This window comes from Silurus meridionalis, chromosome 4, assembly GCF_014805685.1.
Source record: "Silurus meridionalis isolate SWU-2019-XX chromosome 4, ASM1480568v1, whole genome shotgun sequence".
Taxonomy (NCBI): Eukaryota; Metazoa; Chordata; class Actinopteri; order Siluriformes; family Siluridae; genus Silurus; species Silurus meridionalis.
Window position 1 is genome coordinate 20790912 of NC_060887.1, and position 56464 is coordinate 20847375.

The 56464-nt window shown below is 37.6% G+C and overlaps 2 protein-coding genes across 2 annotated transcripts; one reads left to right on the top strand and one right to left on the bottom strand.

Moving 5' to 3' along the window:
- The first annotated feature begins 2186 nt into the window (after nucleotides 1–2186).
- trim71 (tripartite motif containing 71, E3 ubiquitin protein ligase) lies at nucleotides 2187–26320 on the top strand. The gene is given in 6 exon segments (XM_046847847.1): nucleotides 2187–2869; nucleotides 2982–4284; nucleotides 18492–18659; nucleotides 21198–21332; nucleotides 23011–23446; nucleotides 23449–26320. Coding segments are annotated over 5 exon segments (2427 nt in total). The 5' UTR covers nucleotides 2187–2869; nucleotides 2982–3609; the 3' UTR covers nucleotides 24462–26320.
- Nucleotides 26321–33691: 7371 nt separating this feature from the next.
- cnot10 (CCR4-NOT transcription complex, subunit 10) lies at nucleotides 33692–45388 on the bottom strand. Its single transcript, XM_046848433.1, is given in 20 exon segments — nucleotides 33692–34066; nucleotides 34270–34345; nucleotides 34462–34589; nucleotides 34698–34733; nucleotides 34856–34986; nucleotides 35295–35408; nucleotides 36466–36546; nucleotides 36754–36933; nucleotides 38008–38129; nucleotides 38229–38434; nucleotides 38995–39144; nucleotides 39338–39411; nucleotides 39413–39453; nucleotides 39727–39810; nucleotides 40350–40436; nucleotides 40802–40941; nucleotides 42214–42364; nucleotides 42448–42609; nucleotides 43607–43701; nucleotides 45173–45388. Coding segments are annotated over 20 exon segments (2244 nt in total). The 5' UTR covers nucleotides 45192–45388; the 3' UTR covers nucleotides 33692–33899.
- Between the last annotated feature and the right edge of the window lie 11076 nt (nucleotides 45389–56464).

Consider the following 56464-nt stretch of genomic DNA (forward strand, 5'->3'; position numbering starts at 1 on the left):
TCAATATTTCTCTTTTGCTAATTGTGGTGATATATAATAATATGTCCTGGAACTGCACACCTGTTTTATTTATCAAGGGACAATAGTGTGCAAGATGAAAATATGATAAATTCTGAACTTGAGCCAACTCATAGCAAGTATTTCACAAATGACTAAAGTTCAGTTTTGCACATATGTTCATACTTCCTCTGACTTTTGTCCCTAAAATAGGGGACATTACATGTACAGTTGATTGTTTGTCTTTTACTGGCTGCTGTTTTATGATGCACATAAAAAGGGAAAAAATGAACCTATGTATATGAGGTTCAAGGTTGTTAATATGTCACATACCTATTACATACATGTGATGTACATATGTGTGTAATATGTTTGTGGCAAAAAAACTATTGAAAAGTAAGTGTTTTGTACATATGTGTAAATTAATAACAGATTTATAAAGCAAGAGTTTTTAATTTCAGTATTGTAGGGTTTGTTGACTTACAGTTCAAAAAGGTTTAAAAATTGACTTTTTTATTACACTACTTTAATCTGAACATACAACTCTGTAACTTTAAGAATTATGAATCTGCTTTGTTATTATTAACAGAGATGGGAAATTAATATGCTTAACATTGCAACATGCTTACCTGCTGAAAAAACTAATACAGTGTAGAAAAGCAGTACATTGTGTAGACAAAAATACAGTTGAAATCGATGACTAGGAGAAATTATGTTAAAATAAAAACCAATGACTAATTGTATTAATTTAAATAACATTTAACAACATGTGCATTGTAAGTCTTTGATATACAGGTTTATATTTATAATGCATAACCTATTCCAGATATACTAAAGCTTAGTGATAATTAGACTAAGACAGGCTGATGGACAAATGGTGTTTCTGCTCCCCTGCAAAGATGCAATGTAAATCAATGAGTGTGCACCCACTGTGAGCCATCTGAGACAAAAGCTTCAGTTAACCTAAATGAATGTAAATGTAACACATGGTTGATCCTGCTCCCTAAGGGAACTGCTGATGCTTCTAAGAGTCACACTATAGCAGGCTGATCACATGGATCGCATCTGAACACTTGGACACAGATTATGTAACATTTCACTACAATCCCATTCAACTATAATGCAATAATATGGGTTGTGTAATTAACCTGATGACAATGTAGTGATATCAATATCTTATTTCAAATAACACCGAATTAGTTCATAATTATAGTTGTATAATATCTTTATGTAATATTTTTAGGTCTTTTGGATACCACACTGAATATCCACTGTCTAATACACTTTCATAGCATTATCCCCTATAGGGATAATGAGTAAAAATGACATTCAAAAGGGACTGTTTATTTCCTGTGCTTAAGAAAGAACCAGCTCCTCATTATACACACAACCCCCTGTCCACATTGCCTGTGGTAATTTCCACTACGTGACATCGCCCTTCCCTGTTTTTTTGTGAATTTTGTTTCCCTGCCCTACCCCCAGTGTTTCCTCATGAAGATCAATGAGATGTCCTTGGGATGGCCAGAGAAGCTTGCAGCCAAGAGTGGCCAGCCTTCACCAGCCTTAATCCAACCCTCAATAATGGGGGTCAAAGGGTCTTTTGCAGGGCCCCGTCATTCAGCTGAGCGTCTCACAGTTTTAATGGGCAGCACGCATCTGGAGCGTAAATCCCACTGTGAAGCTCCTTCCTTTGCCACCAAAGCCACGACATCACCCCATCCTGAGAGCCTGTAAATGAGCTCTAAAGTCAGGCCTCCATGTGGTAACTATCTTTTACAGAAGGGACCATCAACGTAGAATTACAAAGGAGAGAGACTAACTCGGTTTTAGTGCTGGGGATTTTGAATGACCAAATTAATCACGCGTTTCTGAAATTCCAAAGAATGGGCTGACATACCAAATGGAGATGCGGTAAACATTCAGATGTATAGGTACCAAACTGGACTGCCTGATCTTTTGTTTTATATAATGTTTTGTAATTTTACTGTATATCGTTCACTTTGAAACGTATAATATAGTGTATCTTAATGATCAATGTAAGGTTTATAATTTACCTCATTGGATATTAGTATATTTAGTGCTAGTTAAAGCTATACCACAAAACAAATAATAAAGGTATAAATGAATTGTTTAATAGATTAATGGAACTAACCCAGCAAAAAGAAAATGGACAAGTTGCCAAATTTATTTCTGTAAAAAAATAGATTTTATTTATTAAATCTTTAAGGGATTTCAGCAAAAGGATATCCCAAATAACCCTTTGGGAAAGACCCGCTAAGATTTTATGTTAAATCCTACAACAGATGGCTGACTTTCTGATAAGCAGATCCTATGTGGGAAGCTAGAACCATCAAACGAAGTAAATTCTGGTAGTGTATGATACATATTAATATTGATATTGATCTTATCACAATTATCTTTGTATTTAAAGATCCGATGTGTATCACACTTCCGCGCAGAACATGATCGCGCAGTAATTTTGTAATTTACACCAAACAATGCGTGAACAGCAGAAGCCCGTATAGACGCCGTGAGGCTCTCTGTGATTGGTTGACGCCAAGTCCAACCCCCTCGCCTTGGAAGCCACGCCCCCTGTGGCCAAGCGGAAGTGTACTCGTACCTCTCAGTGCAGAGGCATTCATTCGCTTGATAATGCGCTTTAATTCGGGTACCGCGGACAGAAAATCCACCGGAATGCACGCAGATTTGCACCGCGGCAGTCGTGCGTCTCGGTGTGGAGACGCAGCAGCAATGCGGAAGTGAGTTTCGTCTCGCCGGTTCTCCGCAGCGCCAAAGCGAATGGGCTGTAGGCACGGGGAAACAACCTCTGGAAAAACACACATTCCGCTCTGCGCTGTTTCAGTTTGAACCGGTTGGTTGAAATTGTTTTACTCATACAGCTATTAAAAAGGGTGAAAATAGTTAATTTTGGAACAGGAAACACATTCATTGGGCTATTATTAATATATATTTTTTTCCCCCAGACACTGGCTTGGGTGCAGTAAGAAGATCCGACAGGGGCCAGGAGCTACATGTGACACACTTCTGTGAATTATTAAATCTCTCTGCGACGAACAGAACGACATCAAGCAAAAAAAAAAAAATTACAAATGGAGGACTGGGAATGAGCATGCGTATGGTGGGAAACGAAGAGCTGTGCGCTGCGGCCGCAGTAGAGGCGACGCTGTGCTGAACGAGCGGCCCGGAGAGTCATGCGGCGGTGGGGGAGGATCGGAGCAGGGAGCTCGCAGCGCACTTCACGTTTCGCAATAACTTTAATGCCTTGTAGCACAGGGCTCTAACATGTCAACAGACCAAGGGGCTAAAAAAACAACAACTTGGCACATGGAAAGTGGTGTCTTCTCCTAGTGCGGCAACTAATCAGTTCTCAACTTTGCTAATTTGATTGGAGCGAGATTAAACCCACAAGCTCGAGGACCCGAGGCTGATGTCTATTAGCACGTTCATTTAACTGGATTTAACTACACCGAAAGGTAGACTGACCGAGTGCGCGCGCGCGCCCGCCGTGCGATGATTCAGTTTTGTTAACGCCGAATAATCGGTGCCAAATCGACGCGACGCGCTCATGACTTTCCACTGATCCCCCCACAAATGGCGTCGTTCCCCGATTCCGACGTGCAGACGTGCCCGCTGTGCAAGGAGCTGTGTGGCTCCTCTGCTCCGATCTCCTCCAGTTCATCTACCTCTTCGTCGTCATCGCAGACCTCCAACTCGTCTACTACCTCGTCCACGCGAAGGCTGCACGTCCTGCCGTGCCTGCACGCCTTCTGCAGGTCGTGCCTGGAGAGCCTAAGAAGCAACGGAGACCCCCTAAAGCTCCGCTGTCCCACTTGCGACCAAAAAGTCCCCATGTCCGAGTCGGGCTTGGATGCGCTGCCCTCGTCCAATTTCCTGTTTAGCAACTTGCTGGACGTGGTGGTGTCCACCGAGGACCAGGGCACGAGCGGCTGCATCGGGAGCGGGGGTCTTCTTCGGGCGCAGCACGTGCTTTCGGAGCCGCAGTGCAGCTCGTGCGACGAAGGGAACGGCGCGAGCTCGCACTGCCTCGACTGCCAGGAGTACCTGTGCGACAACTGCGTGCGCGCGCACCAGCGCGTCCGTCTCACCAAAGACCACTTCATCGAGAGCCTGGCGGAGAACCTGCACGTGCCGGGACGCACCGGGGGCCACGGCGCGCCGCTCAGCCTCTCGCAGGCGTTTCACAACTTCTCCCTGCTTCCGGTGTTCCAGGACCGAGTGGACTACTGTCAGCAGCACGACAACGCGGTGAGTTCTCGAAACAGGCAACACTCATGCTGCAATCATTTATCCTTAAAGACTAAATGTTCTGGTCCTTGTCCTACATTGTTTACATCCCCTCACACACACACACACACACACCTCTAACCACGCGCGTGTCTCAGCTCATCAAAATTCCTCTTCATTCTATTCACTACTCAAGTGAGCATCCATGATTTAATAGTACATCATATTTGCTCAATCTTATGCTTTCCAGATTCACACACTTGCAGCGAAGTTCTTCCATTTAGTGACCAAGATCTAACCAGTGCACATGATGTACAGTCACATTTAACTTTTAAAGATGTCTGGTAGAAATATTATAGCAACTAACATGTGGAGGCTGAAATGTCTTCTCATTATTACATAAATATTGTGCAATCAATATCAAGTCTGACCATGTAAGTTTGGGGTTAATGAGCTTTTTTTGTATAAAAAATGGTACAGCTCTGTCAAAATAGACAACAGATGGGGGGGGCGCAATGTATAGAAAGATGTATAAAACCACTATCAGGAAATCAATACTACTGAGCACATATGTACTGTATACTTTAATACTTTCTCGCTCGTTATTATATACCCACTTTTACACATGTTGTACAAAACACCTTTCCGCATTGTTTCCCACAATTTCATGGTGGTAGTTTCTCTTTTTGAATGTTTTATCAGTTATAAACCTGATTTTTCCATTTTAATTAAAGGCTTGCTGTAAGGATCAGTTAAATCATGCAAATTTAGATTACATTTTAATGAGTTGTAAATGTTTTTAAATAGATATGGTTATGAAGAAATGGATCTAAATGTAAATTTCTCTGCTCATTTTAGAAGCTAAATTAGTCATTTTTTTAAAAATACAATACTCATTTTTTTTTTTTTTTAGCCATTAAGCATCATCAAACGCCTATTTTAGTGCAATGTCAATGTTGGTGTTTTAAGACCAAACCTGCATTTTGTTATACATAAAGTACATCATGTATACGTTATTTTGAATATTTTTGGTCACTGCCCACCCCTATAGGTTCGAACATTGCTGCTAAGAGTCTGTATGTTCTAATATGTTTTAACTCTCATTGCATTAGTGCCCTTGTGCAAATACCTTAAGGCGGTGACTTTGGTTGATTCTGATTTGGATATTCAGTATTCTGTTGTGTGAAATCCCTGGTTTAAATTGAGTTGAGTTTATTTCTTTGTAGTTATTAGACAGAACTGAAATCTTCAACAGAAATTAATGAAAGAACATGTCTTCTCTATAAAGGAGTGGGAAATGTCCATTGCAGGACATTTATTAAAAGTATAGGTAATATAGAACGGGTTCATTCTGTTTGCACTACATTGGGTTTATAAAATAATATATTTAGCATGGAGACTTTAGTGATGTTTGAATGCCACTTATCTTTTAATTATACCATAAAAAAGTAAAATCTAGCTACACATTTCTCTGTGAATATATAAAAATCTAACAAAGGTATGATGGTGCTTTTAGCAATGCAGTTAATGTGTGTTTTGTTTGTGCCAGTGTGACATCAGAGCAGTGTGATTATGTACTATATTGTGTGTTGATCCAGAATCTTTCAAGAGAAAATCCTGACTCATCTAAGAATGAGATATTTGCCCGGTCACTTTTAGGTTTTGAACCACCACAATTCAGGCTGTTTCACATTTTTCTAATCAATCACACCAGGTAATGGTCTTGCCCTCAGGCTTCTCCGAGCATTTGAGCTAATTATCAGCTAATTATCATGCTCTTGGGCTTATTGGAACATGAAACAAAACAGAAAAATGTGACGGTTATGTGGTCTGAGCACTCGTAATTATAAACCACAATCAATTGTAGTTGATGAGCAGATAGAGGTGAAGGAATATAAAATATAGAATTAATCTCACGAGGGCGTTATGTAGGACCGATGCACATCTTGATTATTACATGGAAGGGAATGAAGTGTGTGCGCATGAGCAGAGGATAGGTGTGGGTGAAATCTGAAATCATTCTGTAAACAGTTATGTTTGGTCTCGGTGGAGGAGAAGGAAAGCTATATGTCGGTTCTTTTCTGCTGCAGTGGTGTGATATTAACTTCCAGAAGCAGTGCAGTTCTCATACTATACTCTCATCCATCTCCCCACAAACACACACACACAAACACACACAATGCTGTTTCCCTTTTCTTTATGTTCCTGTTTTCTGCCTTAGTTAAATTGTTTTCAATTTCTATCCTGTTTAGGATATTACAATTGCTGTGATTAATGATGGTGTGATAAAAGTGTATCTGTTATGTAACATTTCCTATGGAACAAAGGCACATTTTCTTGGCCCTGCTTCATTTTCTGGCTGCTCTACTTTATATGCTGGTTTAAGTAATATGAAGATGACAATTAAATAACGAGGTTAACCGTTAAAAAGCTGTAAATTACTGCCCCTTTTCACTGTATTTGACTTGTTTCCTGCATTAGAAGAAACAGAGTTTTATTTTTTTATGTTGAAGGCGTTAGTGTTTGAAATGGTGCCATAAAGAAAGGAATGTGGTGCTCTGTTTGGGTTTGCTGGTTTAGTGCAGGCTGTAGTCTGTAAGAGTGAGCACAACTGACCATTAACAGCCTTTTACATTCCTACTCTACCAGGGGCCGTGTCTGTGTGTGTGTGTGTGTGTGTGTGTGTTTTCTCTGTCAATGACTTTCTGTGCAATTTATTTCCAGTAAAGAGTCTAAGTGCGTGAACACCAGGTCAGGGGTCAGGGTTTATTTAATTTAATTTTTTTTTTAAGAAAAAAACTGCCTCCTAACATTGTAGATCAGTTCTGCTTATACAAACACTCAAGCTTATAATGAGATGTGCCTTATAGCTTATTATATAACAGTTAGTTCTGCCCCACTGATCTGATTGGTTGAGCACCGTTTCAAGAGTGTGTATATTAACTATAAACACACTGGTATATTTCACTGTGTGTATTGTGGCACTATTCTGTGTTCACTGTGTAAAGTAATTTAAAACCACTACTAATGTGAAGTTTGTGTCATTATTAGAAGACATGGCGAAGAATACCTTTCAGGAATTTAATTCAGCCTTTAAATAGGAGTGCTCATTAGAGGAAGGTGGAAAAGAAAAACAGAATACCTATTCCACTGGAAGCGTTTATAAAGGGATTGTACAAATCAGTGTAGGTAGCAAGGAGTCCAGTGTCATGTATAGTAAGCATGGTTTCTTTTTGGCTAGCACAGAAAAAAAATCTAATAATTGGTCATATTGTGTCTGACATATCATTATATTAATTTCCTGGTTCTAAAAAAAAAAAAAAAAGCAAATCTTGTTTTTACCTTAATCTGTTTTTTTTTTTTTTTTTGCTATTTTAAAAAGCTGTGTGTGTGTGTGTGTGTGTGTGTGTGTGTGTGTGTGTGTGTGTGTGTGTGTGTGTGTGTATATATATATATATATATATATATATATATATATATATATATATATATATATATATATATATATATATATATATACTGTGTAATAAATAAAATGTAATATTTGCGTTAAATGACTGTTAATAAAAAAGATTATTGGCCTAGTCATCATTTCTATAGTTATGGGATTATGTCATAAAAATTAAATTACATACAAATAAACCATAAAATTGGGACACATTCAATGAAAAAAAAAAAAGTAAATAAATGAAAATGTAAGTATATAAGTATATAAACTTTCTCCCACACGGTTAATCAGAATAATAAATGTTAGCACCTGGGGGTGCATTGTAGGTTACTAGTTTGTGTTTAGATCTCTTTTGTTGTTCTGTTCTCCTTTCAGAACTTCGGTTGTTGGTGTTAGTCAATAAAACAGACAATAAGGCAAACAAAAAAAAATTATCTCCGTATTTTATGGCCTTTTGGAGGTTGATGTGACCTGGACATGATTTCAGGTTGACCCTCTGATTTATTATTCATTATTGCAAGAGCACCACCATAAAATCACTTATTTGAAGAAGGCATGAAGGGATATAACTGCTGTGTCATAATGATTATCTCTTGGATGATACATATACATTTTTTTACAGTAGATTGTGTATATTCATGTCAAGTTTGCTATTTGATTTGTCCTTTTGTGAATAAATAGTTGTGTATATTTTTGCAGGGTAACTTGTGTACTGTTAATGTCATTGTTTAAGTCACTCAGGCAGATAATATGCTGTGTCATGAGAGATATTATTGACAGTGAAGTACAATATACACGTTACTGGTTGTTTAGCTGAGGGCATTTTTCTCGGCTAATCTGTTGAATTATTGAGTTCAATTCATTTTCTGATGAATGTTTTAAAGAATTAGCTAATAAAGGCCTGCTAGCTTGTACTTTTGTCTCTGGGTGATGTTGAGCTCCAGATCCTCGTGAGACATTGCACTGGGTGAGCACGCTTACTCCACACAACCGGTGATAACAGAGCCATATAAACCCCACAGCTTTGAGAAGATTCAAAAATTTGTTTGACTTTTAAACACGGTTGTGCTCATGGTGAGCGAAAGCAAACAAAGTTTGCACGCATTGTCTCTCACTGCTTGCCAAACAGATGCGTTATCGCATGTGATGCTTGTTTGTCCTTTTGCTTCAGCTTCATGCTTAAAGGTAATGTATTGTGAGCTCAATTTACACCTCTGACCAGTTGACTGTTGTCTCTAAGTGGTCCGATGTAAAGCGTTCTTCCGAATAAATAAATTACTTACTTTGACTCGCTTTGAGTTTATTTTGACTGGCTTTGGGGTTGAACGCTTATAAAAAGAGCACAAGTTAGGACAGGCTTTAATCTGATTTTTCCTCCTCACAAGAGAGTTTAAATTGGCTGTTGCCCAAGTCAGATTCTGACATGACAAGCAGAGAGGATGTTAAATTAGAAAAGACAATAATTAAACACGCAAATATTGAGGAATACAAGCTATGTTTTTGCTTAATGTAGGACATTTAGCTGGAACATTTTGTACAGCTCAGACAGAATGCCCCGTTATTACAATATGTGCATATTATGGACCACATTCAGATTACAAAGGGCACTGCATAGAAGCTAACATAATATTAGAGAATTAGCTCTTCATTAGTGAAACGTAATCATGACTAGGGCCTGTGTTCCAGCAAGCAAGTGCAGGTGTTTTTTCTACAATCAGATATTGAACGAAGTACGTGGCCTGTGTGTCTGAAACATCTTGTTTTGCTAGTCTACTGTTCAAGCCTGAAGGAAGGGATGGGTAAATAGCGAGACAGATGCCAGATTGTTAACTTGCAGTCTTTTGGCCTGGCTCAGCAAGAGGTTTATGACAGAGGGGTAGATTGCAGATAATCTTCAATCTTTCAGCTAACCTCTCTGCTCTGGATGATGAAGTTTCAGCTTCTGTTTTGTTGTGGTTAGACCAAAGCAAACCGGTTATAATAAGGGAAGGCAAAATAATTTTGTTAGGTGTGACTGTTCATAGTGTATTTTTTTCTTGTAAGACGCCTAATCAATTTGTAAACTCCGGCAGTAAACCTGCAAGTGTTACTATTACATTCTAATCCGTAGTCTGACTGAGAGATCAGTGCACGGTCAGAGTACCAAATTAATAAAAACAGTAAGACGATACTAATTTAAACAACTGCTAATGGTTAACCTACTGATAAATACACCGCATGCTTATTTCCCTGAGGGAACGAAGACACATTATTGTATATCATTATTACTCTCAATAAAAATCCAAAATGTGATTATGAACACGTTTCGGCAAAAAGTGCTGAAATATAAGAAGTAGCCTCACACCCTCTGTACTGCCATCTTAGGACACCAGAGTCACTGTGGTGTATCCCAACAGTCCTACAAAGTCCTACAAGCAAGCAGCAAAGCAACCACCGACTACAGTGTGCCACACAAGACGATTTCTTCAGAGAAAATGCTACAAAACAACAACTTGCCAAGCGATATTTGGCTGGATAATTTCTGGAATCTATGTAAAATTGGTCTGATGCACTGCAGCAACAAATCCAAGCAACTGGCTCCAGTAATTCCTCAGACCTTTCCTATGCTGTGTTTGTGTGGAAAATCACTCCCATTGTTGGGAATTTTATTGAAAAATCTCTGCAAGGACAAATACAGGATAGATTTTTGACATTGCTGTTCACGCAGTACTGCACTATAGATGGCATTAAAAATAGCTAGTGTTCATTAAGCACATGATATACAAACAACAAAACATAGAGATCATGGCAGAAATTTCATCATGCTAAATATAAGCTTAGGATATCTATTACTGTGAGAGATTACCAATCATTTGTGCTGTCAGTCTAAGTTGTTCGGGCACTCTTTAACTTGATCTTATGGTTGTTGTGAGATCTCTTCATGGCAAGGCTCCGGTTTCTGGCAGGGGGTTGTTTAAAAGCCATCCTGAAAAGCCTTTGAGCATGCCTTTTATGACCCCATTCTAGTGACTCCATTTCCCGGTGCTGCTCGTTTTTTTTTTTTAACCATTTTCACGTGCATTCCTCTTTGATACAGAATCTGGCAGACCATACTTTAAACAAACCAAACTCTGAAAGAACCAAGAACCTAATCTGTCTGGTATGAGAGTATTTTCCTGAAAGGGTTTTCTCTGGTGGAGGTGGTCTTTGGAGAGGAATGTGGAATGGTCAACACATTGAGGGAGACTCTGTAGATTGATGTCTACAGACACACTAGGATAGATCGTACTTCTGCCTGTCAAGCTTTTCATTTCACATTAGTTTGAAAATGTAAGAAATAAATGTATTGGTTTACATGGCTGCAGATATGTCGCACTTATAGGTGGACGTAAAAAAAATATTTAAAGACAATTCCTATAAATTTCTAGCCATTTGGATTTTATTAGTTTTATTATTTCCTAGTCTCGGAAGCCAGGCCTCTGGCTTAGTCATAGAGTCTGGTGTGTTTCATGTATAAATGTCGCCAACAACTGCATGCTTTCACAGGAAGAGGCAATTTGGTCAACATGGGAAATGACTAACCACAGCCCTTTTCCCGCAGCTCTTCAGCATACACGTGAGATTATCTCATTTACTAACCAGTGTGTCAAATGGATCTCTTTAATTCCTTTAAAATCCTAAATTCTGGATTTTTGTAGGAATCCCAATCTCAAACTATATAAGATAACCACTATCCCGTAGAGCAATGTGTATGACTCTTGAGACTGATTTATCATTGTGTAAATGTTGCGCTTTTTTATTTTATTTATTTTTTTATTTAAAAAAAAAAAAAGTTTTTTAGATGTCATGTTCTTCGGGATATTATCTCCTTTGCCATTAGGCCTACGTTTGCAGTAAACATCTTTTATGCATTAAATAGAGAATAGAAATTCAATAAAAATCATGATACAAAATGGTGATAAAGTAGGAGGTAAAGTCATGACATAATGTTTCTGATGATCTTGCTTCACATAGTCCGCAAGCCAATTGTTTAACTGGAAAAAACACATGTTGTGGCAAAGCGGTTTAAAAAGTTGAAGTAACTGGAGGAAGTGACTGAGAAAAGAATGGTAGCAGTTTTGGAGAATGTCTTGAACTATTCTGCCTGCATGTTATACTGTTGTCAGGATTCACAATGGGAAAGCTTTCCAGTCTACTATTTTGCCTTCGCCCCTCAGAATAGATGATGGGACAGAATGTCAACTTACATTTTATTTGTTTTATCATTTACTTTGCAATACATCATTAAATATTTGCTTGGTTTTGTTGACTGCTTATTCTTTTAACAAAAATGTAACGTATAACCATGCCAATGTTGGTTCATGCAGTTTGTTTTGTTTGTGGACTGATGTGTTTGTGTAAATATGTGCAGAATGTGTAATTAGATGAATTTATTTTCTTGTCTATGTTCTGAGTTCTTCAGCTACTGTATTGTAGTTTTTCGCTTGGTGAATGAATGAAGTACATCAGTGTGTCTCTGTCAGTTAAACTCACATTCTACAATCCGGCTGTGGAAAAAAAAAAAAACACTGTTCTGCTAAAATGCATTCTGTTCACTTGTAGATTTTCAGTCCAGTTTTAGATTAAGTCTGGGTAAAATCAGGTTTCTCTCTTGATTTTTGAATGGAGCTCAAGAAAAAGTGGAATGCAGCTGGAGAAAGCAGCCTGTAGGCGTTGGGTGTGTAGAGCTGCACACACAAACACATGTGTGCACATGCTGGAACTCTTGTGCCAGCAAACCAGCTGACTTTGTTTGGCCTCTTATGAACAGCCAATGAAGTCATGTAAGTGGGTAGCCGCCTCCCTGTGTGTGTGTGTGCGTGCATGCGTGCGTGTGTGTGTGTCAGAGAGAGAGAAAGACAGTGTGTAAATATGTGCGTGCAAGAGGGAAAGAGTGTCTGTTTTCAATTCAGAGGATTTCCTCTGCTTTCTGATCTCATAGTTCAATAGTTTGCACTGAACAGGGTTTGATCTAATGCATTTGAATTTAAGAAGTTATGTCAAAAGTAACCCTTGAGCCTGCAGCCTCCCAGACAAAGTGTTTGTATACTCGGGCATTGTAAATTGGCCATATTGAAGCAGCAGGGGAGTTTCCACCTGCCGCCATCATTACTATCGGATTTGTGTAGCTTTTTCCAATAGTGTCTGCTAAGTTGCAGAGACACAAGCAAGAATGACGACAAGCCAGAATGACAGCAGAATGTTCAGTATTTTTTGTGTGCTCATTCGCTAAGCTAATTAGCCAATCTGATTCTCTTTCTTGCCAACAAACTCTACATGCAGAATCATCCAAGAAACAGCTGATGCCACCCGACCAGAGCCAACGGCTGCCCTAAGGGTGGAGGAGTGTTTGCTGGAAAGAGAGCATTAATGGTGTGGTTTGCCACAGAACTTCTGCAGAATAGCCTTTCATATTTATTTAAAGAACGTGCTGCTTCTGTCAGTATTTATTAAAATGAAAAAATCAAAGATACTTTTAAATGCTTTGAGTTACATAAAAGGTCAACCTTGATCCAACACTGTTGTAACTCTACAGGACACCAGAAACAATGCTGTTGTGTACTAGTGTTACGTGTTTGTTTTGAGAATAAACTGGAATAGTGTAACTGGCATGCTGAATGTATAACAATTACCTGGTCATCAGAGGACATAATGTGGAGGTGCCATGCTCAATATATATCAAATGCTGCAGGAAACATATAAAATAAACTTCCTACATAATAGAGGGGTGCATTAGGATCCATAACCTTGCAGCACCAAACCAATGTTGTAGGATTGTTCAGAAAAGCCACATTCATTAACATGTGTTTATATAGTGTTCACATGGATCACACATTTACTGTTTTTTTTTTTTTCATAATTTTTGCTAAAAAAAAATGACAATTTTATTTATATATTTTATAAGTATTATAGGCAGATGCAAAAGTTAATAAATGCAGAAGTGGATAGAAAAGATTAGAATTCCTTTAGTAAGTGGGTGGAAAAGGAATTAAAAAATAGTGGGACACACACACACACACACACACACACACACACACACACATCCTGTTTTGCTTACATTGAAAACCTGTTTCACATATCAGCAGCACCCTATTGCTCCTCATTCAGGCTTGTCCTCAATAGCTTTTTTTTATTCTAGTCTGTTGGCTTTTACTCCTTTTTGAATTGTGGTCGAGGTGGGGTGGGGTTCCAGAGCTGGACTTCATTCTGGAAGTAATGGACCTAGGTGTCTGGATAGATCACCAATCTGACTGGCTATATTTTCTGCCAGCATGTACAGAATGGGTTTATCACCTATAGATTTATGAGATATTTACGCATAGACCATATCCACTATATACATTATGTAGGCTCTATCATCATGTGTCTTTAGTTTGTTGGAATGTCTCCCAGACTCTCTTTCCATCCTCAAAGTATGAGGGGAATTCCTCCATCAGGAACTCTAGACCAGAGCCAAGACTACTATTCCCTCATCCTGGCTTCTGGCCTTTAAGCTGCTCGCTACTGCTCAAGAGACAGTAATATAGCACAAGATTTGCAGTGCATAAAGTGCTTGAAGACATTGTGTAGCATTGTAACACAACCCTCCTGTTCCACTTTTTTTTGTCTGGGCTGTCAGAATACGTCTGTGAAACCTCTACAGCTGGAGAGTCCTTCGAACACAGAGAGGGCTGTTGGTTCTGTCTTGGCTTGTCATGTTAGGTCTGTCAGAAAGGCTCTGCACTACATCAGTAATGCTCTTTTAGTTTTCCCATGACAGAAAAAGTACTCATCCAGTTACTGCTTTCAGGAGAGCTGTTTGTAGAATTTAAGCTCTTCTTGTTACAATGTGTAATACAATAATATTGACACCATTTGTTAATACATACATAAAGCCCAAATACGTAAAGCCCCACAACCCAAGTTCTACATTTTAAAGCAGACATTGTGTAGTTAGTTAGTTGGCTTTCACTAGTAGATAAATCAATCAAATGCAAATCGACCTTCAGATGATCATTAATACAAGCAGGTCCTGTAAAATGCTCAAAACCTATACACCATGTCCTGTAAAAGCTACACACTTACTAGCAAAGATTCCATCTTCAGCTTACCTGTACAATTCAAAGCAAAACAATATCCCACTGATTAGTTATATAACTTGTAACAACCTTAGACTGTATTTTGTAAATGCACAAAGCTGACAAATTAAAGATCCACTTGTCCATTTTGATGGAAATGGCTCTGCAATCCTCAGTAATTGAGAGCTCAGTGAATGACTTGAGTATGAAAAGAAAATATGTCGTGGCCTTCTGAGTCAGCAGATCTCAATCCAGTTGAGCACCAGTGGTAGATTGTAAACTGCCGTGGCAGACTTTAATAGCATCATCAAAACACCAACTGAGGGTAGTGCAGTACATTTGTACTGATAAGGTTTGGGTCACCACAACCTACCAAAACAATTGCTATCCTTTTCTTTATCTTTGCCTTCAACAAATATTTTATGAAATCTTTGCAAGTAATGAATCGATCAATAATTTAAATAGCCGCAGGATTAAATGAAGTGGTATCTTCATTAAGATCACCATAATCAGTTTATTCCCTTTTTAAGTTTGTAAGGTGAATAGCACTGTATAAAATGTCTAAATGAAATTAACATTTGAGTTTGTGTGCTCCTTTTTTATGTTTGCCACTAAAAATCAGGGTTGAGTAAAACTGGCCTTGAGATACTGAAAGTAGGAACATATAAACATAACTAGGCACACCTTCATTTACTCCACTATTAACATGGCATAAGAGTTAAAAGGAGCTGCACAGAGATTCACATCCTCACATTCCTACTCCTAATATACTGCTCCGGCATGTGTTTATATGTGTATGACCTTGTACTTTTTATTTAGTGTTTGAAATAGATCCACACGCCTTTTGTCAAATAATGAGTGAAAATGTCAAAATAGAGGTGTTTTAAAGCATTTTGATTCAGTTTTATTTGTATAGGACTTTATTACTAAAAGATTGTGAGAAGGCAGCTTTACAGAAATATACAACTATAGGAATGTCACAGGCTATAGCGGCAGGCAAAAATCCTCTTGGAAAACATGAAGATGAATCTTTATATAAAGAGTATACTTATGTAGAGTTATAATCTGAATAAATCCTGGGATGAACACGTGATCTTTTTAATGATCACAGCAATAGTTTAGGTACAAGAGATTAAAGCATGCATGTAAGATTATATCCTGTGTAAGAGAGAGGGTTTGGACAAAAAATGTTTTTGGGAAAGTGCACAACTTGAGTGTAGACCCCCGCACAGTAGCAGGAGATGATTCACAAGTGCAGAGGCACCAAGTAGGATGATGAAATGGGCAGGTCTGAAGTGTGACAGGAGCCAGAGCAGTAGATCCGTGTCCAGATCAAGCACCTGCATCATGTCAGACAGAACAGATTATTAGGTCTGCTCTAATTCTACACTGTTTTAAAAGGGTGTACTTATGAAGGTAACACAGACCATGTCCTCCCCACTGTCCGTAAGCCTGAGTGAACCTGATCTCTCTGTGTGTCCGTGAACCCCAGATCTGCACCTTTTAGTTTTACACACAAGTGAAAATCAAGATGTAATTCGCAAATATGGTATTTATTAAAACACTAGATATCAATGTATGTATGTATGTATGTATTATGTAGTAGAACAGCTAAGAAATAGTCTTTGAATGTTCGCATTAAAATGTTTATCTGACAATCTATACATTCTTCACCTCCAATTTTATTAGGGATCAAATATATCAGTTATGTTTTAAAGGGTCCACCTGTTTTATTTATATCAACTGTCATGATGTAAATGCTTTCATTTCATTTTACAAGGGAAAATTGCATTTATAAACATGAAGCTACAGAATCAAACTTATTCTATAGTCTTGGATCCATTCACATATTGAAACCCTTATGCGCGTTCACATACCTCAGCATCACATGATTTTGTGTTTATGCTAAAAAATCGTACACCACTTTCTCTGATCTAACATGGTTTTCTCTAAAGAGTACATATTGTTCAGGTCCCCATGAATTTATTTTCCATTTAATGGCTTAAATAAATTCTAGTGGGTATTTTATCATTTCAGAGAAAAACCTGTGTAATACAAATGTTCTATCTAGCTTCTTTAGGGGGACTATGCTTACTGCAGGGAACCCTGGAAATCTCTGTTTAATTAGTGTTAGGATTGTGGACAAGATCATTATATTTAAGGTTCATACGGGTGTCTGTTTTCATATTCTAACACTAAACAATATTTAGCTCTTGCTTCCCAAAAGTTCCATTTGAAAAAGCAGAAAAAGTCCCTCCGTAGCTGTCATGGCTACACGTAGTGTGAAGATGTGTATGGCTCTGGATGGGCGAAAGAGCTTAGATGAGTAAGTGAGAGAGACAAAGAGAGGGAACATGAATGCTTTGGTTAAGATTTATATTGACTAAGAGATTATTGGCTTTGCTGTATGGTTGAAAGGGTCAGCTAAAAAAGAAAGTCGCTTCAGGATGTAAATAAAATACATATGTCTGTGTGTAAGTATATAAGTGCAGTTCAACAGAATGCACATCACTAACATTACTCTAATTTCTATTCATTCTGCTCTATATTCTAATTTCCCTGTCATTTTTGTACACTGTTTAGATTTGGTGCTGGCTATTAGGGGCTGTGTATTGTTATTCAGTATTTAAATGAGGTCTATTTTCTAGCAGCATAGCTTGGTGCTTTTGTGGCCTCCCTTTGTCTTTCATGTTGTATTGTTCTGGGGCTTTGTTATGGCTTCACCCAGACGGACAGTAATTCAGGATTTGTTAGACATCCCATTCCAAGATTTTCCTGCTTTCTGTTTCCAAAAGGCTTTTTCCCCCCTCACCATATACTTCCACATGAACTCTGTACACATTGCCACAGTAAGGCCATCTGGTCCGCAGGGAGAGGGCTAACATTTACGAGCAGGTAACTTGAGTGCAATCACAGCTCTAAGTTTACTGGCAGCTGCTCCAGCTTGCAGACAGTGGAGACGTAATTAGCGTTTGATCAGGCCTTTGGTAAAGATATTGCAGGCAGATGCAAGCATGTAGAGAGCTCTTTAGAAAATGTTGTAGGAGCGTGAAATATAGGTGAATGTGAGTGGTTCTGCAATTGAAACGGAGATATTGGTTTTGTTTTGGGAAAAGATTATGCATTTGTCATCTAAGTAAAGATTTCTGGGATTTTTTTTTTTTTGCATGTTTGTCCAGGGGGAAAATAACTAAAGTCTTTGATGGGTACTGTCTAATTTTTTGATGGATGGACATTCCTTGAAGAACAATGAAATAATTCTTAAAAGGCATGTGTGAATGGCAGGACAATGGGTCTTGAGCAATCCATCACCAGGCTGTCAGAACACAGGAAACTGAGAGCAGGAATGACTTTGTTTTGAGCTTAAAAGAAGTTAGACCTCCCCTTTGTGGCACATCACACACACACTGAGCTCTGATAAGCTCAATCTGTTTTTGCACAGCAGCCCTTCCACCAGCAGGACATTATGCGTGTATAATTTGATAAGATAGTTAGATATTTGGTTGCATATTTATTGATTTGTTTATTTATTTATCAAGGCAACCTTGTGGTATCACTAAACTAACAACAGATTCTAAAAAAGAGCAAAAAATCTTTTTACCTTTGTGACCCCCTCATAGAAATCCATTTCATTTCAGTGTGTGTCCTGTTATGAGTAAATTTTGTGATTGTTGTGATGATAATTTGTCCCTGTCTTCTTCTAGGTGCTGCGCTTTTTCTGTGAGAGTTGCTCGGTGCCCATCTGTAGAGAGTGCAGTGTGGGGAGACACGTGGGCCACAGTGTGTCCTACCTGCAGGACGTGCTGCATGACTCCAGAGCGCTCACCATCCAGCTGCTCGCAGATGCACAGCAGGGACGACAGGCCGTGCAGGTTAGTCAGAATTGTTATATTTATTCTTATATGTTCTGCTGTGTTTTATTTTGTCATTTTCGTAATTTGGTCATTTGATTTACTGTATTTGGTGAAAAATCATTTCTGTTTTACTCTTTTGATCTTGATTCAGAGTCAACGTCCCTTGTAGCAGAGCACATATTTTTTATGCCTTAAAGTTAATACTAGCACTGTCTGTGAGTCTTTGATCTATAGACTTAACAGATTTCCCCTCAAAGTGCACCTGCCTTCAATAAAGTGCTTATTTAGAGGTGCATTAGGATCTAAGAGTGACCAGTTAATGTGATTCAAAATACCAGAACAGCAATTAAATAAGGAAACCGACATTTTGTTGTGTCTGTGGCCTTAATACTAATAAAACTTTAGAAGTAGAAACTCTGATGTACAGTGTCATTTGACTGGCAGCTAAAACAACTAAAAACTTGACCTTATTCACCAAATAGATGAATTGCTTAGATGTGTCATCCAGCCCTCCTGTTTTCTATTCATTTATTCATTTTCGGCAACTACTTTATCCTGGTCGGGTTGGTGGTGAATCCTATTGTAGTTACACTAAGCATGAGATGGGCATGAATACACCCTGCCAGGGCACCATAAACATCTCACATAAGGGGAATTTCAAGTAGCCATTTTGTTTAAAAATTACAAAGTAATAACAACAACAAAAAAACAATGGAGCAGTGTTGCTCTTTTAGCAGGCTGTTGACCCAACCCCCATTCATCTCTTCTCTTTTCCCTTCTGGCCCTGAATAAAGCAGTGCTGAGCATCCTGCCTGCCTATATTCACCGCCCAGGATGGATCATTAGCCCAGCATAGTGAAAATGTTTCTATCACTCAGGCTTTTGCTACAAAAAAAGGCACATCAGGGGGTTGAGGGGTAGGGGGTGGGCCGCTCCCCAAAGGAAAACTGTTCATGTGGTGTGTGGTGACACTGAGCAGAGCTGATCGGCAGGAAGAGCCAGCAGAGAGAATTTAAAAGTGAAAGACTGAACAGAGTAATTCAATTTGAATGCCGGTGCCCCTCTGCAGCTTCTCTCTGGTTCACTGAGCTGCTTTACACACTGCATAACGCTTAAATATTTTGGGGGGTAATTTAATATAGCAGTTTCAAAACTTTTAATAAAAATTACACTGCTTTTGCTAATGCACAGATGATTGGCTGACTGCTTTAATACTTTTTTGTTTTATTTGTTAGCCCATACTGGAAAACATATAGTTGTTCTGCTGTTCATAGTAATGCCCTTTAAGTCTGACTTCCTCGTTGTTAAAACTTTATCAACTTCAGTCATCACCCTGCAGCTTAGAGCAGAGAGGCCAGTGTGCAGCTGCATGTGGTCAATTGGCCTGTTATATTTCGTCTTAATCCTATTACTACATGGTGTTAAATAGGAAGCCTCTAAGTGTTTATGGACTTGAAAGCTCCTGAAGTGTTTTAAACCATATTGAAATTGCTTTGACCATGAAGAGCCTGGGCCACCACAAACCCCACTGTGACTAAATCAGCACTATTTAATCCCATTTTCCGGCTTTATGCAATTCAGTTTGCAGACGCGTCTCCCACCTGATATAAAGTAGCAGTCGGGGGTCTCTGAAACTGTTTACTTGCAACATGGAAAACGTGGGAGGTGTAAATGTTGTTTACTAATGCTTAAGTATAAAAGAGGCTTGTTCAGGACTCTTGCAGTGATGTGGAGTGTTGTTTGTTAATTTATTTATTTATTTGCATGTGCACCAATGAATTGGATTAATGACCCAGTGTAGGAACTATGGACTGATATATTATTTTTTAATAAATGTACGTGTGAATGTATAATGTTCAGAAACTGGGGAGATTTTTTTTTTTTCCTTACAGCTATTTTACATAATTATCATAAAACACTTAAAAGGCATGAAGGCCTTGGGCACCTTGAATGTAAAATGTGGAGATAAGTGAAAGTGCGTATTTATATTTTTGAATAATTTATTCGGAAGTGTGATTGAGGTCACAGTTGGTGGGCAGAGCACGAGATGTTCAGATCGCCATCCAAGAGCATTGTACTGTTTAGACGGGTCAAGAGTCATGATGCTGCAATTTTCTCCGCTGTGCAACATCACAAAGGGAGCCCTCATGCTTTCAAACATGTTTACTGGAAGTGTGTGCATGTGTAAGATATTCATATTGTGAATGTTTTGACTAAGATAAAGCAGTTGCTGCTTATTTATGAGTAAAATATTAAACTATGTCGATTTTTAACATCATGGAACGGTGCTTTGATTATGACTGCATTTGGGTTGGATTTTTGTCCTTGTACTTTTAGCTTTTTTTGTTGTTGTTGTTTGGTTTTTTTTGGAAGTTTACAGTTTAAGTATCATCTCTGAATTGAATAATTTGAACACACAGTACGGGTATTATTTACAGGTAATTATTCAAAGGATATAATTGTAATAAGTGATCTATCATTAGAAGTTTATACATTGTTATATGTGCTATAGACCCATTTAAAATTATAAACCATTTGACTAAATATTTTTTACAGCTGAGCATTGAGAAAGTGCAAGCCATTGCTGAGCAGGTGGAACTGAAGGCGAAGGTGGTGCAGTCTGAGGTGAAGACCACCACGCTGCGTCACAAGAAAGCCCTGGAGGAGCGCGAGTGTGAGCTGCTGTGGAAGGTAAACAGGCACTCGGTTTTAACACTCTCTAGAGAACACTGATCACATAACCATTAGCATTAGCATCATTGGGTTTATTTACTTAACTGAAATTCTGCCTTGCCACTAAGGTTACATTGGGGCCTGAGCAGAAACTTTTCCTATTCACTTCTGCAATTCTTAGATATTAAGCATAACACCACTCTGTAGGTCAACACATTCTTTGGGCTTTGATACCCTCTTTGAAGACCATGATATCAAATATCATTCATTAAAACCACTTTAACACTATGCTCATGAAGCCATAAAACTGATGACTGACAAAGGCATAGCATTGGTATTTATAATTATTCCTGAAATAGCAGTAAAGCCTACAGGCACAGTTCACTGGTTCTTTTAGTGCTATTCTTTACATTTCTACAAATGAATATAGCTGTTTAATCAGCCAATCATGTGGCATTAATACAGTGCGAAAAGAAGTGGTGGATAGTAACAAAGTAAATGTAGTATCGTAGTATTGAGGATGTACTGCAGCTTTAAAAAGAGAGAGAGAGAGAGAGAGAGAGCAAATACTGTTCTACTTCTACTCAAGTAAACGTTTTAAGGGAGCATTTTTTTTCTTTTATTGGAGTAATATTTTTCCTACTGTATCTACTTTTACTCAAGTACATGGTTAATGCATCTTCAGGAGGAGTGGTAGCTCAGTGGTTAAGGTGCTGGGTTACTGAACGGAAGGTCGGAGGTTCAAGCCCTGGTTTTGCCAAGCTGCCACTTTTGGGCCCTTGAGCAAGGCCCTATACATTCTGTGCTCCAGGGGCGCCGTATCATGGCCAACCCTGCGCTCTGACCCCAGCTTCTGAGCAAGCTGGGACATGAGAACTAATTTCTCTGTGCTGTAATGTATATGTGACAAATAAAGGCTATTCTATTCCATTCAATTCATTAGGAGCATCAGTTGATATACAAATCAAAGAACAAAATAAATAAATAGTGTAATCTCTGTGGGTTTGAGCTTTGATATTTTCAAAGAATTGAAGTTTTCAAAGAATGGTGCGAAAAACAAAAAACACGGAGTGACTGACAGTTCTGTAAACCTCTTGTAGATAAGATCGGAGGAAGATAACTAGATAAGTAGAACAGCATCTTTGCATACATAACACACCAAATCTTGATGTGACTGAGCTACAACAGCAGAAAACCTCATCAGGTTTCACTCCTTTTAGCCAAGAACAATAATCCGTTCTCAAAGAGTTCGGATTAGAGTAAAGTTCCTTATAGGCACAGAATCACTTAGTTGGGCATTTGGAAATTCGCTGGCACTTCATTGGCACTTCAGTCTTCAGCTGTCCAGATTTGATTCTTGTTCTTGACCTTGTTCTAGGTAGCTCATCTACATTAAGGATTGATGTGTTGTGTGTCCTGAGATGGTTTTCTGTTCATCGTGGCTGTAAAAATAAACTGAAGCTTTTGACCTGTATCTGATTTTATGCATTGTGCTCTTGCCACATTATTGGCTAAATGGATTGCATAAATGAGCAGTTTATGCCAACACTAATAATCACCTTTTTATTTATTTGGGGAAAAAAAGAAATCTAAAATTATGCAGCTTCTGTAAACGTGTTACTTTATAGAACAATAACATACAGTTTTTTCCTTTCACATTTCCAACTGTTTCCATTTTCTTCATGTCCTTGTGCAGTTGGAAAAGATCCGGCAGGTGAAGGCCAAGTCCCTGTACCTTCAGGTTGAGAAGCTTCACCAGAACCTCACCAAGCTGGACAGCACCATTGCCACAGTGACAAAGGTCCTGGAGGAAGGGCGCAACATAGACATCCTACTAGCACGTGAGCACATGCTGAATCAGCTGCAGGAGCTTAAAGCACTCCGTTGCATTCTGCAGCCACAGGAAGATGACCGCATCATGTTCACACCTCCAGATCAGGCACTTCTAATCGCCATCCAGTCCATGGGTCTGATAAGCAGTGGGGCCTTCGCATCAGTCACTAAAGCCCATGGGGAAGGTCTCAAGAGAGCTCTGCAAGGAAAATTAGCTTCCTTTACAGTAGTGGCATATGACCATGATGGAGAACCGCGGTTATCTGGTGGAGATGGTGTGTCAGTGGTCTTGATGAGTCCAGAGGAAACCTCTCTAGTGCTGATGTGTCTGACCACCAGGATGGTACCTACACAGTTAGCTACCTGCCCAAGGGTGAAGGTGAGCATCTTCTTTCTGTGCTTATCTGCAACCAGCACATTGAGGGGAGTCCCTTTAAAGTCATGGTGAAATCTGGACGCAGCTATGGAGGTATTGGTCTGCCTGTTGCATCCTTTGGTGGAGAGGGTGATGGTGATGGACAGCTGTGTCGACCATGGGGAATTTGCGTTGATAAGGAAGGTTATGTGATTGTGGCTGACAGAAGCAACAATCGCATACAGATCTTTAAGCCGTGTGGCACCTTTCACCACAAATTTGGCACTTTGGGCTCAAGACCAGGCCAGTTTGACCGACCCGCTGGGGTTGCCTGTGACAACCAGAGAAGAATCATTGTGGCTGACAAGGACAATCACCGCATCCAAATCTTCACTTTTGATGGCCAGTTTCTCCTCAAGTTTGGTGAAAAGGGAACCAAAAATGGGCAGTTTAACTATCCCTGGGATGTAGCTGTCAATTCGGAGGGAAAGATTCTGGTCTCTGACACGCGCAACCACCGAGTGCAGCTGTTCGGCCCCGATGGGGTGTTCATCAACAAGTATGGTTTTGAAGGCGCTCTTTGGAAGCATTTCGATTCACCTCGAGGAGTCGCCTTCAACCAGGAAGGTCACCTAGTGGTGACTGACTTCAACAATCATCGCCTGCTCGTCATTAGGCCTGACTGCCAGTCTGCCCGCTTTCTTGGCTCTGAAGGAACAGGTAACGGGCAGTTCTTGCGTCCGCAAGGTGTTGCTGTGGACCAGGAGGATCGCATTATTGTGGCCGATTCCCGTAACCATCGTATTCAGGTGTTTGAACCCAATGGCAACTTCTTATGCAAGTTTGGGACTCAGGGTAGTGGCTTCGGGCAGATGGATCGCCCATCAGGTATAGCCGTTACCCCTGACGGAATGATTGTAGCCGTTGACTTCGGAAACAATCGAATCCTCATCTTTTGAGCTGGCTTTTAAAGTTGGAAATATATAAAGGAAGTTTAGGTACACAGTTATCAGGAGCAAACGTGGCTGAATGTTGAAAATGTGGCAGTAATGTGTAGATTCTTTTGTACTCATCTATAACTATTTATCCTGATTGTAGTATGATTTGCGCTGCTGGCGAAAGTGTTCATCACGTGCACACGCCATTTATCAAAGAGAAGGAGTAGAGCAAAAAGACTGTTTGCTGGTAGTGTTGCTATTTTGCTCTTGATCTGAGTCTTGAAATCCTTATTTGTTTGATTTGTTTCTCAGGGAATTTCCAGCATTCTTGAAACATTTTTCTCTCTCTGCATTATACCTACCTCATCTAGCTTGTGTATGAATGTATTCTCTTGTGTGTGCAGCGTCTGTGAAGTTTTATAAAGACGTCTACCTCAGTGGGTTTTTTTTGTTTTGTTTTTTTGTTTTGTCAGAGAACATAACACAAGAAATGAAGCAATGTTTGGTTGATATTTGCACAGTTCGCACAAATTTCTCCTAATTGTTACTGTGCACATAACACAAATAGGACCCCTGAATGTTTGAGTAAAGTGATGCAGTAGACCGGGGCTGCATTTTGGCAGAAACATTTAGAAAATGTTTGGATAAATCTACTGTTTTGTGTTATGTTTTTTAAATCGGTTTTCATTTGTCGTACCTCATCTAAACTTTTTACCTCATAACCTAAATGTACCTCTGTGTACAAATGCTTCATTGTACATACCTCACTATTTTTTTGTTTTATTTTATATGTTTCAGTCTCTCAGAATGAATAATGGCTTATAGGATGGCTAGTAAAGCTTTTTGTTTCTTGAATTACTGTTATAGAGATTTAAACCCAGAATCTGAGCGATGCAAGAAACTAATTGCTCCCTTTTCTAAAAATATTTTACAAATGTTATATAAAAAAAAAAAAAAAGAGCAGAGATGGTTGTATGAAGATTTGAATCTTTGTTTGGGACCATTGATAAAATTGAATCGTTGTTTTTTTTTTCCTATGAATATTTTGTTTGTTTATTTGTTCATCTAGCACCATTTAAGTTGAAGTGATTAACCGAATGATTGATTGGCACATTGGTTTGCTGACTAGCTGTTGCTGCAAGCTTGGATGTAATCCAAACCCTATAGGATGACATAGTTTACTTTGTAAGAAAAGTTTTTTCTCGGAATGTCTGAACTCTATTTATTGGCCAGGAAAGAGCTCTCAAAGTAGGAGCTGAATTAGATCTTAAAGACCATTTGCTCAGTTAGTAGAACACAGTTTGAAAACATCAATAATCAACTGAGTATGGTCTAAAATAGGATTTATTTTTTTCCTTTATTGTGGGGGAACCACTTTAATTAATGGTTTTTATGGTTGCCTGCTTCTCCTGAATGTGGATCAAAGAATTTAAAAGCATAAAAAAAAAAAAGAGCACTGATATCCTGGCATGTTTTTCCTTTGTTTGTTTTTATCTTCAGACAAGTCATGTAATGAAAAAAACCCATCTGAATCTACAAGGAAAGTTTTGTTGAAAGAATGTAGTTTCTGCCATATTTTGACAACATGCCGATTCTAGGGCCTAAATCCCAAAGCCGTTGTCAGGTGTAGTTCTTGTTTAGCTTCTTGTCTGGATGGGCATTTTCTGTTTTAAGCTGCTTCTGCAGAAAACATTTGAAAGCTCTTTTTTTTTTATGGTGTGTACATGTCTCACATAAACACAAGTACATTCACAATTTTTTTATGTTATGCGCCTTTAATTTGATGTTATAGAGGCTCCGCTTGTGCATTCCATCTTACAGCAGTACATTCATCATTTACAAAAAAATAAATAAAAGCACAGCAGCATTTTAGTTGAAAACACCTAGTCCCTTATGTTTGTTTAGTCAGATTTGTTTTTATACAGACCAAGAATCTACAACTTGCCAAATAAGGAAGTGCTTGGGAATGCTTGAAGTGCCAAAACAAAGTGCATGTGGGACACTTGCTCTGAGGCTGCTCATAAGATCAGTTCCTTAGTGTGACTTCACTTCTACAGAGCACCTTTTACACTGCAGTTCCCTATTATTTGTGTCAGCAGAGTCATAGTCTAACATAAACTGTGCTGTTGTGTATGAAGGGACATATTTTAAAAGCCTTGTTGACCTGCTTGCGCATTGGTCCAGATGCGGTGAAGGACAGTCAGTCAGGGGAGAACCTGATCCCAGACAGTTATACCAAAAAAAATAAATAAATAAATAAAAAGGAAAGAAAATCATTGAGTGCTAGGCCTGTCATGAAACATGGACATTGTGAGCATTGGGCAGTAATGAGAGAATTTGCTGCTTCGAAATCTTCACACTAATTTCAGTATTAATGTCGGCTGTTTGATTTGTGTTTAACGTTTAGCTGCAGCTCTGTCCCCAGAGAACCAAAGAAATCTCTATAAGAGAAACATTTGCATGCTTTAAAAGCCCAAGGTAATTTTATTTGAAATGAGGTGATGAAGAAGAAGCAGACACTTATTATAATTATTATTAGTAGTAGTAGTATATACCAAAAAAGATTTTTCTGTGTTGTGGTGAACATCTTTGACTACACGTTTTCTATTAGTCTTTGATGGATAGCTTTACAGAGCAAGGTACTTTGTGTGTGTGTGTGTGTGTGTGCGGGGGTGTGTGTGGGGTTGTGGGTGGGTGTGTGTGAGAGAGAGTAAGAGAGAAGGAGGAAGGAGACTAGGAGAACGGTTTAAATTCATATGCCTTAACACTGCTGCATTGTAATACAACTTTCCTTTTTTGGAATTTAATCAGACTGGAAACTGCCAAAGAGTTTGCTCTATTATTATTTTTTATTATTTATTTTATTTTAATTTTAAAATTTTTTTCCTTTGCTCCTCTAATCCCTTGCTGATGTCCTCACAGGTTTGATGTAACATTTACAATGCGCTTCACTGAAATGATATGCGGTAGCAATGTCCCAATAGAGTTAAAATAGCAGTAGTGTTGATTTGTGCTTGAGAAGAACCTTTTGTCATACTGAGGAGCCATGGTGTGTAGAGGTGTAGGCCTCCACTGAGCAGCCACACAGAACTTGATCATCCAGTATCTCATCTATATATTTTTAATGTGTGGTGGTTATTAGGGAATCTAAAGAAATCTAGTTTATATTAGAAGGATAGTTCAACTTCTTAGACAATAAGGTGCCAGAATAATGCAGTAAATGCAGTAAATGAGTGCGCATGTCTTTAAGTTATTAATCAGACTCGAACATTGCCCTTCAGAATGTCTAATCACAGCATACTGTCTCATGCTTGGACTTCTGGCCAGTGTCTCTACGGGTTTCCCACCAGTTGTGGTGTATTCCAGCTTTTGATCTGTTTCCTAATCTTGAAAAGCAGAAGGAATGTGTAAACAGTTCAGAAATGCGTGGTCTTTTTTATGATTGTATTACCTAAGAAGAAGAAAAAATCCCCAAAAACTCAGGTAGCTTTATAGAGATTTGATTCAAAGTCAATATTTGTTTCTTACAATTGGATAGTAAATCCTTTGTTAGTACTCAATAGGATTTAGTATCTATTTTTTTGTGTGCATTATTGTATTTATCTACAAAAAAAAAAAAAAAAATCTTTGCTGTGTTTAAATTAAACAGGATCCTCTACAGCCAAATTGTACTATTTGTGTTCATTTCCAGACCCAGATTTAGGTAACAAATTAATATTTGGAGAGGAGAAAAAAAAGTGTAATTAAATCTGACCAATGGGCACTAATGTGACAACGTGGAGATATTTTTGATAAGTGTAAGATGACATTGCTTACTTTATTGATGAATGATATATTCGGTGTTCAGTATATTACAAATATGAAAATTTTTCCCTCTTCTCAGAATGTTTGTTTAACCATTTATGCTGTAGATTTCATTACACTTACATTACAATCATAACAGCTTTGAATTCCGTGATCACACTTTTGGATGTGGGATAAATAAAGGGATCATGTGGAGAGATTGCTGCCTAAACTCAGACCTGCATCAGTTTTACTCTTAAAGATTGAATTATTAGTGTTGGATAAAAAAAAAATTCCAGGTCTTGTGTTTTTAGGTGGTGTATAACATTTTAGAATCCTCCAAGAGTTCCTCTTTCGCTCCTTAAATGGTGTTTCACATTTATACAGTCTCAATCACAGAATACTCCTGGATTTTGGTCTGCTGCTGTACACAGAAGGCTGTATGAATTATATGGTGATCTACAGTATTGTGCTTTTGTCTTTGTTGACTTTAAACATGTTCCTATGCAGATTTTGTTTTTATGTTCAGCTCTTTATGATAAATAAACTTGTTGGGATCCTAAAAATTGTGAATGCTGTCTTTTGTTATTGAGTTGGCAGTGCAGTAGAAACCCGTTGTTCGCACTGTTAGTTGGGTGCTGTATTGCCAATTATTTACACACTTTAATTTTCCTAATCTCATCCTCAGTAACAACTGAATCAATGTAAGAATGAATGAATGACACTCCTCACCGTATCAAATCTAATTTCATCGTTTAACAAATCCCACCATGACCACCAGTGTAGCAGGAGGAACCGGTGTCCCTGCATACCAAAGGGTTAAAGGTCATGGCAGAGCCCCACCCAAAAGGTCAACAAAGCCTAGCTTCAAATTGCAGGATGACCAGAATGACCAAGCAGATGGCCTCTTAAAATAACTGATTTAAACCACGTTCACACATGAACACATATTTCAGCTCGCTGCATTTTTCTCCGATTCATTTTGATTTAAACCTGTCATTGCTATTAAGATGTACATAATGAGCTACATTCCTGCTCAAAGAATGATGCTGTTTAATGGGACAGAAATTGTCTGAAGGCAACAGATCTCTGATGGCTGGTCTGGGTTTTTACACATCCTTTAGACTTTGATGATCAGGTGAAGATCCCGGAGCTGTATACGACGTCTAAATAATCCACGGTTATCAATTAATTTTACTCCGTGTAAGTCGACACGAGGAAATTAAGGAACACGTTTGTGAACAAAAGCTCTTTCTATTTAATGGAAACATCTAGAATTACAGTATGAGCCTAGGTATTGTGCCCTAAGTAGCTGAGCTCCTTTTAAAGGGTGGACAAAGCCCTCACCCTCTCACTTTCTCTGGAAGATCATTGACAGAGCTTGTCAGAGGAGAGATCTGGGTAACAATGCAGAGAGATGGGGGAGGAGAGGAATGAACACTGGGGAGGTGAAGGGATTTAGCATGAGAAAAGAGCTGCCCACAGGGAAAAGGGAACTTGGCCACCCTAAAGAAAGACAGAGAAAAGGGAGGGACCACACATGAAAGAGAGATTCGCTCTTAGTGGACTAGTGCAGGTCACCATCACGGTACATTCCACAGCGGCATTCGAGAATTGTTTTATTGAACTGAATCAATTCTTCTTGTGTTTTGTCCTGATTCACTGGTCACTTGAATTTAATGGGTTTTTTTTAATAGCTTTATTATTTTATTATGGAGGGTTGAATCAGTGTCATCTTGAAGCAGTCATGAAATAAAAATTTTCTTCAGCTGGAAATAAAGAAAAAAAACCTCCATGGCTCCAAAAATAAATATGAAATAAATATGTAATATATATAAATACAGAAAAATATTACTTTACACAGTCAAACAAAAAGCCTATTTTTTTATAGCTAGATCATATATTCATAAAATAATCTGCTTTAAAGGGGTCTCACATTTTAGGAAAATATCAGTAGAACACTTCAGGTGGAAAATTGTTTTAGGTTCTTTTATTTACATGGTTTGTAAGAAATGTGCATTTAATTTATTGTGTTTTTAATTGTTGTACCTTAAATGCCTATAAAATAAATAATAATAATCTTTCGGCTTCTCCCGTTAGGGGTCGCCACAGCGGATCCTCCGCATGTTTTTGATTTGGCACATGTTTTACGCTGGATGCCCTTCCTAACGCAACCCTCCCCAATTTATCCGGGCTTGGGACCGGCACTGAAAGTGGCTGGGGATGGTTCCCTGACCGGGAATCGAACCCGGGTCGCAGCGGTGAGAGCGCTGCATCTTAATAATAATAATAATAAAAAAACCATTCAGATGAACAAGAAAAACCATTTTGCTAAAGGGGATATCTAATATCTAAAAATGCAGTATATTTACAGAATGGAAAGAACAGATTCAGAGCTGCTGTTATAAAAAAAAAACCTACAACAGCTTCTGACTAATCGGTGTACAATCAGTCATAACTGTGTTATAAGTAAGAATAAAACCCCAGTTTGAGGTGACACAGGTAGTTATACACACTGATGTACAGTAATGAAGTAAATGTAATTTGTTACTGTACTTGAGTAGCTTTTCTGCATATCTGTACTTTACTCAAGTATTTCCGTTTTGGGAGACTTTTACTTTACTGTACTACTCTTCACAATCAAATATCTTACTGTTTACTCAACTACATTTAGGGAAATCAGTCGTTCATTTTTATTTATGAGTGGATAATGATTGTGTTATTACTATTAATTAAATCATTGTATTAATAGTGTAGTGAGTGAAGATTTAAATCATAGAGGATCTACTGCGACTTTAAATAAGAGCTGGAAAAAAATACATTTGGAGTCGCGGGACAGGAGAGTGTGTGTACCGCATATACTCATTATATACTGCGGAGCACGAGTGTGAAACGCAGACATTATATATATATATATATATATATATATATATATATATATATATATATATATATATATACACACACACACACACACACACACACAGAGAGAGAGAGAATATAGAATAATGCTTTTTAATGGGAAATACAAATTGTCCAAAGGCATCAGCGTTTAAATGGTCTGGGTTTTCCGTAAGACTTTATGACGTGTGTGTGTGTGTGTATGTATGTATATATATATATATATATATATATATATATATATATATATATATATATATATATATATATATATAACGTGTATATGGTCGTGTTTTTATTTAGGAACACATTTGTAAACAAAAGCTCTTTCTATTTAATGGAAACATCCAGAATTACAGTATGAGCTAAGGTTAGGCTACTTAGGTAATGTGCCCTAAGTAGCTGAGCTCCTTTTAAAGGGTGAACGAAGCCCTCACCCATAATTTATATTTGTATATATTTGTGTGTGTATATATATATATATATATATATATATATATATATATATATATATATATATATATATATATATATATAGAGAGAGAGAGAGAGAGAGAGAGAGAGAGAGAATCATAGCCATAATAATCATAATACTTTGGATACTTAAGTACATTTGAAGGCAAATACTTTTGTACTTGTGTACTTCGTCTACCAGTGTAAACATGTCAGTAGGTGAGTTGGTTTATTCTTGTTTTTAGTGTGTGGGGGTAAAATGGCTGCCGTGAGCATCCTGCACTGTTTTGGTGAAGTAAAGGAGTGTGAATGCTGCAGGAGTGTAGTGTCTCCTATAGCAGGATGTAGGACTGTCTCAGATCCCACACTCAGATACTTCTGTAGTCATTTCTGAGCTATAACTTGAACGGATGTCTATTTTAACATTAGTGATGACTGTTATGTGAAAATAATTGTAAAGTCTTTGGTCACATTGGTAATACTTTTAAATGCAAGATTTGAGATGGAGTTCCTACACTGACAGCAGGTTCTACGTGTCCGTGTTGCTGCGCGGTAAGAAATACGGTAAGAAACATCTGAACGTGCCTGACAGACAAACGTGCTCTGACCTGCCACCTAGTGGATATTTATTTTTGCATAAATAAACGCAATAAATTGTTTCAACAAAACACAAGCAGTACGCTCACATTTTGGGTTTAGTTTTACAAGCAATGAAATAACAGGTTTGGATCGCACAAACACGTTATTACTGATCGCCCCACGTCCTGTGCACGTCCTTGTCACGTGAAAATTATTAACAGCCTGCACATTTCTCACTTCGATTTAAATAAATCAGTTCATCAGTGTCAACACACACACACACACACACACACACACACACACACACACACACACACACACACACAGTCAGCCAATCAGATTCCAAGCTAACGTTTCACAAACGCACACATTTTACCGCCCAATTGTACTCAGCCAATCAGTTTAACGATTCACACTGCAGCCTGAAATCCGGATCAAACCCATTCTGAGCGGCTATGGCCAGGGGATGGTGTGTATTCTACTGGTTTTAACTGACTGGTATAATTATGTTGCGTTTATAATTATAACTGATATAAACCATATTACATAAATTATGTTTAAAATATGTAAAATGGTGTTTCCAATTCTGAGATGCAGTTTCCCCAACTAGTTCCACAACCACTACTAAATGAGCACGTTAAATAATTACTTGTATTATTCAACTTTCCTGACAGACCTTTGGAAAAGACTCAAATCCTGTCCACTTCGAAATGTGCTGTAATGTGGACAAAATAACCGGACGCGCAACATCCTTCATCAAATCATTATACACATTCTCATAGTTTGTATTTTACTGACCTGACATTTTTTGCTAAATCGTCATTGTTAGAACTTTGATCTGAAACTTGACAAATATTTAAAATAAGCTCTTCTATTTAATCTAGTAGTTATTGTAGTAATTAATAAATAAATACCCCAAAACAACAAATGTCCAAACTGCAGTAGGGCAAACAAAGCATGTGTAGCTCAAGCAAATAAATAACCTGTTCTCCATTTGTGGTGCTCATTTATCATTGCAGATAGTCTACTACATATTTGTTGTGGTTTATTTGTAAACTACGGCATATAAAATGCCACATAAGGCGCTGCACAGATATTAGAATAGTCATGTATGTTGTAAAACCAGGTCTGAGAATAAACGTATGTGTCAAACACCATTGTGATGAGTAATACCGGAGGAAAAACACAGAGATGCTCTGCAACACTGATGCTTTGCATCAAGAACACATGTGGGACAGGTTTGGTTACAAATGTGTCTTTATGACTACTTATAGCAGCAACACGGGCCTCCATTTGAGCATTTTAGACCGATTAGTCAGTTCTTCAAGTCTGAAGCGGAGTGTAACTGATATTCTTGGTTTGTCTGCTGAGGGGAAATCCAGTATATACACAAGTCAAACTACATAAAAAAAACTCCTGCAACCTATTTTATTTACATACCAAATCCAACAAAATTTGTTCTCTTGTATTGAAACCCACATCTTGGTACTTGCTGCTTAAAAAAAAGAAAAAAAAAAAAACAACACGCCACATAATACTGTAAATAAAATTTATTTAAGATTTCATAAACCCCCAGACGATGTGAATATACATTTTTAAGAGATGAGCCCTCAGGAAGCAGCTCTTCCCTGAACCCTTCCTCAGCATCCTGTCTTCCTCACAGCTTATTCCTTCATCCAGCCATACTGCTGCTTCAGGCTCATAAATAAAAAGGTGGAGGAGATATTGTGGCGTGAGTGTGCATCATTTGCGCTGTACTTGTGTGAAGGAAGAAGGCATCTGTATAGGCTGCATGGGCTGCACAGGCTGGAATGGCGGAGGCTTCTTGCGCAGGTCTGGGGAGGACGAGGGCTTCACTGATGGGAGTAACTGATTCCGTTTAATGATCTGGAGAGCCAGCTGTGTGTTACCTGCAAACACATTAATCACTTATAAATAAAAACATGGAAGTTCACTACTGAGCACAAGATACAAGTCAGAATGCAAATGATACCTGTGCTGATTTAAGCTCTAATATAGATCTGATAGAAAAGGTGGATGGAACATTGTTTTTCCAATAAGGCAGTCTGGTTATTTTAACACTTATTCAATCACACAGAGACTCAGAACATACCATTCTGCAGCTCCAGGTAGACTGCCAGTAAAATAGCTTCTGGTGGAATCTCTTTTGCACTGACCATAGAGGCTGCCTGCAGAGACACAAACCATGCAGGATCTTTTAAAATGCAGTTAAAAGGCTTCCAGTGGAAAATGAACAGGGCCTTTGACCACAAAGCATGTGCAGATGAACGCAGGTGTTCATTACCTGATGAAGGCAATTGCGTGCTTTCTCGTACTCGCTCCGCAGACAATAAGCACTGCCCAAATTAAACAGCATCATGGCCCTAGCAGCGCTCAGACTACTGGGGTAACACAGAGGAGTCTGTTTCCCTGCTACACACAAACATTCCCACCACCCGTGATTAAACAAGTCATAAATACACAACTATCTACAGTAGGATCAAGAGTGATTTTAATAAGTCAAAAACAGATGATACTTACAAGATTCAACAGGCTCCAAATCTCCTTTATCTGAACCTGTGGGTTTAGAACATGCATTCAACAATTTTCAGAAACCACATTCTGTACTTTTGTATGTGTATGTAGATGTTTTAGCTGTGATGTATGAGTCACACTTTGGGTTATGTGAACAAGTCTACCTTGGTCTTGTTCACTGGGTGACACACCGAGTGACACATCAGTTACATTCTCTGGGTTGAGGTGAGTGATGGCATCAGAGATTCGGTCCAGAGAGATCAGAGCTTCAGCAGCATATAAATGGCCGAGGAACCTGAGGACAAAAAAAAAAAAAAAAAAAATATATATATATATATATATATATATATATATATATATATATATATATATATACACACACACACACACACACACACACACACACACACACACACACACACACACACAGAATGGTAGTATCATTTTTACATGGAGGCAATAGACATGTTCTTTTGATAGTCATGCTAGACAAAAATGTAACATTTCTCTAAAGATAGAATAAAATCACTATTTCTGCCATGTGCATAAAAACGGGAAAATGGGTTCTGAAATGCAGAACAGAAAGTAAGTTGAGTGAATTACTTGAGAGATCCTGAAAGCTTGGGCTGATGTAAGAGTTTATCTGCATGGGTAAGTGCCATCAAGTTGTCCCCAAGGGCCAAAGCCACATATGTACTACAGGCTAAAATGCAGCACCTGTGAATAAGACAGAATCAAATTCAGAGTTTGTAAACTAGAAATGCATGCACACTGTAACGAAACCATTACACAAAGATAAATATATTTATTCATGGAATAAATTAGGCATTTGGACAGAGCATAATTCCATTAAAAGAGCGTGCAGAAGTAAATGCCAGACACCTGCAAGTCACCAGCACAAACTCAAATAGTTCAACGTTTGGGCCTCGTCGATGCTAAGCTGGAGTGTGTTAGTTAACTCTTTAAATGGTAAAAATACAGTAAAGAGATATTTAGTTTCTATTAAAGCGAGAGACTGTGTTAAGTTAAAAAAGATGTGCACAAAAGAGGCTTTTGCCTGGGTACACAATTATTTGCACATGTTCATCTCTGTGTAAAGGAGGCATAGAGCAGGGGCTCTCTGTCTAATACACATTAAAATCAAATGACTAAATAAACCAATGACCAAATGACCTATACTCATACAAATACAATAGTAAATATAATAACTATATTAACATCAGGTTGTAGTTTCCACAAGTATATTAAAAAAAAAAAAAAAAAACAGCAAACCCTTTGTGTATATATATATATTTTTTAAGCTGTTTTACACATCCACATTTCCACTACAGATCTGTACATACTAGTAAGTGTAATCACGTGTGGAGGCATTCTCAATTAAACCTTCCTTAACCCTCCGTCTTTGTTCTGTTTCCTGTTAGTGCCAGATTGACTACAAGGCAATCATTAAAGGGGTTAAAGGGGAGAGGGAAGAAGAAAAAAGAGGTGCAGGCTTCCCAGCAGTTGGCTGGAACACAAAAGGCTTGCCAGATTCCGGGAAGCGAAACCTGAGTAGGTGGCTTGTGTGCTCGTAAACATGTCACTGTACCAGGGTGTCAATCCCCGGTCACCCCTCAACCCGCTCACTCTTTCCTCAGAACAGCCCTGTGTCTGGACCGACAGATGAGGGGGAAAAAAATGCCCCAGGTGGATAGGAAAAAGGTGGAAAGGGGGGAATTAGGGCAGAAGAGAAGTGCACACTGGACACTCTGTGGAGGGCTGCCTTTGATCTTACCTGAGGTTCTCAACTTCCTGTTTTCTAAGAGGTGATGAGGGAGCAGCAGGAATGAACTTGTCTCCCTCTTGGCTCTTTCCACTGTAAATCAAATCACAGGTTGAGAAGGTTACAGAATCTTCCCACTGTCATATGTACAAAATGAGCAAAGTAGCAAGTCCAAGTGGGTGTTTGTCTTCCTGTCAGACATGAGTGATGTCACTTATATCCTTACATTAGTGATTGATTAATTATTATGCTGTGCAGGTGCCTATAAATGTGTGGATATGTAAAAGGGAATACAAATACCTGCAGACATCACTGTTCTCACTGCCGCTCTCTGTGCTTCCCGATTGGCTTGAGTTTTTAGAGCCATTTTCTGGTTTGCTCTCATGTTGCTGGTGCTCAGGCAGCAGGAGCAATGCATTCCTCAAACAGATTGCTGCAAACTCCATACTTGCTACAGGGATCGCTGCAGACTGACCCTCACTATGCGCGCGCGCACACACACACACACACACACACACACACACACACACACACACACACACACACACACACACTTTGAACCTCTAAATTAAAACGCGAATACAATGCCACCTGGTGGACAAAATTAAACACTACAATGTTTTATAGAAGAGTGAGAGAGAGAGAGAGAGAGAGAGAGAGAGAGAGAGAGAATAAGACTAAAAATAAGCAACACTTTTTAACTTGTACTAAATACAATACCTCACACTTTGTTGTTGCACGGACTGTTTACACAAACCTTGCTCATTTGCACACTGCTCTTTTTTTATTGCTGCTCACCATAAACTTATCACCACTGTACATATACCTGTTCTCTGTTTATAGCTATAGCAATATTATTATGTCCACTGCTTACATCCTTCTGTAAATCTCTGTGTATAGTAATAGGCATCTGTATAGCATGTTCATAATACATTTATATATATATACATCTGTATATTATTGTTCATAGTACATATATACTCATCTGTAATTATATTTATATTTATAGTACATATATATATACACTAATCTGTATATTGTGTTTTACATATATAACATATATTCATCTGTATACAACATTTATAGTACATATTCATCTTTTAATTACTGTTTATAGTCTTTATTTTATTTAACTGTAAATTCATGTTAAATCTATATATCCTGCACTTGCTGTTATTGCACTCTGGTTAGACCCAAACTGCATTTCGTTGCATTGTACTTGTACATGTGTAATGACAATAAAGTTGAATCTAATCTAATCTAAATAAGTGCATTTCTACATTATATAATTTATAAAAATTCCTTAATGGAAAAGCAGACTTGTGTGGAACTGTAAAAATATATATAATATTAATGCATACATTCTACAAAAATGAATAAATAAATATGTAAATAAATAACTAATGGTGTTGGAAAGGACTATAAGTAACAGGGAACCCTTACAAATGTACTTATAAATTACAAATTTTATTGAATATCAAGCATCCTGTCACATGTTAATGAGATGCAGTCTAAAATGCTAGACAAAAAAAAATAATACAAACAGCAACACACCTGTAAGTTGTATTCTGTGTGGACTGCGATGCCAGGACAATCTTACGATGATATCCCTGCCCTACAATGGACTGAATTATTCCCTTTTTACTTGGCAGACCTTTAGTTTCTTGCTCAGAACTCTAGAAAAATAAACCATGAAGAAAAACATTAGAAGCCAAGAATCCAAAAAAACTGATGATGATCATCAGAATGTTAGCTTGTAAGTTAACCCGTCTCACCCCTTTGTTGGCAGCAATGCAGCACTCGGCGAGCCGCAGCCAGAGGCGAGGGTTTGAGTGGTAAACTTGCACCGCCTCCATCAAACACTCAAAGGCAGCCAGTGGCCGGCCGAGGTGCAGAAGCTGAATGCCGCAGTTATAAAGCAGCTCATAGCGCTTATTTGCCAGCAGAGCACACATGGGAATACCTGCAAACTTTTTAGATGCTGGGGGGAAAAAACAAACAAATTGATGCTTAATTGTGTCTGTTAAAGCATCAATCAAGCTACGTACACTACAACTGTTAAAGTAAGTAATAAGCACACAGACCGATGCTAATGTGTGCTTTTGAATCCTGAATAAGTCTGGGGTTATAATCAGGAAGGTGAATCTAGTGCTGTGACTGAGAACTATAATCCATGTTTAAACAAAGCAGTTTACAAGATGTGGAACAGAATACAAGCTGTGACACAATTGGAACTAATTAAACTAAATTAAATTGCAGTTGAACTGTTTTTGTTTTTTTATGCATAATAAAGGAGTTTGTTTTTCACATTTTTCCTAAAATCATACAGGCTTAAATGCGCACTAGATCTCTGAGATCCACCCAGAAAACACTCACAAATAGACCAAATGTATGTGGACACCCGACTATGACCCAGACTTCAGCCACAACAAATGGTTGTCACAAAGATGGAAGCCTATGATTTGTCATGACAGTCCTGGTAGGACATAAGATTTTGCTTGACTGAAACTACTTTGATGTAAGACGTATTCTGCCACTCACCCTGGTCGTTCTTGCCATCTCCAAGCTGTGCACATGTATGGTCATTCTCCTGCAGGGCCTTCTTAAAGTAGAAGATGCCCAGGTTGTGCTTCCCCATAGCAAAGTGAATACAGCCCAGATTATTCCAAAACATGCAGCGCACACATTCACCTACAAAAAATTGGGGAAATGTTTTAACAATAATCCAGTCACACTGAAAAGTCTTTTTAGGTTTACTTTTAAAATTAATGGAACTGAGTATCAACTGATTTCAATATGCCATTTTAATAAAACATACAGGACTTTGTTCATTTTCTTAATTCAAACAAAAATGTCAGTGTAGTTTTTTTTGTGAATTATATACCTGTCTTGAGAGGTCCAGGATGTTCAGCAACGTTAGAGCTATTGAGGAGTTTTACTGCTTTACGGTAATTCCCTCAGATACTCAAAATTACTCTTCAGAAAGAGAGATTGTGTAGACTGAGGGTGGGTGAGAGAGAGAGAGAGAGAGAGAGAGAGAGAGAGAGAGAGAGAGAGAGAGAGACACAGTCAGCTCCCAGGAGTAAAATATGCCAGACTTGGGGGGGAAAAACCTGAAAGTGTATTCTGTAAAAACTCTTGGGCAAGATGTTTTCATACTTATGGTCATATTAAAATAGCATTTCTCCATACATATTATAAACTAAAACAGCTTACATATACATTCTTTGTGTGCAGCTTCATGCACAACACAAGCATTCAGTAATAACTCACATTTCCAGCTGTGTTCATAACAGACTTGATCTCCCTTTTACAAGCCTTGAGGGATTTCATCTGAATGTAGGCTCGCACTTTATACTGCAAAACACATATGGAGAAAATTAAGAAAACACACAAAAAGGGGGTCTATAATTTAACTTAAAATGCTGACAGGTGATAGTTGTAAGCACACAGACAAGAGGTGCTCAATAAAATCCACATTATAGAAAAAATATGACTATTGGATATTTATTGTTTATTAATCCATCCTCTTTCTATCAAACTTCAGTTCCCTGACCTGAAGCCCACTAGAGACCTGTACTGTGGGATGAAAAGGAAGATAAAGCTACAGTGATTTTCCATCAAAAAGCTTTATAGGAGAAATCTTGATGCTGTTACTTTGTCTTTAGTAGTTTGTACAGCCTCCTTCGGCAGATGTGCCAATAATTATGACATATGTAATTGCACATTTTCTAAAATGTTTGATTTCTCTCTATCCACAGTGTGAGGTTGAGCTAATTAACAACAAAGATTTGTCCATAACCATTTTAAACTTTAACCAAAGGTGCCAAAACATATTGAGCTGATTACACAGAGCTTATGTAGAAATATTTTAGTTTTGTGAACAGACAAACTACCTGGTGCATCCGGGACTTCACTGCCTCAATCATGGCTGCAAATTCAGCTTTCTGAGCAGCAGATTCTCTGGCTGTGCTACTCATACCCTGTTACAAATTACATACAAGCATTAGGAAACAAAGGCAAATAAGGCTACGACTGTACAACATATATTTATTATTTGAAACATTATTTAGTTTGAGCTTTTTACATATCATAATTCTAAAACATTGTAAATGCTTGAGTTGCAAACTCACAGAAACCAAAAAGAAGAGCAACTACTTATTGTTTCTAAACAACAAGGAAAAAGCTAAAATTTCTGCTGACCATTACCACATAAATACTGTTACATCTATAATCTTTACTTTGTTATCAAATCTGAAAACAGCACACCAAAAGTAACAAAAGAAGAGAACAAGAGAAAAACGCACACAAAATAAACCCCCAAAATCATTTGGTTGTAGTTTCTTACCTCTCCTTTGCCATTTTTGTTGTTGCCTTGTACAGAGAGTTTCTCCAGCACTGCAAGGAGATGTAGTGCTTTCTCTGGCTGGAAGGTGAGCAGGTAAAGATCCACTAGCAGGAAGCACACCGCCTGAGCAAACGTCTCTTCTAGTACAAAGAACACCATCAAGCAATACTATTCAACCGAACTGACCCATGCATAGCAAATTGGGAGCATTTATCATTTGAAATGGTTTCTTATTCAAATACACAGATCTTTTAAAAAGCAACTCCAGTACGCATAATAAATGCTTAATCTGTGTTACATGTTATTTACAGAATTTCTGACTTCAGTAAAAAAAAAAAAAAACCCTATGAAAATAACGTATAGTATTAATACACTATATAGACAAAAGTATTGGGACACCAGACTTTTCCTGCCATATTTGGTTCTTCTCCAAACTGTTACCACAAAGCTGGAGGCACATAATTGTTTAGGATATTTTTGGATGCGGTATAAACTTTGCATTCACTTGAACTTGGAAATCCAAACCTGTTCCAGGTTCCCACTTCTGTGCACAAAAGCGAGCTCCATGAAGATATAGTTTACATGTAGAGTGGCACGGCTCTACATGTACATGTAGGAGCTCTGATCTCAAACCGAACACCTTTGGAATAAACTGGAACACTGACTGCACCCCAGGTCTCCTCACACTACACCGGTACTCGGCTTTTTTAACACCGTTGTGGCTGATGAAAACAAATGTGCACAAGCACCCTTCAAAATCTAGTGGAACATCTACCCAGAAGAGTGGAGAGACTTATAAGAGCAAATTGGGACTAACTGTGGAATGCGATGCTCAAAAAGCAAGTATCATACTTATGACCAGGTGTCCACTGTTGGCAATATAGTGTACATAACTTTTTGCACATGCAGCCATGACTTAATGCTCCTTAATGCTGCTTTAGTTTAATTTGTGGTTTTCTTTCCTGAATGCAGCACAAATTCATGTTTCAGCATTGTGTTTTAAGTACAAAATTTAAAGTTGAATCTAAATCTATTGATCCATCCAGAAACATAGCTCTGATCTTTTCCATGTTGTTCAGGCTCATCAATTTGAACTGTTTACAATTTAAAACAGACATTAATTCACTGAAAGAAAGTAAGGGGTCCGCTAACGAGTGATAAATAAAATTTAAAAAAATAAAAAACATCTGCACATTGCTTTTTCTCACCCAGACTTGGGTATTTACCGACATGAACTGACATTTTAGAGGAAAATATGTTTAGATAAAGCAACTCGTGAAAATGCCGGTTTCCACTGGGGATCCTTTCAATAAGTAACGGTAAAAAAAGCAATATGTAGATGTGTGCATTTTTCTTTTCTTTTTGGAAAACCCTTCTTAAAGCTTCCATCTACTTTGACATTTCTAACATACCAAAAGGTTCCAGGAACTGGTAGAGCTTCTCTCCTATGGCTATAGCTTCTGAGTACTGGCGCATGTGGTAGTGAATGACAGCTTGATTGTAGTAGAGAATGCTGTTTTCAACATAATCCAAACCATCAATATCCTCGACAGCGGAATGCACCTACAAAGACAGAAAGAAAAAATAAATAAAGATTTGTGCATAAATAACACTTGACATTTACACTTGACATGAGACACGCTTACCTGATTTTTTATCACCATTAAAGTTTGCTTCAAGGTGCTTGTGGTTGTCTGGCCACTTCTGTAAAACTCAGTGACCGCTTTGTTCATGGCGATCTTGTAGTCATCTTTATTCAACTCCTGAAGACTTTCTAGCTGCTTCAGGGCATCATCATAGTTACCAGCCTAGAGGAAAATCACAGATGTTACAGCTCAGGCTACAAAATAAAGTAAGTACATGTTATTTATAAGGTGAATTTGAAGCATATAAAACATTGATGAGAGCATACGGAGCAACCGCGATGGCATTCAAATTAGCAAAAGCTAGCAAGCCTTTCTCCGAAGTTGAGTTTTTAAAAGAATGCATGGTAGAGACGGCAGGTGTCTTGTGTCTGGAGAGCCAAGGCAAGTTTAAAAAATCAGTTTTTGAATTGCCGTGTGGAACTGATTGACGAAGATATAGCCAGCCAAATAAACAAAAAAGCTGAGTCCTTCAAGTTATATTCACTTGCACTGGATGAAAGCAACGACTTAGACACTGCTCAGCTCCTAATTTTCATCCGAGGGATTAATGATAGTTTAAAGATAACGGAAGAGTTTTTGAGTATGGAGACCATGAAGGGAACAACCCGGGGAGAGGATTTATATAACACGGTGTCTGCTGCCATCGAGAGACAGAACCTACCTTGGAGTAAACTTGTCAAGGTCAAGACAAATGGATCACCAAATTTAACTGGGAAAAACGTTGGGCTGCTGAAAATAATCCAGGATACAGTGAAAGAGGAAAACCCTGAGCAGGATTTTATTTTCCTTCACTGCATCATCCATCAGGAATTGCTTTGCAGCTTAATCATGTCTTGAATCCAGTGGTAAAACTTGTCAATTTTATATGAGCATGTGTTTATTGATGCGCTGATAAAACAAGGAGTTCAACAACACTGTTCCTACTGAAACTGAACTTGAGTTTTTCTGCTGTGTTTATTGATAAACTGGCAAAAAAAAAAAAAAATTATGTTGTTAATCTTTTGGCACTTGATCTCCTGGCCCGGCCCCTCTGCCAAATTTTAGAACCCAATGAGGCCCGTAAGTCAAAAGGTTTGCCCACCCCTGCTCTATGATGAAGTTTGATGAGGATGTGATAATATTTTATATCACCCGCACTAAGTGAAAAACAGGTACATACCGTAAACACTTCAAAAGCATTTGCAGCTATCTCCTTTTCCTGGTCTGAAGTCCCAGGAGAAACAATGCTGTCATGTTTCAGGTCACTGATTTGGTCTGAGAAAAAATTATATACATACAGAAAATAATTCAATGTGAATCATCTGCTCTGTTGCAGACTGTACATGCAAAACTAAATCCTTTACATTGTTTGGAGAAGTGGGTGTTGGATGAATGTGAGGTGGAGTTGAAGTGTGAAGGATATGAGGTTAGGTGGAGTTGATATGTGAGGTGGAGTTGAGGTGTGAAGGATATGAGGTGAGGCAGATATGAGGTGGATGGAAGATGTGAGGTGTGGTCTGATGAGGGTGGGGGTTGTAATGTGTGATGTGGGTGTGATAGTGAGGTGTGATGTGATGGTGAGGTGTAAGGGATATGAGGTGGATGTGAAAAATATGAGATGGATGTGAGGTAGAGTTGAGGTGTAATGGATGTGAGGTGGGTGTGAGGAATATGAGATGGATGTGAGGTGAGTTGAGGTGTAATGGATGTGAGGTGGGTGTGAGGAATATGAGATGGATGTGAGGTGAAGTTGAGGTGTAATGGATGTGAGGTGGGAGTGAGGAATATGAGATGGATGTGAGGTGGAGTTGAGGCGTAATAGATGTGAGGTGGGAGTGAGGAATGAGATGGATGTGAGGTGGAGTTGAGGTGTGAGGCGGATGTGAGGTGGACATAAGATGTGAGGTGTGGATGGATATGAGGTGTAGATGGATATGAGGTGAAGGTGAGATGGAGGTGTATGTTAGGTGGATGGAAGATGTGAGGTGAGGTCTGATGTGATAATGAGGGGTGAAGTGATGGTGAGGTGAGGTCTGATGAGTATGGGGGATGATGTGATAGTGAGGGGTGAAGTGATGGTGAGGTGAGGTCTGATGAGTATGGGGGTGATGTGATGATGAGGTGAGGTCTGATTAGTATGGGGGTGATGTGATAGTGAGGGGTGAAGTGATGGTGAGGTGAGGTCTGATGAGTATGGGGGGATGTGATAGTGAGGTGAGGTCTGATTAGTATGGGGGGATGATGTGATAGTGAGGGGTGAAGTGATGGTGAGGTGTGAGGAGGATGTGGGCGTGCCGCTTAGATTCAAACTGCTACAAGCAACACAAGATTATACGTCCTTGAGCTCTCCTTCCAACCTGCTACCCATCTATCTGTTCTACTGTAATCTGTTCTCCAAATTAACATGAAAAAACGTCGAATGCATGATTATAGACAGTCCTATATAGCAGGAACACTGGTTCAGTGTGAGTTTAAACTAGCGGCCGGTACTATGGTTTGACTGGTTAACTAACCCGCTATCTGTATTTACCGTGTTAGCGTTCGGGTAAAGCATGCATTCTTCATGACCCGAGTACATTGTGTGAATAGAGAGAGAAACAGCACCAATAGCAAAGTCTTAACTTTATAACCAGCTACATTTATGACTTAATAAAATACGCAGTCCGCAGCGGACAGAACACTTAGCCTGTGGTCCTGCTAGCTAGCAGCTAATGTAGCACTAGCCAATAATAAAAACACAGCTCACCAGAGTTCGTCTCGGCCATTGTTTGAAAATGAGCGGAGGTTGAAATGCTGATATTTTATAGCAACTAGTTCCTGTAATTGACTCGCAGCGTTCACGAATAAACAGCCAAAGCACAAAGAAATCGCTGCGCTGTGTGTCGATCTGAACAGATTTCTCTCTGCTCAGGACTTCGCCATTAAAATTACCCAGATTCTTTCGCTGACGAGCGTCGCGTTACCGTGAGCGCCCCCAGCCGGTGCGGAAGAGCTCCACCAGTTTTATTTAAACCGACCTCCTACAACCACCACGAGGTGGCGCCAGAGCCCGTCAATGTGCTCTAAACTCCCCACTGCGGCCAAAGACCCCTTAACGTCACACACACACGTTTATTTTATGAATAACAAACAACATTTAAAATAAACTTCATACTTGAATGTGCATTATACTTTTTGTTTTTTTTGAAACCAGATTTATAGAACATATTTTGTTTTATATTATGCAAGGATCGGTAATGAAATAATAAATTTAGTTTTTTCCAAACCGGACCCTGTGGCCCTCCATAAACGGAGAATCCTGTGAAAGCTCTTGTGTTTTTATGCGGTCTTATACTGCTGTAGCTCAGCCACCTCAAGTTCCGATGAGCTGTGTGTTGCTGCTCTTTGTGATGGTTGTAAAACTTGATTATTTGATTTCCTACAGACTTCCTGTCAGCTCAAAACAGTCTGTCCTAAAACAATACCAGAGAATTGCACAGATACAGTACAGACAAAGTAATATGGAGAAAAGGCTATGCGCAAGGCTTTCTATGCTTGTCTTTATTATTGTTTATTAGTATATATATATATATATATATATATATATATATATATATATATATATACAGAGATTGTATTATTCAGCATTTGACTTATAAGTAATACATTAACTAATGTTAAACCCATGACTAGAAAACATTCAACTGAACAAAAAAGGTTTATTCATAAATTCATAAATTCATTTATAAACAAAATATCTTAATACTGTACATTTTGATTAAACACTTTTAAAAGCCCTTGGTTGAGTGTTTCATATTGAGAAACTGTAGATGGATCCTTGAAAAAAAATAATAAAAATACAATGTTCAAATGCTAAAATACAGAAATAGTACCGTTATCTTTAGAGACACAAATCAAGATGTCCTCGGTGTAACAGCATGGCACACAGGAGCACACCCACTGACAGACAGAAATGTGAAATGCACATAGAGCTGTATGATATATAGAATGTAGAATAATGCAATTTTAATTAATTAAATGTATTTTAATTTGAGCAGTCGACATTATATTCATTGAAATTTAAGTTTGTATGTTTTAGATCCCCAAGTTGTTCGAATTAACTCTTACTGATGCCTTTCCCATGTGTGTATGTAAGTTTGTGTGTGTGTGTGTGTGTGTGTGTGTGTGTGTGTGTGTGTGCGATTAGATTTGTTAACTTACTTGAAGTGTTGGACGCCTCTGTCAATGGGTTCCACATAGAAGCTGTAAAAAATTGAATAAAAATGAACAAAGAAATTTGCTTTCAGAGTATCTAAAAAGAAAAAGATTAGTAAATCACTGGCAAGAGCAAAGTCTTTTATTTAATTACAAATATTATCAGATGTGTGTAACATCATAGGAGCAGTGAGTAATTATACTGTTAAATACATTTCATGAGTCTTTCTGCAACACTGCAACACCCTCAGAGCTGTGTTATTTCTCTCACTGAGACTTACATTAGTCTAACTGAACCAGCTTCAGAGTGTTCTGACAATCGACAGGAGAGAAATAAAGATTGATAAGAGGAGAGCAGATTGATTGCCTGTGCATGTCCGGCTATTTGAATCCTCAATAACGATCATAATGCAAAAACTCTTCAGCCTGTTTGGGTGTTTGAGCCTTCTGCCAATATAATTAATTTTGTTCCCTCATGTCCAGCTAAGTTGGTTTGGCTATGGCAAAACTCCAAGAATACCATATGGATCTAAATAATCCCAAAAGACAAATTTTGCTTTGTTTATTTGCTCTGATAGCATGATGTATCAAATGCCTCGGGTAGTATAATAAACACTTCCACTGTGATAAGGACTGGTGTACACATTTCACTCTGACAAGATTTCATAAGCTAGAAGATGTGAAGCAGGCACCTGGGAGAAGAAGAAGGATAGTGGCAGCTCTCCTAACACTTTAGTGCCTAGAGTTTAAAATAATGACTAAAAGTGCACTACAGAGAACTAGTTCTGGAGTCATCTAGTTTTGGAGAACTGCAGTAGTGCTTTCACACACAGTTCAATACATAATCATACATCAGTTAAGTTAAACGTGTCCTGTAACTGTCCGTGATTTTACTAAGCTACCTTTGTGTACCTTTAATGTACCCTTCATGTACCCTTTAACAGCAGAAGTCTTAAGATATTTTAAACCCTCGACCAGACTCTAGATGACACTTTATCACTTACCTCGTTCTTATTTATGTCCTGAATGTCCAGCTAATATACAGTTGAGGCAATTGAACTGAATGATTGGTTTTTGCAATAGGCAAAGACGACTTCATAGAAAAAATATGAAGCATTTACTGGGCTCAGAGGGTGCAGTAAGGCCAGAAACAAATGATATAGAGCACATAGAGCTAACAATTAGCTGTGAGAAGAAAGTGTTCTATTAAATACAGTACACAGCTGTCAATTGCCACAGCTTCTGTCTGTGTGTAAATAATGTTCAGTATAAATGCAGGGACAGTTAAGATGATATATGATATTATTAGATAGAAGTGTCTGAAACACATAGCTACTTGGTCAATTCGGTTATGTATACCTTATAAGCTCATAATTGAGAATGTATACAAATATGTAAAATGTGGTGTGTAGCTGGTTGTAATGATGTGCCTTATAGTTTCTCTGTAATTTCTTTTGTCTGATTACTTCATAAAACATGAAAGAGATGGTGGAGAGCAGAAACGTGTTAATAACCTCTATTATATTAACATTTGCATTTTACTTTTATGTCATTTAGCAGGCTCTCTTATTCAGAGTGAATTAGTGTAGTGTTTTTGCAGTCTCTAGCCCGGATATGCAGAGATGAGCCTATTGTCCTACAGTACCCTCAGATATTATAATTCTATCAGCTGAATTTGAATTCTAAAAGAAATCAACTTGACAGAAGGACATACTACATTCCATAATGTAACTAAAATCATTTTGCAAATTATGATACAGCATTTAGCAGTAAATAGGCTAATTGTTGTGGTGTAAAATAAATAAAATATCTCAGAGTGTGCTGTTATAGAAAAACAAAACACATCACCACAGTGATGATACCAACAGATATATAGATATATGTACTTTAATTCACATTTCTAGGAAGTAACACAAATGTAGACTGCAGTTTTTATGATTTAACGTTAAACCTTGAGTAATTGAGTTATAGCAGCAGTCATGTAAATACACAAATATACAGAATCTGAGGAAATAGATTTTCATAAAGAGAAATCAATTTGGTCTGTACACTGTTGCCGCATTAGCTCTGAGCCAATTATCAAAAAAGACCAGCTCAATCAAATAAAAAAAATAGACTATAGCCTATTTAGCCATAGACCCAAACCCAAAAAATTGAACATTGCAAGACAGCTGAAATACCCTCAGTAAGCACAAACATCTCCTGCTTCCAATTCAGCTGCAGTCCCTTGTGTTGACCTGACCAGAATATCGGAGATAGAAAACTCACATCACTTTCTCTGTACCATATTTATTCTCTTCTATCAGGCATTCATTGCCCCCTTTTTACCCCTAACCATATTTATGATGCTTCCAATGAATATAATAATTAAAAACATAATAATTCATAACAGGAAGAGTTACACCAGATAAGGAGCAGCTTAAGCTGTTAGATTTTAATAGTTTAACTATTAATAGTTGATATTTTGTTAATTGTTTTATGTTGTCATTTATTGACGAACCAAACATATGAGTGAAAGGTGAATTTAAATAGGACTCTCAAGACTCCAAATTAATTGCAGGCACCGAGGCGGCTGGAAGAGTTAAATGAGAAGTGCTAGGACTCTATATAAATTCCACCCACTGGTAATGGCATGCTATGAATTATGTATTCACCACCAGCTCATGAATCATAAGAGGAATGGCTACAGAACTTGGTCTAGGCACAAAAGTATTCAGAAATGCCAAAGTTACCCAAATGTACATTGACACATCTTTTAAAAAATATATATATAAACAGTTGAAAAACATACTCACTGGTAGCCAGGAATAGTGTTTTTGCATAATAGTTTTCAACTGCACCAACACCATCGATCAATAATGATCGCTGTTTCTGTGCATATCAATTTGACCTTTGATCCCTTGTCAATTGGAGCATATTTTGCCATAGAGACTGAAAATTGAACCACATCCACTTCACCCACACTGCTGATAAAAATGATACATTTATTTTTTTCAGTATTGGCAGGAATAGGTTCCTTTTAGACATTTTATTCAATATTTATTTTGTCAATTTGTTTGTTTATTCAACAGGAACAATACACTAGACATTGTTACACACTGACAACCAATGCTGTGTACATTGGGCATGTAGCATAAAACTAGTTTGCAGCCCTTGTCCTGGGTAGGCTTTTACATAAAGTAAAAAAAATAATAAATAAACAAAACATTCATCACAAAAACAAAATGAGTACAAATAAACGAGTGTATTCAAATGACTCTGTTGTGTCTAAATAATTAACAATAGCACAATGACATGCCTAAGCACATATTTAACATTATTCAAAGTCACAAACATAATATATAATTCAACTTGCACAAAAAAGGAAATGTAAACGTAACTAGCCAGATTAATCTTATTATACTCCATGTTCACGTCACTGTAAAGATTTCAACCATTGTTTTACCTTTGTAGAGAAAACTGTTGGTTCTGGTGGTAATTTAGATTAACAGGCATAGTGTTCCATAGAAGTGCTTCTTTTACTGAAAAGGATGATTGACCCACAGTAGTTCTGCATCTTCTCTGGTCTTTGCCCCATTACTACTCAATCTTTGCATCAACTGACAGATTACATCAGGTTTAAGGCCATATACACACTTTAATTTTGTTTTAATAACTTATGAATGATTAAAACTTAACAAGGTTAACTTTTGAAGAGTTTAACAATGATGCCATTTAATTGGTTTCTGATCCATTACTTTTAAAGTTTGTTTGTATAATGATATTACAGGTTTAACAAATGATTGGTAAGTCTGACTTCAAAGTATCGCACAATATGTCATACAGAGATAATAACATAGCAATATCATAACAATAGCATAACAATATCACATTGTTTTATCATTTGATAATAGTACTAATTTAATTTAATTGTCTTAGACATTTTCTTAACGTGATTCTACATTACCCACCTTTCCTTCTAATCAGACAGTAGCCTGTAATAATTGATATAATTGCTTGAATTATCTTTTAATTATGCAATTATCTAATGGTGCTTGGAAAAAAACCTGCTTCATAAATAAAATTAGCAGATGTTGGCAAACTTAAGTTTTTAAGTTTGTCACATTTTGCTTGTATATTTTGTAATTATAATGCAGCTTAATCTGATAGAAAATGTTGAACACAGGATTCAGACAACAACAACAACAACTTTAATCTCAAAATGAACAAAGTATTATCTTTAATGTTTTCCATTACAGTAGAATAATGCTAGTGACAGTGTTTGAAATGTAAGAAGCAGTGTACTTATGTTAAACTTCAAAAACAGGTCTGCTTTAATAAAACTAAAATGATTAAATAAACATTTAACAAATGAAGATGAGTGGAATTAGCTAAGATGCGTGAATAAAAATACAACACACAAACAAGGAAACAAATAATTAAGTGGTTTGTCAAACATATTATCCTCAGGTCCTATTTCTTGTTTTGTCTACAAACCTTCATGCCTTTATGTATTGTTGATCATGTGCTTAGAAAGTGGTCCTAATTGCTTTTTAAATATAAAAATGCCCACAAGGCAGATCTAATCTCTGCAATGGCTTGATTTATTAATTTAACACTAATCTGTTAATTCCATTTAGCATATACAGTATTCATTTAAAATACATTATAAAAAATACACAGAGCAAAAACATGGTTATTGTGGCAATATATATTGAACTATCACAGAGATTATTCTTTCATGTATTCTTTTCATGCTTCTTAAATATGGGTTCAATTCTAATTAGTAGTGATATTTTATGACATTATACTCACAGCAAGCTTGTATTTAACTATAAAGTGATACAAAAATAGTACATGCGTTGAAAAGGGTCAACATTCCAGGTTGAAGTCAATGACTTGAACTGAGTTTTGAGTACAACATCGAACATTGAACATGTCTGAAATAGAAAAATATATACAAAACATCAAAAATAACTAATGAAAGCTCAGTTTCTATTTTCACATTAGTATATGTCACAATATGCATTATTGTTTTCTAATGCAAGACAGCTAGCTTGCCTACTTGATCATCAGAAACAGATCAGATAACAATCACAAAACTAGTTTCACACATTTATTGGCATCTGTCCTCCACAGTCTCATGTACATTAAACAGCAGTAAAATATACATTCATTGTATATTCTCATCATTGTAAAAAATTACATATATTTAAATGCCATTTTGACAGCGCATATACATTCACCTGCCACTATAATAGGAGCATATGTACAGCCGCTTATTCATGCAGTTATTCGATATGCAATTATTCATGAGGAAGCAGCAAAGAACATGAAATCATAGAGATACAGGTCAAGAGCTTTGGTTTAAACCCCTTATAAATATTAGAATGTTTGAAAAAGGCAATTTATATTACACAGTTGGTCTGCATTTCCATTGAAAAGAAAAAGGAAAACAACTGGCCCACTGCTATGTTACAAAAATACAGTTTTTAGCAGATTGTGAGTGTACACCTTGTATGGGTTTTCACCTATTAAGGAAACTGCTGTCTAATGTCAAAAGTTTATCCTTACCCATAGTCACAGTGAAGACCTAATCCTGATATGTAAGGTGCTGTGTAAAATAAAATGTATGCTAGTGTGTGTGTGTACTCAAGCCCATGACAGATGAGCATTATGAGCAAACAGTTATATTTGCTTTGATTCTGTCGTATCACTTAATGAGGATATCCAGCATCCATGAATCACAAAGTAAATGTGTAACTTCGGTTTCGAACCAGAGAATCATTAGTCTCTCAGAGCAGTTGTTAGTGTGAGATGTTTGAAAGGCTACATTTGACTTTACATGTAAATTAAACATTTGTATTAAGATTACAAATACGTTATGGTCTGGGGACAAAAAATGCATAATGAAACCATACAACAATAAAATGAAATGACAACCTTAATGTCATGGTAAAAATATTCTTAGCACTAAAATCAAATAAAGTTAAACAAGGTCTAGTTCTAGAGAGATGCTGCTTATTTTAAAGGGGGCTTTTCACTTGTCACATATACATTACAGCACAGTAAAACATATTTACATTTGCATTTACATTTGCAGGATTTAGCAGATGCCCTTGTGCAGAGCGACTTACAAAAGTGCTTTGAGTCTCTAGCAATGAATAAATCTACACTGGTACGCTAGATTACATCAAGAGTAGACATATCCCAGAGATGTTTAAAAGCTGGGGTCAAAGCACAGGGTCAGTCATGATACAGCACTCCTGTAGCACAGAAGTTTAAGGGCCTTGCACAAGGGCCAAAGAGTGGCAGCTGTGATACTAGGGCTTGAACTCCAAACCTTGCAATAAGTAACACAGAAACTGAAACACTGAGCTTATCTATTTCCATGCAATAATGCATTTGCGTCTCCAGATTAGAATCTGTAAAGAGAGCGATCCATGAAAATAGTAAAAGCTAAATGGATGTAATAAAAATATCAGGCATCTATGGTTGTCTCTTTTCATAGTTATAAGAAAGAGACAGACATGAAAATTGTGTTATTCTTCCAAGTGAAATTACATTAATTTACCATGGTATTTTTTTGTGTGTATATAGAGTCAACTAGATACATGTCAGATAAAAACTGCACACATCCTGAGCAGTTATTTTGCATAAAAGAAAGAGTCATGCTAATATATTTCAATTGAAACACTCTTAAAAGTTATAGGATCAAAAAGTAAGATGGCTTAACCAAAGATTCACATATGAAAGATACCAGTAAAGCGAATACGTGCTTAGAAGAACAATAAAGCAACGATAATGTAAAGATTTCATCATTACAGATTTTAACATTGGATACATCTGGGTTCATTTAGAGATTTACATCCGTAATCTTGGGCTTTAAAAGACATCAAAGTCCACTCTCTTTGAACTGTCTTTACTTCTGCTTCTGTTCAGGTAAAAATGATACTTTTTTGATGTCTAGAACACTGTTCAAATTAATAGTTTTGTAAATTATTACTAAAGGCTTGTAGTCATTATCCCTTCTCTTGCATGATGTCTACATTCAAAATTACCAAATTGATTGAGCATAAAGGACTGTGAACTCAATTTTGGTTATCATCGAATTTCCAGGTCAGTTGTATCACATATCTTTTAATGTAAAACTTCTCCAGCAATCAGTGCATGGCCAATTCTCATTCACTGATGGCAATCCTTTGTGACCTACCTTTGTCAAAGTATTTTGCATCTGCTTATTTCTGACAAAAGAGACTGTAAAATGTAAAAGTTTGCTTTCTGCCACCTACTAATATTTACTTTTCCTGTTATGTTTTTTACTGTGCCAGTGTAATAAAAATAATAATTATCAATAATCTTTTACTGATTTCAAAATATAGTGAATATAACTTTAGACTGATGACAGAATTTGTTTAGTTAGTTAACATATTGAAGAATATTTGATCTGGTATAAGTAAAAAAGTAGTTCATATTATACATTCAAGTGTAGAAAAAATTGTCACAGATTGACAAATTGACCAATGTATTTCCATGTCTTTTGTGTTTTGTGTGTGTATGTAAGACCGATTGAATCTGGTGGTGCAATTGTGAAGCTTTGAGCAAAAACACAGTGAGTAATTCAGCAGGTTTCACTTTTATAGTTGCTCAGGAAGATTTCTGAAATCCTTTGTCTTATTAAGGTGACAATGTTTCCTCAGAACCAAACAACTCAAGCAGAACTGGTGCATATATAAGATCCAATTTGCTGAATTTATTCATTGTTTCAATGTCTAATGCCTAAAGACTTGTTCCAAACCTCCAATTGCAAGAATTTCCATTAAGAATAAAATTGGAAATTGGACATTAAAAAGCTTTAAAATGTATACAAGTAATCCCCCCAGACCTAAAATCAGGATCATGATGTCAAAGAAGGAAAGAAAACAGCAAATTGTAACAATAAAATTGAAAAAGCGTAGTATACACACACCCATCCTTTTGACTTTTAAATCTGTTGTGGGAATCCCTCATGCAACATTTATTAGGGCTGGTCAGAACAGAAATGCTTTAATGATTCTAAATTGAATCTCTTCCAAAGGATCTGAGAAAAAGTTCCCCAAGTGATATGAAGAAAACATGCTCATTTTACCTAGAGCCTGTAATGTGTGTAATGTCACTAAGATGCACGTGCTCATATGTGGCCATGTCCTGCTCTGTACTGATCCTGTTTGCAGTAAGTGTGCATGGTGATTAATATTTTATTGAATATTTACACACCAATGTACTCTCATTAACTCCCTTTCAGGACACACACTAGTGTCTGACCATGTGTACTATTTGATATCATATCTTGTTAAGGAAGACATTTATTTATTACATTTCCAACCAGAGCTTCCTTTCTGGATCAACTTTGACTTTTTAATTGATTGCTAATGGTCATCTGTATTCAGCTTGTTCCCTGCATTGTTTGAACAGTGATCTGATGACAAATACACTGATATGTACTTTTAGTGCTAAGAACTGCATGGCTTGTCATTGGCATGGAAAATTTACATATACTCTATGTGTAATACCTAATCTTTTTATCCTCTATGGAAAATGAATACACATAATTGATACTGTGTGTGAAAAAGAGATTTTGAGCATATTCTAGCTGAAATTACATAATTGCATGCTGTAGGAATATCATTCTTCTTTGTTTCATTCATATTTAGTAATCTAGCTCATGGTTGAGGTGGATTCATAGCCTACCCATGCCAGGAACCCTTGACATGTGACGAGCATAGACATTGGATTGGCAGGACATACATATGTACTTCCCCATTCACACATTTTGGAGACACCATTCCATTTCCCAGCAGTTTCCTGGTAGCTGGAAGGAAACCAGACAACATGGATGCTAAAAACATACAAAGAAACACCTCACACCATTTTACCACTGTGCTGCCCCAGTTTCCTTTGTTCCTTTGTCTTATACTGTAGTTTACAGCAGAATAGATTTTGGACATAAGATTTGACATAATTCATACAGACACTGTGGTGATGTTGCTGTGATGTATTTGCTTTTCTGCTTCACTTGCATGTTCCTATTTTCGGACTCCACTCACAGGAATTTCACAAATGAGTGCTGAATGCATGTGATATTTCTCGACAAATTGAACTTAAGAACTTAGAACTTAATAATTATGTACAAAATAATCTGTTATTGGTTACTGGAGAAAGTATATACCATGTGTGAGTAATGCATTATGAATGAAATTAAGTGTGTGTTTATTGGATGAAAGATCAATAAGAGCAACCTTCTTGACAGCTGCCATGAATTTGACTGTTGCATCACCGGATTGTGAAAAGCTTACATCCTTGCTTTAATTTTATAACAATTGCATTATTTAGCAGAAAAAATAAAGCAGCTGCACTGCCAATGTTTATAGTAGAATTACCAAGACAATAATCAACATTTCAGGGAAAGCAATAGTAATCTCAGGGTTAATTATTTTCATTCGGTGAGCAGTTTAAATTACATCCAGGAAAACATCATATGCTCTGATTATGATAGGAAAAGAGAATCATTATACCGTGTGTGTCACCGTGAGTGAAAGAAGATTTGTTGTATTTTATTGCACTTTGGTGACAGTGCACAACCCCATTATAAGAATGGATACTTCTCATTTTTGTTGAAGCCTAAATAAAACCATGTGACATATGTCAGTGCATGGTATCGAAGCTCGCTGTCCCATCACATGCCAGGCTCTTATCACTGCTGACGTTTTGACATTTGTATTCCAAATACATTCACTTGTGTGAAAGTTGAATGAAGCTCCACAATGATGTGGCAGTTTCTTGTTCAGGACTTTTCTCAGATCATTTAACTGTTTTTAGACAGACA